This window comes from Stegostoma tigrinum, unplaced genomic scaffold (assembly GCF_030684315.1).
Source record: "Stegostoma tigrinum isolate sSteTig4 unplaced genomic scaffold, sSteTig4.hap1 scaffold_92, whole genome shotgun sequence".
Lineage (NCBI taxonomy): Eukaryota > Metazoa > Chordata > Chondrichthyes > Orectolobiformes > Stegostomatidae > Stegostoma > Stegostoma tigrinum.
This window is the reverse complement of record NW_026728817.1, coordinates 31,521-103,609: the sequence shown is the minus strand read 5'-3', so window position 1 is coordinate 103,609 and position 72,089 is coordinate 31,521. Positions and strand designations below refer to the sequence as shown.

The following is a 72,089-nucleotide window of genomic DNA, read 5'->3' as shown; positions in this document are numbered from 1 at the left end:
ACAACAGGAGCATACTCCAAACAGCAGACTGAGGTGAGAGAATTCAGCGTGAGGTGAAGCTTTGAAAATCAGTGCCCCAGAGACTGTGGAGGTCAGTTATTGAGTCTGTTCAAGAATGCAATTGACAGATTTCTACAGAGTAAAAACATCAAGGGCTCAGGGGAGACGAAAGAAAAATCTTGACAATGCACATTTCAATGCAGTTTAGCACTGTGTAATTAAGCAAGTTCCTCAAACATCTTCAGAACCACGAGTGAAGATTTCATATCCCAGTTCTCAGGCAATTTGCCAACCATAAAGGTATAATCCAAAATATGGAGGTACTTTGATGTGCTCTGATCCAGTGGCACAATCGATCAGCATGTAGTACTTATGTGGCAGTACAGGGGTGTCTGCCAATGCTGAGGCTTTGAGTTCAAGCCTCACTTGGAGCAACGTCAGTTTGAAGAAAGTCAATTCTGAGCAAAGTTTGCAAAAAAACACCAGTTTCCGTGAATTGGGAAATAATTCAACAATTGACACACAGCCTGCAAATATTCACAATGTGAAGGAATATCTGCAGAGAGAGAAAGGAAGGTGATTCATTTTCAGCTCAAAGACATTTCTCACATGGGTGACTGCACTGCGGTAATTTGGGGGAAAAGGGCTGTGAAAATCATTTCAATTTATTCACCTTGCTGCAAACTCGCACAGGTCATTGAAATAATTAAAAAGGAATCAGATTTATCTCATTCAGGAGTTTGAATGTTACATTCTACTTTTGTTAGAAATGTCACCAACTTTAAATACAGAGCTGCTGTGAGGAAGTGAGGGTTCAAAATGGAAAAAAAAGGCAGAGTCTTGTATGTGGATTTCTTGGATGGATCTCAGAAAGTATGAAATTTGCCTGAAATCATCGAAATGTGGTCAAATCTTTCAGGTACCAGTTTAAAGAGGGAATTACATCTCTCAACGACGGTTCCCTTCCGACTGGAAAGAGTCTAACTTTACTTTTTAACTGAAAACATGTTCAGTTCCATTTATAGTGCTTCATGGAGAATGAACTGTCAATCGTATTCAGCTGCATGTGTGCAATAAATTTCGTTACACGTAAAGTCAAAGAAATTTGAAACTATTCCTCACCTGCCCACTTGTCTCAAGGTTAAAATGCCAGTTGAGGGACCAAGCGGTGCAGGTACAGAATTCTTTCAGTTTACCATACATTTAGACAGAGTTGTTAAACAGGCTTTTGGCACGCTTACCTTCATTGCTTAGTCATTTGCATTTGGAAGTCGAAAGACATGTTAAAGTTGCAAAGGACGTTGGTGAGGCCTCTTCTGGAATACAGTGTGCAGTTTCAGTCGCACAGTTGTAGGAGGCATATTATTAGGTTGGTGAGTATTAACAAGAAGGCTACCAAGATGCTACCAGGTATGGAAGGTTTGAGTTATAAATAAAGGTTGGAAAAACTTGGAAAATTTTCTCTGGTCCTTAGGAGGTTGAGAGGCAACCTGACAGACGTTTATTAAATAACGAGATGTGTAGAAAGTAATAATGGTAGTTTTCTTTACCCTGGTATGGGGGATATGAAGACTAAGGGTCATTTATAACTTGAGAGGAGATAATTTAAAAAAAAAGATATGAGAAGCAGAACATCACAATGACTGAATAAAATGATGGCACATTCCAGCAGAGAAACGGGTGACAGTGAAGCAGGCATGTGAGGACAAACGTGTTTCGTTTGCCAGTGACATTCACCGCTTCACAACGTGGGAAACATTGAAGTGCAGCAGTGACGGTGATTATCTTGCTGATTTTTCACCTTGTGAATGCTCTTTCCGCTGATATCACTGTCAATATCACACGTGGACAGGATGGAAGATGCAGCAATACTTGTGGAGCAGTGGGTGTAATTGACAATGCATCTGACTTTGGATTAGAAAATGGAAATGTTGTACCTTCCCCCTGTGGAATGACATTGACAGATTTCCCACATTTGCAAACTGACAGTTGCTTCTGAAGTGCAATGTGTACCCAGTGCAGTTTTATTTTTGTCAGATCCCAAGCAGCTGAAGTGATTGGATAGCTGTATTTTGGAAATTGAAAGTTGACCATGTGCAACTGTTTCAACTCACTGTCAATTTCATATCTCAGCTCATGGCAACAGCTCCCATTGTCAGAGAAACTGCTTGTGTCCCACATAAAGCTGCCTTTTGCCAGGCACCCGTGTGTACTCTGACAGAGCGTGGATGTGACGGATACAGAGTGCATATAATCCTGAGGCCGCTGTCACTCTCGGAGGATATATCTTTGTATCTCCTTCTGTGGCTTAACATGAGGACGATTACTTCAAGGGTCTATAACATAGTTTTATCACCTGAAACTTCAGTCCCATTCGTTGATTACAGGGATAATCTCATTGAAATTTGCACTCTCAAATTAAGAAAACCAAAAGCAGTGAGAGAAACGCTGGAAACTGGGACTAGAAAAGATCTGAAGACACACACTGACAAGATGGACAAATGATCTTTTTCTATAAGATTAAAACCTCCAAAACGGAGAGAAAGTGATTTGCAGCCAAAATGAACAATAGGCTGAAAAGGCTAAAGCAGTGCTATTTTGAAAAGATGGCAAGGGCCACAATGCTTTCCCTGGTGGCCCAGGGTTAGGGTTTGGCCCCCTCACCACTGTGACACGGGTTTTGATTCCCATGTTTCGCCTCCCAACTAACAGATTTTGCGTTGTTTTTTTATGTTATGGCTGGGTTTGGGCAGTTTGATCAAGCTGATAGTGAGAAATTCTTACCACTGACCAGAGTCAGGAACAGTTCGATTCCATCTTCTGTGAATGTGGGATTATCACTGCAAAGGCTCTTTCGCATCTCAGAGAGTCATAGATTTCATAATGAACCACGTTCACACACTCCCAAAGATTTTCACCAAAAGATGATAAACAGCGAAGAGAGGATACAGCTACAGACAACAAAGGCTCAAGGAGGATTTAAACGTGAGAGCTCTGAAAGCCTCATCAACGACCCTCACACCTCTACAGTAATGAATAGTTTCATCGAGCATCAGCTTTCTGCTGTAATCTAGTTGACCCTCATACAGTGACCTTTGGATGTTGGAGACCAGTTTCAAGTTCTATCTGCGGCAGAGGTGAGTAATAGCATCTTTGAACAGGCTACTTACATTTTAAAGAAATCTCAGTTCAGGCAGTGAAAGCAACAATGGACAGCTTTTTCCCAGCTTGCCCCTGCTCCCAGGCTGCTGCTGTTTGCTCCTTTCCCCAAGCACCGGGCTGTCTTCAATGGCAGATGGATCAAACCATTTCCCTCCATGGGCAGGCAGTGCTTGGGGATAGTGTATGTTTTGCAGCTCCTTCTTGAACACGGGAAAGGTGAAAAAGCAGAAGAGGCAGAATCAGACGTCAGGAAATTATAAACCACGATAGGGAACTTTTATCAAATGGCATTAGTCAGAGACAGAGAGAAAGATGCAGAGCTGCTAGTAAAGAGAGAAGTTGACACTAGAGACTATTCCCTTTATAAACTTAACACAGGACCTTTCTTTGCAGCCTGTTTGGCTTTCAGGATTCGACTTCATACAGCAATCTTGCAGAAAGTCTTTTGCAACGCGGACATCAGTTTCTTTGTTACGACCTGGCAGGTGTTAATATCTGACACCAACAGTTCCTGATTCAGAGAACCCAAGTGAAACACTCACTCACTGAGAGTCATCCCCGACATCCCTGAGCTGTGGAGCTGCAGGCAGTTTAAGGAAGGGTTAAAAAACGAGCCATTGTTTCTCCTCGCCTGCTCTGTCACAGAGACAGTGAACAAAACCAGAAGTCACACGACACCAGAATCTAGTCCAACAGTTTTATGTGAAATCACAAACTTTCACAGCGCTGCTCCTCCATCAGGTGAAGTGACACTTTTCACCGGCATCGCCACATCACAGACACAGGGAGAGTGACGTCATAAACCCATGGAGTCATTCCCGTGCGGGAAGAATCCATTCAGCCCATCGAGTGCACGGGGACTGTCTGTCACTTGTACCTCTCCATTGTTATCCACAATCGGTAATATCCATCCTAATAATGGTGAGCTGTATCTGTGACGTGATGTTGTCTCTGATCCTTTGCTCACACACAACTTGTCATTTCACCTGAAGGACACTGCTTCCTTAAACAGCATAGGGAATTACTGCAGGGTGTCCTTTGCATGTAAAACACTACAGCTGATGTTTTTCAAATTCAGCACTTTATTCCTGTGATCTCAGAGAACAGGTTTAACAAATAAGACCATCGCAGACCGAGACGGAACATGAGAAGGCCTTTCAGACCTTCAGACACGTGTCACCTCATTTGCGAAAACTTGGCTCATGCATCAATACGAGACATTTATTTCATTTGCATGGACTTACGGGAAGCAGCTCAAAACACATCAAAATGATGAGGTCTGATTTCAATGAGATCGATTTCAGTCTGAGATCCCTGAGAGTGTTTGCAGTGAATACATTGTGCACGGGGAAGAAGGAAGCAAGTTTTAAACAACCCCTACCTGTAGTCAACAGACTCCATCACTGGTGGTGAAAAGTCATCTCTAAGTGTGACTCTCTTTATGTTTCATGTTCTAAAATCCAATTTACCTGTTTACTGATCCTCACCTGTGGAAACTGTTTCTCATTGTCTACTGCCATGAAATCTCCATTTGACCTTTTTTGCTTGAAACAGAACAATCCCGGCCTTTTGAATATCTCCACAAACCTGAATTCCCTCGGCCCCAGGCATGATGAAACCTGAAGATTGTAACAAGACTTTAGAAACAAAATTCACTTGGGAGATGGTAACATGAAAAGAAAACAAAACAGCAACAGACTGTCTTGCTTCACGAATCCTTCAAAACTTTCTGTGATCCAAGTGGAAACAAATTGTATAATAATCCCTCAATGGAGAGAACCCAGTGCCAGGAGAACAGGCAAACAGCACCGTCTCAGGAGCAGGGAGAAAGATTGAGAACAAAATATTCTTGAAATTCTTTGCTGCTTTGAATTCCCTGAACAAAGTGGGATGTACCTCACTCTGAAAGGGGTGTGCCTCTGTTGGATGGCTCGTTGGTCTAGGGGTATGATTCTCGCTTTGGGTCTAATATGCCGCTGACACGCGAGAGATCCTGGGTTCAAATCCCTGACGAGCCCAGATTTCTTCTCTTGACATTCACTGAATCACTAAACCAGCTGCCTGAAAAATGAAGCTGCTCTGACATCATTGTGAACCCAGCACAGAGAAACATTTGTTCAAAGCACAAGAGTGTTTCCGAATGTGTGCTCTGCAATCTGAATGATTCTGGAGATCGCACGAACAGCAGATACTGGAGACAGAACTGCTGCAGTGTGGAACTGGAGGAACGCAGCAGGTCAGGCAGCAGAGGAGAAGGAGAAAAGTTGACAGTTAGGTCCAAGGCCAATCATCAGAATGAATTCTGTGCTTAATTATTGGTCAATTATGTATGTGTGAAAGTTCAGGAAGCTGTGAGGCAAAGTGACTGGAGACAGTGCTGAACAGGTTTGTGTGAACACTGACGCATGTGAAGAATGTCATCAAGAAAGAGAGATTGGAAAGTTGATATAGTTCTTCTTGGAGAACAGTAAACTGGTCTGAGTAAAGCTTTCCAAGTTGTGAGGGGTATGAACAGTGGAACTCCCGGGGTAAAAATGCTCACATGCCTGTAAAGATCGAGATCGATTAGGCAGAGATGTAAAGTCATGAGGAAAAGAAGTAAGAACTACATGACAAAGCGCATTTTTATACAACGACTAAGTGGACCTGTAAATCCCTGCCTGAGTGCAGCAAAGAAGCAGATTCATGCCACACAAAATAGAATTTGATGGTTCTGTGAAAAGCCACAATGTGCAGAGTTACAGGGAGAAGGCAAGAGAATGATATTAAAACAGACACTCATTTACTTATTGTTGAGAACCGAAGCACCCACAGCTAAGGCGAGCTACAAGGTCTCCGTCTGCATTTTGACAAATTTTGTGATTCTGACCTGAATCACAGCTCGTCCAACAGAATGTGGGAACTTAGACAAAGGTAATATTCACACAAACGTGACATGTCTAAGCCACAGAATATTACATAACAACAGTGAAGATCTTTTGACATCATTCTTTAAGGTACATGCCACACAACAGATGAAAAGCTGAATACTTGTTGAAAAAGTCATGAGCTGGAGCAACAGAGTGATGCAGCGGGAGCATGCTGGGCCCATACTCCAGAGATCGAAAACTCGAAACCATTCTCTGCCTTTTGCTACAGGCATAATGCGCTCTGTCCCGCACCCTGTGTTTTGAACAGTTCTCTGTTTCCCATAGCTTCATGTGCCTGAAATAAATATCTCATACTGATACACTGGCCAAGCTTACAGAGGGGAGGTGACATACTTATGAAGGTCTTCTGCTTTCTCTGTTGTCTGCCCTAACTGAACTGTAAAACCTCTTATCTGAGATGGGAATAAACTGAGGAAGTTGAAGCACATCAAGTGCAGCTTTTTTTTTTCATTTCTGCCAGTAATACCCCATGCCGTTTCAGATGTGAATGATTAGAGGATCAGCAGTGTGAGAGAGCATGGGAAGGCACAATGGTTCAGTGGTTAGCACTGCAGCCTCACAGCGCCACAGACACTGCTTCAATTCTGCCCTCCGGAGATAGTCTATGTGGAGTTTGCAAACTCTTCCGGCTTCCTGTAGTTGTTCTCGTTTCCTCCCACAGTCCAGAGATGTGCAGGTTCAGTGGACTGGCCGGGCTAAATTCCTCGTAGTGTTTGGCGATGCGTGGGTTATGGGAGGAGTGCGGTTGGTGGGATGCTTTGAGGTGCAGTGTGGACTTGTTGGGATGCAGGATCTGTTTCCACTTTGTAGGGGTTCTGTGAGCATTATGGTGCAGACACCACCATTAGGGAGATATATCACTGAGAAATACAAGTGGTTTTGGGACACTGTAGCTTGATGGGCTGAATGGCCATGGATTGATGACATCACTCTACCTGTCTCTGTGAGGGAGCGGGTGGGAGAGAAACAATGGCTCATTTTTAACCCTCCCTTCTGCGTTGTACTGTCTGGTGCCCCACAACTCAGGCCCGTTCGTGACTTCTCTCAGTGAGTGAGTGTTTCACTCAGGTTCTGTTAATCTGGGACTGTTGGTGTCAGACATTAACTCCTGCTCTGGATGCAGCAAAGGAAAAGACTCCCGCATTGCAAAGGTGTTATTTGCAGGGTTGTTGTGTGCAGATGAATTCTGAACACCAAACAAGCTGCAAAGAAAGATCACCTTTAAAGTTGTTGAAGGGACTAATCTCCAGTTTTGTCTTCTCTCTTTCTCAGCAGCTCTCCAAGCTTCTGTCCGTCTCTGATAAATGTCATTCAACAGAAGTTCAAATTGTCATTTATTACTTGCCGCACAAACCTGATTCCACAGCTCGGCTCCATCCCTTTTCAAGTGCTTGAAAGGGAGCGGTAGAGCATATGCCATCTTCCAGCACTACCTGCCCATGGAGGGAAATGATTTAATGCATCTGCCAATGGAGAGAACCCTGTCCCAGCGGAAGGGACAAATAGAACCGTCCCAGGAACAGGGAGACAGAACGAGAAGATGTTCTTTGCGGTTTTCACTGCCTGAAGCAATGGGGAATAATTGTCCAATCAACATGTTCAGACTGAGGTAGGGACACTACCACTGCCTGAGTGGCATCTAATGTATTGTTAAGTGGGACTTCAGCAGACTGGGTCATTAGTCTCGTGGTCTGATTGTCACTTCAGCGAGATGTCGTCAGTGCAAGAAGTTGCAGGTTTGAATCCTGTGTGAGGCTTTATTGCCTTTGACATGTGTTTCATTTTTAATGTTTGGTAGAACATGGAGGTGGCTGTTTATGAAATCAATTTCAGATTATGATCGAAAGCGTCTTTGCTGTGAATATATTCCATGCATCCACTTCACCTGAGAAAGGAGCCACACTCTGAAAGCTCCTGATTTCAGATAAACCTGTTCGTCTGTGACCTGATATCGTGTGACTTCTGACTTTATATCACATTCGGAGGAAAATGAGTCAAGTTTTAAACCATGTCTGCTCACAGTAAACTGGCTTCCTCATTGGGGATGATAAGCGCTATGTCAATGCAACTATGTCTCTTTCAACTGTCCTTAAATGAAAGTATCTGTTTACTGACCTTAGTCAATTGAAAGAAATTCTTGCTATCAGCTTAATCAAACTACCAAACCCCATCACTACCCACCCCCAACATTATAAGCGGCTCCAAAGTTGCCAGCTGGTCGGTGGAAATGTGGAAAGGAAACAAAACAGCGAACCCAGTCTCCAGCTTCGTAAATCTTTCATCACACTTTGTGATTCAGACTCAAGGGAAAGCAAAGGATCAACTTTCTGATTGAGCAGAATAAGACAAGGCACCTTTCCCTTCTTGAAGGCACGGGGAGATTGATTCTGATGCTCTCGGTGTCATTAGCTGATCTGAGACATCGAAATAGTCAGAATTCAGTGTAAAGATCAGGAATACAAGTAGAATCTCGGCTCTGGCGCGATCGGACACTTGGGAACAGACAAGAGGTGGAAAGGCTCGAAGGGAGGTGGCCCTGGGTTCAGGACAGCTGGCTTCTTGTGACATGGATGTCTCTGCAGTGGGTGGAATAAGACTCTTTCTGTGTCTCCACAATGCATGTCCCAGACTTTGTTTTGGAAAAGTAAAACTGGCAAAAGACAATTGCTCTTCTTGTGAAATCACAGTCTTAATCTGAAATTTCATTGCCCATCCCTCATTACTCCACAGATAGAGGTGATGAGCCACTTTCATGAGCTTCTTGGCATGTAAGTAGAGCCCCTTTGCCATCAGGGAAGAAATTCCAGGATTTAGACCCAGGTGCAAAGAAGAAACAATGGTTTGTTTCCAACTCAGAATGGTGAGATGCTTGGCGGGGGGGGTGCGTGTGGGTGGTAATTTTCCTTTGTATGTGCTGTCATTGTCCTTTTAGACTGAAGGAAACTCTCAATGGGCTGATTCTGGCCGATTCGGAGTGAGTGTTCTCTTTGTAACCAGGAACCTGTTTACAGAAACAAAAGGGAGCATTCGGTGGCTGCCCCGGATTTGTGCTCCTCCCACATTGTTCATCTGCCACTCTGCAGTTTATACCGCTTCACCTCGCTCTTCCGACCAAACATCACTCTCACCAGCTGCTTCCTGCCATTCCGAATGGTCCGCGTCAAACACGTGGAAGGGCGAACAGGAACGTGGAATTTCAGGGACATTTCTGGCCTGTGGAGGAAATGATATAGTCATAATTTCAGATAATCTTTTCAGGGCACCTTTCGATCTTGGAAGCAGAAGATGTAGAAAAAATACCAAAGGCCCCAGTGAGACTTGGACTCACGGCCCCTGGTTTACAAGGCCAGTGCTCTAACCACTGAGCTATGGAGCCAGAAATGCAGGAGCAAGAAGAGAGTCTCATGTATTAGAAATGACAAAGTATTAGATAACTGGAGATGATTATAATCAAGACGGAACAAAACCAAAACACAGCAGAGCGGCATCACATGCAGAAGGACGGGAGAATGCAAGGCTGAATCCGTTAGTGTCCTGAGTGACATAAACAAATCTTTCCTGCTAGTCCAATGATTACAAATCAGTGCCATCACTGTCATAGCCTGTTAATGGTTATTATTTACAGTAATAAATACGAAATATTGACTGATCGTTAGAAGCAGAATTACGTCACTTGTCAGTCAAAATCGATTCATTCGATGTTACAGTTCCACAGCAGCAATGCCAGCTGAAACTGCCTGGCGTACAATAAGTTTAAAACAAGAACAGAGGGGAGGTCAGGAAAAGTGAAGGGCAATGGTAGATTGTGAGAGGTGACTGGAGGCCAAATGGAGCCAGGTTCAATGTGGGTGCTGAAGACTAGTCTTCACTGTTTACCCTGGTATACAGATCACATTGGATCAATCACACAAGGATCCTCCTTCGTGTGTTGTCTTTTGCACATCACAACTCGGGTCAGTGCCTCGAGGGGCTCGGATACTTTTAATTTGGCAACTAACTCAGGTCAGTGGTACACAAACTAAGCTGTGTCGGGACACTATTTAAACGGGCCACCAGTCATTGCAATGACCCAGAACTATGCAGAAAGAGGAAGAACACCAATACAAAATCTTCGCTCTGAATGGATATCCCTGCAATTTCATCCATAGGTACTGAATTAACAGCAACACGAAGAGGACACATTATGCCCTAACACACTGGACACACTGCCACACATCAGGAACATATCAGATCTGACAACTTCTACGACCACTAGGAATTACGGTAGCACACAAGCCCAAAGCCATGCTACGACAAACATTCTCCAGGATTAAAGACACCATACCCACGACATGCAGAACTAACATTGTTTACAAAATACCGTGCAACGATTGCCACAAACATTATATCAGACAGACAGAAAAGAAACTAGCCATCAGTGTACATGAACATCAGCCGGCAGCAAAATGACATGACAAACATTCCCTAATATCAGTACACCCAGTTAATGAAGGCCATCAGTTTAACTGGGACAACATAACCGTAGAAGTGCAATCCAAACACAGACACACATGGGAATTCCTAGAGGCATGGTTCTCAATCCATAATGCAGTCGGCAAACATATAGAATTGGACCCCATATGCAACCCATACAGAACAGAATGCACAATGACAGACGTTGCCGGAACAGACCGGGCAGTATAAATTCTAAGTGGAGGAGAACAACATCGCTTCTTCAGAAGTCTCACTCATGATGTTACCTCGCATGGTGACGAAAAGTCTGAATGAAAACAAGCCAGCTGGGTGAGCAAGTTAACAACTTTACTTGTTAACTTTGCTGTTTAATATGTGTCTCAGTGTCAATCTTTGTAATATTATACACACACTGTTCTGCCCGCTTCTCCCGCTGTCCACAAGGTTTCCCCACAAAAGGGAGCTTTATCTGGAACACAAGCGGTTTCTCCTGACAATGGGTATCGTTGCATGAGCTGGGATATGAAATAGACAGTGAGCTGAAGGAGCCCCACACTCATGTTACTCATTTACCTTTCCATTTCAATTTTCAATTTCCAAAAGCCAGCGATCCAATCACTTCCACTGCTGGGAACCTGACAAAAACAGCGCTGGGCAGACATTCCTCTTCGGAAGCGTCTGTCAATTTGCAAGGGTAGAAAAGCTGTCAACTTCAGTCGAGTGAGAGAGAATACAATATTTCAATCTTCCAATTCAAATTCAGATGCCGTATCAATTACTCCACTGGCTCCACACGTCTTGCTGCAGCTTTCATCCTGTCGATTGCGATGTAATCAGGGATACTGGCGGAAAAACCATTTGCAAGGTGAATATCCTGCAAAATAATCACCGTCACTGCTGCACTTCAATGTTCCCCACTTTGTGAAGCGGTGAATGTCACTGGCAAACGAAACACATTAGCCCTCACATGCCTGCTTCACTGTCACCTGTTTCTTCGCCACCTGTTTCTCTGCTGGAACTTGCCATTGTTTTATTCACAGTCATTGCAAAGTTCTGCCTCACATATCCATTTTTATTAAATTATCTCCTCGCAACTTAAAAACATCCCCTAGACTTGAAATCTCCCATCCTTGGGAAATGACAACCACAATTCATACTATCTACATGTCTCATTATTTTATGAACTTCTAACAGGCCGCCTCTAAACCTCCTAAGCACCAGCGAGAAAAGTCAATGTCTGTCCAACCTTTCTTTATAAATCAAAGCTTCCATACCAGGCAGCATCCTGGTAAACTTCTTCTTAACACTCGCCAGCTTCAAAATATGCCTCCTGTAATTGTGCGACAGAAACCGCACACTGTATTCCAGAAGAGGTCTCATCAACATCCTGTGCAACATCAATCTGACTTCCCAACTCCGAAACTGAAACAATCGTGCAATGAAGGCTGCCGTGCCAAAAGACTGTTTAACCACTGTCTAAATGGGATGTGAACTTCAAATAATCATGTATCTGGATCCCCTAGGTCCATGAGTCGGCACCTTAACAGTGAGAGAAAGTTGGTGGGAGAATGAGGAATAGTTTTGAATTTCTTTGAGCTCACATCTGAAGAAATTTATTGTACACATGCAGCTGAATAAGTTCAACAATTCATTCACCATGAAGAACTATAAATGAACCTGAACATTTTTCAATTAAAAAGTAATGTTAGACCCTCTCGAGTCAGAAGGAAGCCATCGCTGTTCTGTTTCTGAGCTTATATTACCCAAGTTCTGTATCATGTCCAAATGAAGATAGATAAGGGAGAACCAGTGAATATATTGTCCCTGGACTTTCAGAAAGCCTTTGATAAAGTCCCGCATAGGAGATTGGTGAACAAAATTAGGGCACATGGTATTGGGGGCAAAGTACTGAGTTGGATTGAGAATTGGCTGGCTGACATGAAGCAAAGTGTAGTGATAAACGGGTCCCTTTCAGAATGGCAGGCAGTGGCCAGTGGGGTACCACAAGGTTCAGTGCTGGGACCACAGCTGTTTACGATATATATTAATGATACAGACGAAGGCATTAGAAGTAATATTAGCAAATTTGCTGATGACACAAAATTGGGTGGAAGTGTGAAATGTGAGGAGGATGTTATGAGAATACAGGGTGAGTTGGACAAGCTAGGTGAGTGGACGGATGCGTGGCAGATGCAGTTTAATGTGGATAAATGTGTGGTTATACACTTTGGTGGCAAGAACAGGAAGGCAGATTACTACCTCAATGGTGTCAATTTCGGTAAAGGGGAAGTACAACGAGATCTAGGTGTTCTTGTATATCAGTCAATCAAAGCAAGCATGCAGGCACAGCAAGCAGTGAAGAAAGCTTATAGCATGCTGGCCTTCATAACAAGAGGAATTGAGTACAGGAGCAAAGAGGTCCTTCTGCAGCTGTACAGGGCCCTGGTGAGACTATACCTGGAGTATTGTGTGCTGTTTTGATCTCCAAGTTTGAGGGTTGGCATTCTGGCTATTGAGGGAGTGCAGCGTAGGTTCACGAGGTCTATTCCTGGAATGGCGGGACTATCATATGTTGAAAGATTGGAGCAACTGGGCTTGTATACACTTGAGATTAGAAGGATGAGAGGGGATCTGATTGAGACGTAGAAGATTATTAAGGGATTGGACACTGTGGAGGAAGGAAGCATGTTTCTGCTGATGGGTGAGTCCAGAACCAGAAGACACAGTTTAAAAATAAGGGATAGGCCATTTAGAGCTGAGTTGAGGAAAAACGTCTTCACCCAGAGAGCGGTGGATATATGGAATGCACTGCCCAGAAGGCAGTGGAGGCCAACTCTCTGGATACTTTCAAGAAAGAGATGGATAGAGCTCTTAAAGGTAGTGGAATCAAGGGCTGTGGGGATAAGGCAGGAACAGGATACTGATTGTGGATGATCAGCCATGATCGTAATGAATGGTGGTGCTGGCTCGAAGGGCCGAATGGCCTGCTCCAGCACCTATTGTCTATTGTCTATTCATTCACCATATCCTGATACGTGGACTTTGGATCACTCTCCAAAGGTATCAGTAACTATTGCGAATCCTCAGTTACATCTGGAGAATTTGTTGTTTGGCCTTTGTGAACCAGTGCAAGTCATGCAGTGAAGTTGCACTTGCAACGATGTTCGGTAAGGAGTTACCAAATAATCGTGAAAGAACAGTGATGTTTTCCAAAAGAACAATTTAAATGTTTTCACATTTTTGATTCAATCCAATGATCTGACATATTACACAAGGTTGTCACAAAACAATATTTGATACCAGGCACTTATTAGGACAAGTGACCCAAAACTGGCCAAAGAAGTAGGTTTCAACGAATATCCTGAACGAACAAAGTGACTTTGAAAACCGGGATGTTTAGGGAGTAAATTCAAGAGCTTATGGTCTTTGAAACTGAAAACATGAAAAAGGTGGGAGAGGTAAAACCAGAAATCTACTGGAGGTTGGAAGTCAGGGAGAACAAATGTCTTGAAGGAAAAAGCAAAAGAACAGTAGATGCTTGAACATAGTACCACAAGCAGAAATTGATGAGAATCTCAGCTTATCTGGCAGTGCTTGTGGAGAGAGAGCAACATTATTGTTTTGTGTCCAGTGACCCTTCTTCAGATATATCTCAGAGGGGTTTGCAGCTGGACGGACTATCAAAGGAACGAGGCGTGACGACAAAATTTCAAAATAAGGATATGATTTTCAAAACCTTGGTGCTTTGCCACTTAGAAAATGTTTATGTTAGTGAGCACAGGATGGCAAAACTTGAAGATGTTAAAATCGGTGAGAATAAACACACGGGCAGCAGATTTTTGGATCATTTCAAGATTTCAGGGAAGTAGTATTAAGAAGCCGCCCGGGAGTGTGTTTGGGGAGTTAAGTCGAGAGGTAGCAAAGGAATGGATAAGAGTTTCAGCAGCAGATGAACTGAGATGCTGTTGAGGTTGAAATTGTATGTGGACTTTGTGATAATGAGTGTGGGCGTGAGTAATGTAGTTGGAAGCTCATCTTGGGATGAAACATTGAACCGTGACTGTGACCAGTGTGTTACCTGCCAGTTACCAGGGGCAGGGATGGAGTCAGTGGCGAGGGAGTAGAATTTTGCTCAGAGCTTGGATTGATATTTTTCATTGTCTATTTATATGTGATCTACACCCCTTTTCAAACAGGAACGGACTTGGCAGCAGAACTAATTTGTGAACCAACTGTCAGCTTTATTGAAACAAAGTGTGGAGTTTATCTGTTATGAAGCAGACTACAGTGACAAACTCAGACAGCTACTTACAGTTGAACGTGGATTATACTGCTAAAGTCAATAACTAGGCAGTAGAGCAGTGATACAACATATTGGAGTTTTTGCAGCCTCGGTCTTCAAACTTTTTTTACTGTCTTGGGCTTTTATCTTCTGATTCTCCTTGCTTTCCTTTGCACAGACCTTTCTTGAGAATCTCTTTTATGCTTGTTCTTTTTTGATTAACCTCCCTCTCTGCCCAATCACAGTTCATATGAACAACACTCACCTCACGAAACCACGTGATGTTCTTCATGTTCATAATTATTCCCTTTACATCTTACCTGAGGACTGCTAGACCTGTATTTATTATCCTTATTTCTCTATTTCTCTATTCGCTGACAGAGTGGTATCAAGAATATCTTTAGCTTTGAGCTGCCAGAAGCCTTTTCAATCGGGACTGATTAAAAAATAACAAAAGAACTGGGATGTTGTAAACCAGGAACAAAAACAAAGTTGCTGGAAAAGCTCCGCAGGTCTGGCATAATCTGTGAAGGTGAAAAGACAGAGTTAACTTATCGGGTGCAGTGCCCCTTCCTCAGAGCGACTTAGTAAAACCCCAGGATCGCTAATGTAACAATCTTTCTCATCCAGTTCTCAGTCTCATTTGTCTCAAAATGCAACATTGTGACGACGATCATTTGCTTCTAACAATAACACAAAGCACTGCGCATGCTCAGCTCACAGTGAAGTCTGGCTGATTGATCAGTGCGCGACCAATAGAAGCACAGGTGTGCCGCGCAGGACCGCGCGAATGTCGCCCAATCGGAATGAAGAGAGGGCGGGATCAGTGAAAACCACGTGATCATCCACGAGAGCGGTCCAGAGTCGCTGAGACAACCAGAACTGCTGAGGCCGGAGATTTCGAGATAACACGGTGTGCAGCTGGATGAACACAGCAGGTCAAGCTGTACCAGAGGAGCAGGAAAGCTGACGTTTCGGGCTTGGACCCTTCGTTGAGACCAAGATTTGTGCAACTGAGGTAAGAACAGGCCATGGTAAAGAAAGCAAAACGGCAGAAAGCTGGAGGGAAGTGATATTCCCTCACCTTCCTGGGCCTCTCAGCCTCCATCTCAGGCATCCCTCACCTTCCTGGACCTCTCAGTCTCCATCTCAGGCATCCCTCACCTTCCTGGACCTCTCAGTCTCCATCTCAGGCATCCCTCACCTTCAAGGACCTCTCAGTCTCCATCTCAGGCAACCAGTTTGTAACTGATGTCCATTTCAAGCCCACCGACTCCCACAGCTACCTAGAATACACCTCCTCCCACCCACCCTCCTGCAAATATTCCATCCCCTATTCCCAATTCCTCCGCCTCCGCCGCATCTGCTCCCACGATCAGACATTCCACTCCCGCACATCCCAGATGTCCAAGTTCTTTAAGGACCGCAACTTTACCCCCACAGTGATCGAGAACGCCCTTGACAGCGTCTCCCGCATTTCCCGCAACACATCCCTCACACCCCGCCCCCGCCACAACCGCCCTAAGAGGATCCCCCTCGTTCTCACACACCACCCTACCAACCTCCGGATACAACGCATCATCCTCCAACACTTCCGCCATTTACAATCAGACCCCACCACCCAAGACATTTTTCCATCCCCACCCCTGTCTGCTTTCCGGAGAGGCCACTCTCTCCGTGACTCCCTTGTTCGCTCCACACTGCCCTCCAACCCCACCACACCCGGCACCTTCCCCTAAAACTGCAGGAAATGCTACACTTGCCCCCACACCTCCTCCCTCACCCCTATCCCAGGCCCCAAGATGACATTCCACATTAAGCAGACGTTCACCTGCACATCTGCCAATGTGGTATACTGCCTCCACTGTCCCCGGTGCGGCTTCCTCTACATTGGGGAAACCAAGCGGAGGCTTGGGGACTGCTTTGCAGAACACCTCCGCTCAGTTCGCAACAAACAACTGCACCTCCCAGTTGCAAACCATTTCCACTCCCCCTCCCATTCTCTAGATGACATGTCCATCATGGGCCTCCTGCAGTGCCACAATGATGCCACCCGAAGGTTGCAGGAACAGCAACTCATATTCCGCCTGGGAACCCTGCAGCCTAATGGTATCAACGTGGACTTCACCAGTTTCAAAATCTCCCCTTCCCCTACTGCATCCCTAAACCAGCCCAGTTCGTCCTCTCCCCCCCCACTGCACCACACAACCAGCCCAGCTCTTCCCCCCACCCACTGCATCCCAAAACCAGTCCAACCTGTCTCTGCCTCTCTAACCGGTTCTTCCTCTCACCCATCCCTTCCTCCCACCCCAAGCCGCACCCCCAGCTACCTACTAACCTCATCCCACCTCCTTGACCTGTCCGTCTTCCCTGGACTGACCTATCCCCTCCCTACCTCCCCACCTATACTCTCTCCACCTATCTTCTTTACTCTCCATCTTCGGTCCGCCTCCCCCTCTCTCCCTATTTATTCCAGTTCCCTCTCCCCATCCCCCTCTCTGATGAAGGGTCTAGGCCCGAAACGTCAGCTTTTGTGCTCCTGAGATGCTGCTTGGCCTGCTCTGTTCATCCAGCCTCACATTTTATTATCTGGGAAGTGATATTCATATGGGTTTCGAAGTTTTATAAACAGTTAGTGCACGTCGGAAAACACACATTTGAAACTCCCAGACTCACATTTGCAGAAAACAAATCAATGCCTCAGATGACGATAGGCTCCTGTGACCGCCACCATCTTTATTGGGGGGGCAATGATCCGCGGGGCGCATGCGCGACAGCTTTAACTTTTAAAGAGCCGGGGTGAAGCTGGGCGCATGCGCAGCCGCCTCCAGCTGAAAGTGAGAGAACAAGGTGTGGATCTGGAGGAACACAACAGGACAGGCTGCATCAGAGGGGCAGGAAAACTGGCATTTTCGGGCCTACACCCTTCAGAAATGGGGAAGGGGATTCTGAAATAAACAGGGAGAGAGGGGGAGACAGATGGAGAGGAGACAGACAAGTTAAAGAGTTGGGGATGGAGCAGGTTAAGGTGAATGGAGAAGGGGATAGATGAGAGGAAGAACAGGTTAGGGAGATGGGGATGAGGAGTTGTTTATTGTGAACTGAGTGTAGGTGTTCTGTAAAGTGGTCCCCAAGCCTCTGCTTGGTTTCCCTGATGTAGACGAGGCCACAACGGGTACAGCGGATGCAGTATACCACATTAGCATCTGCATTTCCCCATACAGATGGCCGAAAAGCTCTGCGCTATTTCCTGTCCTGCAGGTCTGACCAGGTACCCTCGACTGACCCCGTTATGCGCTTACGTGAACTTGTTCTCATCCTCAACAACTTCTCTATCAACTCCTCCCACCCCCTACAAAGGGGATGGCCATGGGTACCCGCATGGGCCCAAGCTATGCCTGCCTCTTTGTCAGAACAATCCCTCTTCCGTACATACATTGGCGCTGAACCCCACCTCTTCGTCCGGGACATGGATTACTGTATCGGCACTGCCTCGTGCTCCCACGAGGAGCTCGAACAGTTTGTCCACTTCACCGACACCTACCACCCCAAGCTTAAGTTCACCTGAGCCATCTCATAACACCTCTCTCACCTTCCTGGACCTCTGTTTCCATCTTAGGCAACCGTCTAGAGACCAATATCCATTTCAAGCCCACCGACTCTCTCAGCTACCTAGAATACACCTCCGCCAACCCACTGTCCTCCAAAAAATGCCATCTCCTATTCCCAATTCCTTCACCTCCGCCGCATCCGCTCCGAGGATTCCACTCCCGTATGTCTGATGTTGTTTCTTTTCAAGGACCGCGACCACACCCCCCACCTCTTTTCACCCGCACCCCCCCCCCCCGCAGTGATCGAGAATGCCCTTGACCGTGTCTCCTGCATTTTTCCACAACTCCTAACTCGCACACCGTCCCTGTAATAACAACCGAAAAAGAATCTCCCTCAGCCTCACGTACCACCCCACAAATCATTGGATCCAACGCATCATCGTCTGACATTTCCACCATCAGCAATACGACCCCAACACCAAAGACACTTTCCCTCCCCACCTTTGCGTGTTTTTCGGAGGGACCACACTCTCCGTAACTCCCTTGTCCACTCCACACTCCCCTCCAGCCCCACCACACCTGGCACTCTTCCCTGCAAATGCAGGAAGTGCTACACTTGCCCCCACACCACCTCCCTCACCCCCATCCCAGGCCCCAAGCAGATGTTCACCTGCACATCTGCTAATGTGGTGTACTGCATCCCCTGTACTCGTTGTGGCCTCCTCTACATTGGGGAAACCCAGTGGAGGCTTGGGGACCACTTTGCAGAACACCTACACTCGGTTCACAATAAACAACTGCACCTCCCAGTCGTGAACCATTTCAACTCCCCGTCCCTTTCCTCAGACGAAATGCCTATCCTGGGCCACCTGCAGTGCCACAATGATGCCACCCAAGGGTTGCAGGAACAGCAACACGTTTTCTGCCTGGCAACCCTGCAGCCCAATGGTGTCATTGTGGATTTCACAAGCTTCAAAATCTCCCCTCCACCAACTGCATCTCAAAGGTTGTCTCTGCTTCCCTAACCTGTTCTTCCTGTCTCCTATTCCCTCCTCCCACCTCAAGCTGCACCCCCATTTCCTGCCGACTGACCTATCACCTCCCTAACTCCCCACCGATACTCACCTTAACCTGCTCCATACTGGCCTCTTTGACTTGTCTGTCTCCTCTCCACATATCTTTTCTCTCCATCTTTGATCTGTCTCCCCCTGTCTCCCTATTTAGTTCAAAAACCTCTTTCCCCTCCCCCACTTCTGATGAAGGGTCTGGGCCCGAAACGTTAGCTTTCCTGCTCCTTGGCCTGCTGTGTTCCTCCAGCTCCACACCTTGTTATCTTGGATTCTCCAGCATCTGCAGTACCTATTGTCTCTTATCCAAGAGAAATGTTTGTTTCTTCTGGATTTCTTTCCCAGAGTGTGGGATAATAGCAACTCGCACTGCTCTTAGTCACTTCTGTGCTCCCTGATCACCTTTGTCGGTGCTTAATCTCTTCAGTCTCTAATGATGGATATATTTGATCTCTGTAGTGTTTTACTGTTACTTCCTTATACCTTTTTTTGTCAATAAATTTTCCACTGCTCCCCACCCCCTCACCATGTGCTGCTGTCTTACCAGATTAATTTTTGAATGGTATCTTTCACAGTCAGGAAATATTTTCCCAGAAAGAGAGTGCATTTTTCTTCCATTTCAGACCACCAAATTCGGCAGCATTTTTATTCTGTGTCATTCATTTTACACTTCTGCAACATTTGCTCTGTTTCTCCTTCTACAGATACCAGTGATCGTTGCCAAAGCCCTGTTGCCTGTGGAGAAGTTTAATTTTCGTGTCTTGCTGCAGTTTGTATGATGAAGGTGCTCCCACAATGCGGCCATTTGAGAAGTTACAGATCATTCTTCTAGCAATTTTGAAGAGCTAACAGTGTGTGTCCAAATCAACAAACAATTTGTATTTTTATCATGTGTTATAATTTCACAAAAATATCATCAAGAAACTTTTGACGTAAGGCCATATTAGGTCAGGTGACCAAAAAGTAACTAAATTTGCAGGTTTTCCTGACTATCTTAAAGAAGGAAAGCAAACCTAAGAGGTTTATCATGGGAGTTCCAGTCCATGTTGCCTGGCAACTGTAGAAACAGCCTCCCAACGTGAAGCAATGATTAAACACACTGTTGGAGTCCAGAATTAAATGAGTTGTTGAAGTCATGAAGGTTGTGTAGTGCAGGGAGATAGGGCTCATCACAGCCAGGAATTAAATCAAGGGTGGGAATTTTAAATTGCTTCTAAATAGGAGCCTTTGTGGATCAGGGAGCACAGCAGTGATGGATGAACAGGTCTTGGTACAAATGAACTTGTGTGCAGCAGAACTTTAGGTATTCTTGAAGTTACAAGGATGTTGAATGTGGGAGGCCGACTGGCAGTGAGTTTGGATAGTTACGTCGAGAGTTAACACAGGAATAGATGAGAGGCTCAGCAGATGAGCTGAAACTAAGGTGTCACTGTCGGGCCATTGTCACTGAAGTGGAAGTAAGTGGTTTTTGTGCAGGACTCTGCAGTTACCCTCACCTCACCTCAGAATTCAGCTGTTTGTGAATTTGTGGATCAAGTCTGTAATAAGATCAGGAACCGAGTGCTCGCCATGACTCAAACTGGGTGTCACTGAGCAGGTTACTGATGAGTAAGTGCTGCTTAATACTGCTGTTGACAACACCTTCCATCACTTTACTGATGATAGAGAGTAGACTGCTTGAGGGGAAATTGGTCGGGTTGGATATGCTGTGTTTTTGTGCTGAACAGACCTGGGCAGTTTTCCAAATTGTCAATAGATGCCAGCGCTGTAGCAGGCCTGAAACAGTTTGGCTTGGCGCTCACAAGCTCTAGAGCACTAGTCATCAGTTCTATTGCCAGAGTGTTGCCAGGGTCCGTAACCTTTCATTCATTTATTAATATTATTTGAAATGAATCAAATTGGATGAAAACTCACATCTCTGATGTCGCTGTCCTCTGGAGAAGGTGAGATGGATCATCCAGTTGGCATTTTTGGCTGAAATTTGCTGCAGTCTTATCTTTTGCGTGGATAGGTTGGGCTCCTCTTTCAGTAAGGATGGAGATTTTTGGCATGCTTCCTCTATAATGAGTTGCTTAATTGTCCATCACCATTCTCGACTGTGTGTGGCAGAACTGCAGAGCTTACATCTGATCTATTGGTTAGGGGTGGCTCAGCTCTAACTCTTGCTGCTTATGCTATTTGGCATGCAGATAGCCCTGGTTAGTAGTTTTACCAGGTTGGCACCTTATTTTTAGGTATGCCTGGTGCTGCTCTCGTCATGCCCTCCGATACTATCCATTCAACCAGTGTTGATCCCTTGGATCAATGCTAATGGTTGACTGTAGGATATGCCGAGCCACGAGGTTACAGACTGCCGGATTAAGTTCTGCTGCTGTTGATGTTCCACAAAGCCTCATAGATATCTGGTTTTGAGTTCCTGTGTCTGTTCCAAGTCTTTCCCTTTCAGCTGAAGTTCGTGCCACCCAACGCAATGGGGGGTATTGTATCAGTAACAATGGGAACTGCAGATGCCGTAGAATCCAAGATAATAAAATGTGAGGCTGGATGAACACAGCAGGGCCAGCAGCATCTCCTCTGATGAAGGGTCTAGGCCTGAAAAGTCAGCTTTTGTGCTCCTGAGATGCTGCTGGCCCTGCTGTGTTCATCCAGCCTCACATTTTATTATCATGGAATGGGGGTATTCTCAAGTTTAACATGAGGCTTTGTCTCCACAGGACTACGCGCTGGTCGCTGTTATCAATCCTGTCACGGACAGGTGCATCTGCAGCTGGGAAATTTGTGACGATGAGACCAGCTATGTTTTTCCCTTCTGTTGGTTGTGGCACCACCTGCTGCAGTCGCAGCCAGGCACCTTTTCCTTTGGGACCTGTCCAGCTTGATTGGTAATCCTGCTGCAAACTACTCCTGATGGTGGGCATTGAGTACATTTAGTGCCATTCACACTCGCAGTGCTTCCTCCAAGTGCTGTTCAACATGGAGTTTTTTTCCATTTAAAATCACTCTTGGGATATGGAAATCACCAGCTGGACCAGTGTTTATTGACCAGAAGGCAGTTAATAGTCAACCGCGTTGCTGTGGGTTTGGAGTCAATGTATTGCAGACCAGGTAAGGATGGCAGATTTCCTTCCCAAAGGATGCAAATGAACAGATGAGTCTTCCCTGATAATCAGCAATGGTTTCATGGTCATCATTAGACTCGTAATTCCAGATAATTACTTAATTCAGGTTTCACCATCTGCCATGGCAGGATTCGAACCAGGTCCGCAGAATGCGAGCTGGGTCTCTGGTTAATAATCTAGCAATAATACTGCTGCCAATTTATCAACCGAGGAAGGATGATACATGGTAACGAGCAGGAGCCATGAGACTTCCAGGCGTCGATGTCCGAGTACTCTCAGACAAATAATCTCTCTCTCTCCACCCCTCTCTCTCTCTCCCCTCCACCCCTCTCTCTCTCTCTCCACCCCTCTCTCTCTCCTCTCCTCCACCCTCTCTCTCTCTCTCCACCCCTCTCTCTCTCTCTCCACCCCTCTCTCTCTCTCTCCACCCCTCTCTCTCTCTCTCCACCCCTCTCTCTCTCTCACCACCCCCTCTCTCTCTCTCTCCACCCCTCCTCTCTCTCTCCACCCCTCTCTCTCTCTCCACCCCCTCTCCTCTCTCTCCACCCTCTCCTCTCTCTCCACCCCTCTCTCTCTCTCTCCACCCCTCTCTCTCTCTCTCTCCACCCCTCCTCTCACTCTCCACCCCCCACTCTCTCCACACCCTCTCTCTCTCACCACCCTCTCTCTCTCTCCACCCCTCTCTCTCTCTCTCACCCCTCTCTCTCTCTCTCCACCCTCTCTCTCTCTCTCTCCACCCCTCTCACTCTCACTCCACCCCTCTCACTCTCTCTCCACCCCGCTCTCACTCACTCTCCACCCCTCTCTCTCCTCTCCCACCCCTCTCTCTCTCCTCCACCCCTCTCTCTCTCTCTCCAACCCCTCTCTCTCTCTCTCCACCCCCTCTCTCTCTCTCCACCCCTCTCTCTCTCTCTCCACCCCTCTCTCTCTCTCTCCACCCCCTCTCTCTCTCTCTCCACCCCTCTCTCTCTCTCTCCACCCCTCTCTCTCTCTCTCCACCCCCCCCCTCTCTCCCACCCCTCTCCTCTCTCACACCCCTCTCTCACTCACTCCACCCCTCTCGCCTCTCCTCCACCCCTCTCTCTCTCACTCCACCCCCTCTCTCACCCTCTCTCCACCCCTCTCTCTCTCCTCCACCCCTCTCTCTCACTCGCCACCCTCTCTCTCTCTCTCCACCCTCTCTCTCTCTCTCACCCCCTCTCTCTCTCTCTCCACCCCTCTCTCTCTCTCTCCACCCCTCTCTCTCTCTCTCCACCCCTCTCTCTCTCTCTCCACCCCTCTCTCTCTCTCTCCACCCCTCTCTCTCTCTCTCTCCACCCCTCTCTCTCTCTCTCCACCCCTCTCTCTCTCTCTCCACCCCTCTCTCTCTCTCCACCCCTCTCTCACTCTCTCCACCCCTCTCTCTCTCACCCACACCTCTCTCTCTCCACCCCTCTCTCTCTCTCCACCCCCACACCCTCCCACCCCTCTCTCACTCCTCCACCCCTCTCTCTCTCTCTCCACGCCCCTCTCTCACTCTCTCCACCCACTCTCTCTCTCATCTCACACCAACACACCCCTCTCCACCCCTCTCTCACTCTCCACCCCTCTCTCACTCTCTCCACCCCTCTCTCTCTCTCTCCACCCCTCTCTCTCTCTCTCCACCCCTCTCTCTCCACCCCTCTCTCTCCACCCCCTCTCTCTCCACCCCCCTCTCTCTCCACCCCCCTCACTCCACCCCCCTCTCCCCCCCCCCTCTCCCCCCCCCCTCTCCCCCCCCCTCTCCCCCCCCCCTCTCCCCCCCCTCTCCCCCCCCTCCCCCCCCCCTCTTCCCCCCCCCCTCTTCCCCCCCCCCCTCTTCCCCCCCCCTCTTCCCCCCCCCCTCTTCCCCCCCCCCCTCTTCCCCCCCCTCTTCCCCCCCCCCTCTTCCCCACCCCTCTCTTCCCCCCCCCTCTCTTCCCCCCCCTCTCTTCCCCCCCTCTCTTCCCCCCCCCTCTCTTCCCCCCCCTCTCTCCCCCCCCTCCTTCCCCCCCCCTCTCTTTCCCCCCCCCCCTCTCCCCCCCCCTCTCTCCCCCCCCCCCTCTCCCCCCCCCTCTCTTCCCCCCCCCTCTCTTCCCCCCCCCCTCTCTTCCCCCCCCCTCTCTTCCCCCCCTCTCTTCCCCCCCCCTCTCTTCCCCCCCCCTCTCTTCCCCCCCCCTCTCTCCCCCCCTCTCTTCCCCCCCCCTCTCTCCCCCCCCTCTCTTCCCCCCCCCCTCTTCCCCCCCCTCTCTTCCCCCCCCTCTCTTCCCCCCCCTCTCTTCCCCCCCCCTCTCTTCCCCCCCCCCTCTCTTCCCCCCCCCCTCTCTTCCCCCCCCCCTCTCTCCCCCCCCCCTCTCTTCCCCCCCCCTCTCTTCCCCCCCCTCTCTTCCCCCCCCCCTCTCTTCCCCCCCCCTCTCTTCCCCCCCCCTCTCTTCCCCCCCCTCTCTTCCCCCCCCCTCTCTTCCCCCCCCCTCTCTTCCCCCCCCCTCTCTTCCCCCCCCCTCTCTTCCCCCCCCCTCTCTCCCCCCCCCTCTCTTTCCCCCCCCCTCTCTTCCCCCCCCCCTCTCTTCCCCCCCCCTCTCTTCCCCCCCCCTCTCTTCCCCCCCCTCTCTTCCCCCCCCTCTCTTCCCCCCCCTCTCTTCCCCCCCCTCTCTTCCCCCCCCCTCTCTTCCCCCCCCCTCTCTTCCCCCCCCCTCTCTTCCCCCCCCCCTCTCTTCCCCCCCTCTCTTCCCCCCCCCTCTCTTCCCCCCCCCTCTCTTCCCCCCCCTCTCTTCCCCCCCCCCTCTCTTCCCCCCCCCCTCTCTTCCCCCCCCCTCTCTTCCCCCCCCCTCTCTTCCCCCCCCCTCTCTTCCCCCCCCCTCTCTTCCCCCCCCTCTCTTCCCCCCCCCTCTCTTCCCCCCCCCTCTCTTTCCCCCCCCCTCTCTTTCCCCCCCCCTCTCTTTCCCCCCCCTCTCTTTCCCCCCCCTCTCTTTCCCCCCCCCTCTCTTCCCCCCCCCTCTCTTTCCCCCCCCCTCTCTTTCCCCCCCCCTCTCTTTCCCCCCCCCCTCTCTTTCCCCCCCCCTCTCTTTCCCCCCCCTCTCTTTCCCCCCCCCTCTCTTTCCCCCCCCCTCTCTTTCCCCCCCCCTCTCTTTCCCCCCCCCTCTCTTTCCCCCCCCTCTCTTTCCCCCCCCCTCTCTTTCCCCCCCCCTCTCTTTCCCCCCCCCCTCTCTTTCCCCCCCCCTCTCTTTCCCCCCCCTCTCTTTCCCCCCCCCTCTCTTTCCCCCCCCCCTCTCTTTCCCCCCCCTCTCTTTCCCCCCCTCTCTTTCCCCCCCCTCTCTTTCCCCCCCCCTCTCTTTCCCCCCCCCTCTCTTTCCCCCCCCCCTCTCTTTCCCCCCCCCTCTCTTTCCCCCCCCCTCTCTTTCCCCCCCCCTCTCTTTCCCCCCCCCCTCTCTTTCCCCCCCCCCTCTCTTTCCCCCCCCCCTCTCTTCCCCCCCCTCTCTCTCCCCCTCCCCCCCCCATGCCAATTCACAGATACTGTTACTTGTTCTGCCTGCTTCTCTTTTCTGGCAATGTCCTTCTCACCCATTCTGTTTAAAACCAATGTTTGACCTCACCATCATTGGAAAATCCCACTCCATCTCCACTCCTGCCTGAAATCAATGTCGTCGTTGACCCTCAAGGGTCTATCCTTGGTCCATCCTGTTTCTCACCGACATACTGCCAGGAGGTGAGGTCTTCCACAAGCACTGTGTCAGGTTTTGCATGTATTCTACAATGTTCAGATCTAACTCCCCTCCATCACTCTCCTTTGCTCCACTGTTAATCAATTATAAAACTGCTTATCATACTTCCACTACTTGATTTGCTGAAATTTCCTCCAATTACACTTTGTGATAGTTAAACACGTTCCCTTTAGTTATTATTACAAATTACTTTTCCTTACTACTGTACTGAATCCATCCCTCTCGCTGGGAACTGTCTGAGGTTGAACTACACTCTTCTCAATAATGTTCTCACATCTGGCCTCACGATGAACATCCGGACATACATCTTCTCAATCACATGTCAGAAATTTCAATCTCTAAAATGCTCTTTCTCTCCACCTCACTCCAGCTCATTTGTGACCGAAACCCCTTACCCATGTCCGTGTTGCCTTAAACTTGACGATTCCAAAAGAGAACCCTCTATTGTCTGCCTGATCAGGAATCTGCTCCCACGATGGGAAATATCACCTCAGCATTTATCCTGTAAACCCACTTAAGAATCCTATATTTTTAATTAGCTCATCTCTCCATCTTCAATAATCTAAATAGTAGATTCCAGGCCTGTTTAGTCTTAGCTTAAATGATAGTCCCTCCAAACCAGTGATCATGCTAGTCCATCTTCTCTGAAATGCCTCCAGTGAAGTGATATACTTGCTCGAATAAGTCGACCAAAAAAGCTGCTCGCATTCCTCCAGATGTTGTCTTGCCAGCAATTTGTACATTTGTCCTAAGACTTGTATTCCAAACTCTCATACTACAAACACCTTGACATAAGGGATAACATCCCATTACCCTCACGGATTACCCGTTGCAACTGTGTGCTCGCTTTGTGTTTCCTGCACAATTATTCCTGAGTCCCGTTGTGTATTGGTTTTCCACAGATTTTACCTTTTTAAATAACACTGTATTCTTTGGTTGTCTCCTCAAATGAACAACTTCACATTTTCTCACTGTTGTACTCCATTTGCCAACTTGTCGCCCATTTATCAATGTCTCTCCATAAACTGTAACCCTCATGGAACTTGACTGTTATCCCCTTTTTTTATGTGATCCTCCCTCGTTCTTTTTGTTGGGAGCACTGGGTAACATGGCGCATATGTAATTGTTATTTTTTAAGGGGCATTCTTTCGAATGACCAGAAGCTTACTGTCCATTGCTCAGAATCGAGACAACTTGTCCATCAAGTTGCATTGGGCCGGAAAAGCTGATGTCTCATTGTGGCAGTGCAGCAGCACAGAAGGAAAGAAAAGGAAGCAAATCCTGCTGCCTGCATCTCACTAACTCTCGGCCATTCTTTGCCATGTGTCAAAAACCTGCTGATCTGTTCAGTGACATGATGTCGCAAGGTGGAAATTCCTAGAAACCCAAATAGATTTCCCCCTGAATCAACTGCTGACCCCCACAAGGAATAATGTGTCGCAGGGACAATGCACAGTTATCCTCGGCCAGGAGGAGGGGATAGTGTGAAATTCTAACCGGACTGACTGCATTTTATGAATTTGTGTTATAGGATATTACAAGTGGACTTTCAGGTGGGAGTCTCAATAGTTGTAGCACCAAACTCTGACAGAATTACTCGATTCATCAGGACCTGGATATTCACATTATGTGAGTATTGTGTTCCTGCTCATTTCCCATTTGCCACGTAAAATTTTTCTTTTAAATCACCCCATTCTCTCAATAGATCGTCCCTTAAACTTTCAACATACGTCGTGTAATCATTTGCCTGGTCAGTTGATGAGTGGGTGTACGTTTTATCATCGTAATGTATATCTTTTGTAAACATCTCTGTCAAAGGTCCCCTCAAAACCCTTTGTTACAAGGAGAATAATCTCAGTTTCCCCAAACACCTGATTCCCCAATGACTGACTGCTGTCGATAAGGCACTCATCCGGCTTGTGTTGAAACATTTTCCACTTCCCTGCATCAGTGCAGCCCTGACAATATGAAAGAAAGTGAACATCCTCCAGATGAAGCACTGTCAGAGTGGTGTCCCATCCACCACATTCAACATTCAACATTCCCCTCTACACCACCGAGGCAAAGTGGCATCACTGTGCCAAAGGTAAAGTCACTGTAGTCCTACCTGACCATAGGGCTGGCTTAACCTGAAGATTACCACACCCCAGGCGAGGGGAGAGGTTGAGAAGGAGAGTCCATCTATTGTAGATGGATATTCTCAATATGCACCAGCAACGCTCAAGTCACATGAAAGAATAATGTTTAAAAAAAACAGCCCTAACCATGCAACTAAAAACCCTCTTCCTACAAACCATTCTGTAAAATCTCCTCTGTCCCCTATCAGGGTCCCTCCCGTCCTTCACAGTGTGTGGGGGATCTTTGGTTTGCACAGACTCAGCTCGTCTCTGCTCCTGTCTGTGATGTCATCATTCTGTGACAATGGCACTGAACCTCACTGTCTGTGAGGGTGGTGGGCACCGAGATCCTCATAGCGTTTAAGGCATATTTAGATGCCCACTTGTGATGCCAACACAGACAGGTCTATGGGCCAACTGCTGGAAAATTAGATTAGAATAGTTAGGTTGTGGTTTTTAACCAGCCCAGGCTGGATGGGCCACAAAGCCTTTTTCTGGACTGTAGACCTCCGAGACTCTTCACGTAGGAAGATGCCCAGCAATATTTCAAGCCATTTCAGAAAATGAGGTATTAGAATGAATAACTCATGATTGCTCAGTGTTTTCGGGAGAAAAGTGAGGTATAGAGATGAAGTGGTTTACCAGGAAGTTCTGGAGCTTGAATCCCAGGAAACTGCAAGTGCCACCACCAAGTGGAGGAATAAAAATGGGGCATCATCATTAGGACTGTATTAGAGGAAGGGACATATTGAGATTTGTGAGGCTGGAGAATATTAGAGACAGGAAGGGTTCTGAGAGTGGAGAAGATTTCAAAAGTCGGGAAAAGTGAGGTTGGAGGAGGTTACAGAAATGGTGAGGATTGTGAGGCTGGATTAGATGTCAAACAAAGTGAGGTTTGTGAGGGTAAAGACAATTACAGCGCTGAAGAAGTTTATATGTATTGGATGAATTTAGAGACAGGAGGGCGTTGAACAAAGAACGAAGAAAATTACAGCACAGGAACAGGCCTTTCAGCCCTGTAAGCCTGTGCCAATCCAGATCCTCTATCCAAACCTGTCACCTATTTTCCAATGATCTGTATTCCTCTGCTCCCTGCCCATTCATGTATCTGTCTAGATACATCTTAAATGACGCGATCGTGCCCACCTCTACCAACTCCGCTGGCAATGCATTCCAGGCACACTCCACCTGCTGTGTAAAGAATTTACCACACATATCCCCCTTAAACTTTCCCCCCTCACCTTGAAATCTGGAAGAGATTACAGAGGTGAGGTTTGTGAGACTGGAGGAATCTACAGAGATAGTGAGAATTCAGAGGCTAGAGAGGGATTCCAACGAGAGGCAGGTCGTGAGGCTGGAGAGGGATTTCAGGAATGTGGAGGGTGGTGAGGCTCGCGGTGATGGCTGCAATAGTGCAAGTAGTGAGGCTTGAGGGTCATTCTCATGATAGGGAGGGTGGTGATGTTTGAGATATGATTCCTGCGATAGAGAGGGTGGTGAGGCTTCAGGGCAGGTTATCGTCTTAAACAGCACGTGGAGAGCAGCAGTTACAGAAAGTGGTTCACCACCACCTTCTCCAAATCAAATAAAAATGGGCAATCAATATTACTCTGGGCAGCAAAGGCCACATCCCATAAGTAAATTAAAATTATGGGTTTCTGGTTGGAGAGAGCTAGAAGAAGCTGAGAGAATTCTCCTTGGGTCTGATTAGCAATGATTTTGTCGAGTAGTAGATTTGTTTCCAGGATGTTAGTTTGCAGAGAGAGAAAAAATATTAACATTGTGTCAACGTTGGTAACTGCAGAATACAACACTCAGATAATTGGCAAATAATGCAGGGTGAAAATGTGAAGGTTACTTGACTCAGCAAGTTCCCAGGACCTGGAACAGACTGAATGGGAGCTGGATGCAGATTTAGCAGTTATGATCAAGAGAGAGTTGGGATTAACTTTTAAGGCATGATCAAGAGGGCGTTGGACAAATGGCAGGGGAATTGGGTCGGATTTGCAGCACCTCTAGAATGAGAGTGAAGCCTTTGACAGGGTTCCACATGGTAGACTGATGAGTAAAGTTAGATCACATGTGATTCAGGAAGAGCTTGCAAATTGGGAGCAAAATTGGCTCATTTGTAGGAGAGAATGTGGTGCTGGAGGATATTTTGCAGAGTGGAGTTCTGTAACCAGCTGTGTTCCACAGCAATCAGTACAGGGTCAACTTCTTTGTTTCTCGTTAATATAAATGATTTGGAAGAGAATTTAAGGGACAAAATTAATAAGTTTGCAGGTGATACTAGAAATGGTGTTTATAGTAGTTAGTGAAGGTTATCTAAGATGACAACGAGATCTTGATCAATTGGCTCAATGGGTTGAGGAGTGGAGGATGAAGTTCAATTTGAATAAATGTGAGACATTGTAATTTGGGAAAATGAACTAGTGTAGGACTTACACAATTGATGGTTGCACCCAGGGTAGTGTTGTGGAACAGAGAAATGATGAGATTCAGGTACATGCTACTTTGAAGTTTATGGAGACAGGTAGACAGGCTGGTTAACAAGTTGTTTCGCACACTTGCCGTCATTGCTCAATCTTTGGAGTCTCGGAGTTGGGATGTAATGTTGAGATTGTACAGTACATGGTGAAGCTTCATGTGAGGTATTGTGTGCAGTTCTGGTCACCCTGTTACAGGAAGGATGTTATTATTAAACTGGAGACAGGTCAGTAAAGATATGCTGGGATGTTGCCAGGAATGGCGGGCTTGATTATTAAAATAGACTGCCAAAGCTAGGACTTTCCTCACTGGAGCATAGTAGGTTAAGGGATGACCTTGCAGAGGCGCTTAAAATCATGAGGGCACAGATTAGATGACTATTAAGGGCTTTTTTTCCCTAGGATTGGGCAATTTCAAGACAAGGGGACACGTGTAAGATGAGAGGAGAAAGACATATTTTAAAAAAGATATGACGCTGAGATAGTAAATAAGTATTTCACACGAGTATTTACTGCAGAGAAGGATATGGAAGCTAGAGAGCTTGGAGACATAAATAATGAGTCGTGAAAAGTGTCCATATTACAGGGGTCTACCTGCTGTACATCTTAAACTGCATAAAGGTGGATAGGTCCCTGGCACCCGATCAGGTGTTACCCACAAACTACCCACAAATAGAGGGGGTGGTCAGGCTTCAAGGCTTTTCCCTTTTGATGTCCTGGAACATGGACTACGGCTGGGTCATTTGCTGAGATATTTGCATCACTGATAGACACTGCTGAAGTGCCAGAAGGCTGGGTGGCTAATGTGGTGCCATTCTTTAAGGAAAAGCCGGAGGACCATCGACCGTTGAGCCTGATGTCAGTGTTGGGTAAATTGCTGGAGGGGATTCTGAGGGACTGGATTTGCATGTGTTTAGAGAAGCAAAGACTGATTAGGGATAGTCAACATGGCTTTGTGAGTGGGGAATCTTGTCTCACTAACTTGACTGAGTTTTTTGAAGAAGTGATGAAGGCAAAGCAGTGGACATTGTCTATCTGGACTTTAGCAAGGCATTCACCAAAGCTCCACATGACAGACTGGTTCGCAAGATTAGATCAAATGGAATCCAGGCAGAGTTAGCTATTTGAAACAAAATTGGCATGAAAGTAGGAGACAAGATCATGGTTGGGGGTGTCTATTTTTTCAGTCTAGAGGACTATGAACAGCAGTGTGCTGCAAGGATCGGTACTGAGTCCACTGCTTTTTGTCGTTGATACAAATCATGTGGAATGAATATTGGAGGAATGGTTAGTAAGTGTGCAGATGACACAAATTGTTGTAGACAGCAAAGAAGTTTGCCTCCAAGTACAATGGGAACTTAATCAGATGGGTCGATGGGCCGAGGAGTGCCAGAAATCATTTTAGTTTGGAAAAATGCGAGCGATCGCATGATGGTAATGAAAATCAGGGCAGGGCTTAAACAGATAATGATGAGGCCCTGGGGACTGTTACACAACAGAGACTCCTTGGGGTGCAGGTGCACAGTTCCTTGAAGCTGGATTGCAGGTATAGAAGGTAGTGACGATGATATTTGCTATGCTTGCATTTATTGGTTAGTGCATTGAGTGTAGGAGTTGGGAGGTCATGTTATAGGCTAAACAAGACATTGATTATGCTGCGTTTGGAATACTGTGTTCAGTTCTGGTCTCCCTGCTGTAGGAATGATGCTGTTAAACTTGGCAGGGTGCAGAAAAGATTTACAAGGATGTTGGAAGAGTTGGAAATTTTGAGCTGTAGGGAGAGGCTGAATATGCTGGGGCTGTTTTCCCTGGAGCATTGAAGGCTGAGAGGTGACCTTATAGAAGTTAATAAAATTATGGTGGGCATAGGGTGAGTAGCCAGTTTAAGCTGAGAGGGAAAGTTTTTTTTTAAAAAAGGGAAAGTGGGTGGTGCCTGTGTGGAATGACCTGCTAGAGGAACTGGTGGAAGCTGGGACAATTATGACATTTGAGAGACATCTGGATGGGCATGTGAATAGGAAGGGTTTAGAGCAATATAGGTCAAATGCTTGCAAATGGGATTAGATTAATTTGGGATATCTGGTCAGCATGGACAACTGGGACCAAAGGGATTGTTTCGTGGTGTACAACTCCGACTAAGCATTTTTGTTTTCATTTCAGATTTCCGCAATTTTACTTCTGCACTGTTCTTAGTCTTTCGATCCCTCTGAAAGACTGAGTTACAGATCTATACACTGCCTGTCCATCCTCCCTGGATCTCCCACCTTCTTTCAGTTTTGTGCAAACACTGACTGGATCCCTTACCTGGAGGATATTTATTTATGAATTTGTTCTAATGATAATCCATCATATTCCCCAAGTATCGCTCCACAAATGTCCAGAGGATTTCTGTTTCACAATCTGCGTGTGTTCTTCTGGTTTCTCACTCACTGCACTTGTTTTCTGTCTGAAAGCTTAGTCTACAGTTGGAGAATTCAAACAGGAACACATCCAGATCTGACAGTCACTTTGTTTATCACAACTCAATTACCTCAGGATTTTGAACACTGAAGGAAAAAGCAGCACTCGCAGTGGGGAGAAATGCATATGGTCTGTGAGGATTCATCTGAAATGTCCTTACACCAGCTCAGTGACACTGGGGAGAGACCATTCACCTTCTCTAAATGTGGGAAAGCATTCACTCAGTCACCCAAACTGTTAACACCCCAGTGAGTTCACAAAGAAGCACAGTTGAAGGGTTTTGCTGTCACACTCAATATCAAATGAACTATGGTTTTGGGCTGTTTGTACTGATGTTACTGATCCCTGCTCAATTAAAGGTACTGGTATTGTGGATAAAATGTTAATATCAGTTGTGTATCTGTCAGGTAGAGCTTGGAAATAGTCATGTTGTCATGACACATCGATACATTCACACTGACGAAAGACTATCCACCCGCACGGTATGTGAAAAGGGATTTCCTGGTTCATCAGGACTGGTTAACTAGCAGCAAATTTCTGAATAACTGTGAAGTTGGTTTTTGATTCTCCTTTTAGCTATGTACAAACCATGTTTTTTGGGCTTGTTTCTGGAGTCCATAGGATCCCTCCGGTGTGGAAGCAGACCATTTAGCCCATCAAGTGCGCACTGAACTTATGAAGCGTGTCCGACCCAGACCCTGCCTGCGTGGGTTTCCTCCAGGTGCTCCAGTTTCCTCCCACAGTCCAGAAAATATGCAAATTGGGTAGATTGATGATGCTAAATTTCCCACAGTGTCACGTGTGCAAAATGCAAGGACAGAGTAGGGTGTGAGGCTGGGTGGGATGCTCTTTGGAGGGTTCGTGTGGACTCGATGGACGAATGGCCGTCTTCCACACTGTAGGAATTCTGTGATGATCTCGATGGCCCTTTATTTGTTAGTTATGCCTGGTCATTATGTCTGCACACCTTTACAATTACAGATTCTATTGATCTCCACGGACATGTTTCAATTTTTAATAGATATTTGTTTATTGGAAACAATGCAATCTTTCCTTTTGATTTTTATCCACAAAATGAAAGTTTTAAATCGAAACAAAAGATTGGGATGAGTCCTGTACTATAATCCCTGATTGGGAAAATGCAATCGGCTATGAAACCTGGTGACCATTGTGACTCTGTCTGGGGGAAATGCAATCTCCTCAGATCCTTACCTGTTGTCCATAGCAGTGATGGATCTCATGATGAATACATAAACCAAGACATTGTGTGATATCTAGTGTATATTTTCTATTTATTCTTCTGTCTATTACTCCACAGAGACTGAGATAATGGTCTGGGCACCGAGGTTTGAAACCCACCATTCCACATGGTAGAATTTGAGTTTAAACAAAAAATTCTGAAATAAGAATCTAATGATGACTGTAAATCTGTTTTCATTGTTGGAAAAACCTATGTCTTTTAGGGAAGGAAACTGCCATTCTTAGCCAGGGATATCAAGATCCCATGAATGAATTTTTAAAAATTAATTTTTAAAAAAATCTCCTGCAAATACACTTATCTGTCTTAATTTATTTGACAACCGACAGTTCAAACTGGTTGGTGGTCACTTTCACTTTTGACAAAGTTGTGGCCATTTCATGGTTGAAACAAAAAAAAATGCAATGATTGGAACCACAGTTGTTCTCATCAAAGCATGCATTGTTCCTACGTGTTTGAAAAAAAAACCTCATCTCACTTATGAGCCAGAAATCAAAGTTGACCAGATCCTGATGCTGTGTACCATGGAATTGAAATTCTTCACCGTCTTATCCACTTGTGTCGCTATTTCAGGGAGCTATGGACTTGAACGTCCCAAACTCATGAACACCTTGAGAATTTCATCAAACTTGCCCCCAATGGCAGGAATGGACAGGGTCAGCTTGGGTTGAAGATCATAATTCAGGCTGAACAAATCTACTGGAGCATTTTGAGAATGTAATTAATGGTGAGTGTGGCCACCTCTCTGTACTGTAGTGATACAGATCCCCTGATCCTGCTTGTCCCAAATGGCTGATATTGAATGATTCCTTGGACATGCTGTGTCAGGATCTCCTGACTGAATCCTGTCTCCCTTGCCCTGACCGAGAACTGTTTCTCTGAGACTTTGCGACGTGACCGTTTGGTCGAAACATATGTTTGTTGACACAGCTGCTGACCAGCCCTTGACTGACTGTTGGTAATAACAATGCTAAGCTGCCTGGCTTATGCCTGTGATAAGCACCAGGCAAGACAGGAGCACTGTGAGACATTAGGTTCTAGTTGAGACGTCAAAGTGCAAAAATGCCAGGGAAAGGCAGAGATATTGTGGCAGAACATGTCTCAGGTGCTGAAAAGTTTGTAGAGTTCTGACAGCAAGAATGCACTTTGTGCACAGGCAATTCTGCATCTTGATGTAGCATTTTTATTTAACTTCTGGCTCATTTCGCTAAATCTGCAAATATCTCTTTGTCTGGCTAATGTGAGTAGTGGTAATCTGATTAAACTCAAAGGCCTTGACTTGAGAAAAATAAAACAGTCACATGCACACTTGTTTGGTTGCTCTTGCACTCAACTGAAAAACGTGCGTTTGTATACACCATATCCTTTTGTGGCTCAGTGTTTCCAAAATCTCTAGTTCAATACATCCCAATTCGTCATCATCAAAGTCAAAACGAGTGAATATTTCGATAGCTTCATCTTTTTTTTCTTCTGAAATGCTATTTGTAATGAGGTAGTGGTGGCAGGCTATTTTCTTTTACTTCTGATGCATTGTGTGGATTTTCAGGGATAGTGTTGGTGGGAAGATGCAGCAGGTACCAGGGATGATGCACTAACATTCAGAGCAAGTGCTGAACATGCAGAAAAGGAGAGATTAACAGGTACCTTGGAACAAGCATAGTTGGAGAAGGTTGGGTGAGAGTACTGAGAGAAAGCACTTTGGTGGCAGCACCAGGACATGTGTTTGATTCCAGCCGTGGGTGACTGACTGCCTGTGTGGAGTTTGCACATTCTCCCTGTGTCTGTGGGTTTCCTCAGAGTGCTCCCACAGTCCAAAGATGCACAGGTTAGGTGGATTAGCCATGTTACATTACCTGTAGTGTTTAGAGAGAGGTAGTTCAGGTGGGTTATAGATCGGGCTGGGATGCTCTGAGGTTTGGTGTGGACTTGTTGGGTTGAAGGGCTGTTATGGTTCCAGAGTGTTGAGCAGATGGTGGAGAATCTGAGATAACAGGCCAACTAGGACTGAAGGAACAGGAAGTCTGATGTCTCAGGCCGAGACACCCTTCCTGAAGTTTTGATCAGGCTGTTTTTTAAACTTGGTTTAATGAGACTGCACCAGTCCTGGAAACACTGCAATACCAGGATGATGCATGGAGAGGATGGAGCAAGACAAGACCCTGTTCCAATTCCTGCTCCAAAAATCAGTTTAACATAGGGTCCTTAAGTAAAGGACATGTCCACATATTAAAGCTGATAAGAACAGATTTTTCTTTATTTGAAAAAATATACTTCATTCACAAGATGTACAAAAAATAAAACATGTTTATACACCTACCCAGTCATGCAAGCTGCTCCTGGTTACCCAAGGGGCTACGTACACCAACTAAAGGGAAAAAAACAAAACAAAGCAAAAGCAAAACAAAAGAAAAAATACCCCGGCAGTCGTCTTCCCCGCACAGTTCCCGTTGGCCCCCTGACGAGCTGGGGAAGGCGCCAGCTGGGCCCAGTTACCAGATAGGGCCCTTGTTTCTATTCTGGACGAGGGGTTTCATACGGTGGTCTTTCCCCACCGCACCTTGGCGGTAGCTTTCCCAAGCTTTCGTGTGTCCCTCAGCACGTAGTCCTGAGCCTGGGAGTGCGTCAGTCTGCGAAACGCGGTCGGGGTCAGTTCTTTCAGCTGGCAGACCAGCAAGTTGTGGGCAGACCAAAAAGCGTCTTTCACCGCATTGGCAGTTGATGTTGGGCTCGGTGTGCGTCCCGGGAAACAGCCCGTAGAGCACGGAGTCCCATATCACTGATCTGCTCGGGACAAACCTCGACAAATACCACTGCGTTCCCCCTCCAGACCTCCTGCGCATAGGCACACACCAGAAGGAGGTGATCGACAGTCTCGTTACCCCCCCCCCCACCACCCACAACGCCGCAGCTGCCTCGGACAGCGTGCGGTGGCGCAGAGATTCCGGTAATGCACAAAGGATCTCACTGGCAGAGCCCCTCTCACCACCAGCCAAGTAATGTCCTTGTGCTTGTTTGAAAGTTCTGGCGATGAGGCATTCTGCCAAACGACTGTGGCAGTCTGCGGGGGGGGAGCCACATGACGGGATCCACCCTCTCCTTTTCTTGAAGGGTCTCGAGGAAACTACGTGCTGACCACTGCCTGACGGCCTTGTGGTCAAAGGTGTTTCCTTTCAAAAATTTCTCCACGAAGGACAGGTGGTACGGGACAGTCCAACTACTCGGAGCATTCCGCAGCAATGACGCCAGGCCTATCCTTCGCAATACCGGGGACAGGTAGAACCTCGGTAAATCGGGACACTTGGTGTTTGCGTGCTGAGGATCTACGCACAGCTTGATGCAGCCGCACGCAAAGATAGCCATCAGGGCGAGGCTGGCGTTCGGTACATCCTTTCCCCTATTTTCAAGGTCTTTGCACATGGTGTTCCTGCGGACCTGGTCCATCCTTGACCCCCACGTGAAGTGGAAAATGACCTGGGTGACCGCAGCGGCGCAGGTCTAGGGAATAGGCCAGGCCTGGGCCACATACAACAGTACCGAAAGCCCCTCGCACCTGACAACCAGGTTTTTACCTGCGATCGAGAGGGACCGGAATGCGCACCTGCCTAGCTTCTGCCTCAGTTTGGAGATACGCTTCTCCCAAGTCTTAGTGCACACCCCAGCTCCACTGAACCAAACACCCAGCACCTTCAGGTAGTCTGTCCTGACGGTGAAGGGGATGAAGGAGATGTCGCCCTAGTTCCCAAAGAACATGGCCTCGCTCTTACCCCTATTGACTTTGGCACCCGAGGCCAGTTCAAACTGGCTGCAGATGCCCAACAGCCGTCTCGCCGACCGACGATCAGTGCAGAAGGTGGCAACATCGTCCACGTACAAGGAGGTCTTGACCTGAAGGCCTCCGCTGCCTGGGATAATCACGCCCTTCAGGCTCATGTCCTTCCTGATGGATGCAGTGAAGGGCTCCATACTGCACACGAACTCGCAGGAGAGAGCGGGCAGCCCTGCCTGACTCCAGATCTGATGGGAAGACTGTCCGATTCCCACCGGTTGATCGAGACTGCACTAATGATGTTGGTGTAGAGCAGTCGGATCCAATTGCGGATGCCCTTTCCAAACCCCAATTTGGAAAGGATGTCCCTCATGTAAGCATGGGAGACCGTGTCGAGGGCCTTCTCCTGGTCCAGGCTAACGAGGCTGGTGCCCACCCGCCTGTCCTGCACGTAGGCGATCGTATCCCTGATGAGCGCGAGGCTCTCAGCTATCTTCCTGCCCGGCACAGCACAGGTTTGGTCAGGGTGAATCACCGACTCCAGGACAGACCTGACCCGGTTGACTATGACCTTGGCCAGGATTTTGTAGCCCACGTACAATAGTGAAATGGGACGCCAATTCTTAACTTCTTCCCTCTCCCCCTTCTTCTTGTAAATGAGGGTGATGATGCCCTTCCTCATGGACTTGCACATTTCCCCTGCCCGAAGTGCACGATCGCACACCTCCAGCAGGCCCTGGCTGACCAGGTCCCACAGAGCGGAATACAGCTCAACCAGTCTTATCCCGTCACTCCCAGGATTGTTATTCCTCTCAAAGGACTTGAGGGCTCTGGTCAGCTCGTCCAGGGATATCAGCCGATCCAGCCACTCCCTTGTGCCGTCGTCTAAGACCTCCGTGATAGATGACAGGAATTACTCGGAGGCCGTGCTGTCCGTGGGCTTCGCGGTGTACAGTCTGGCATAGAAGGATCTGCCGATCCTCAAAATGTCAGGCTGAGACGACGTCACCGAGCCGTCGTCCTCCTTCAGCCAGCTAAGCACAGACCTCTCTTTGCGCACCTTCTGAAAGAAGAAACGCGAGCGTGTCTTGTCGTGCTCCACAGAGTGGACCCTGGACCAGAAGATTATCCTGGAGGCCTCCACGACGAAGAGGGAGACTTGCTGGCCACTCACCTCACGGAGGTCCTCCGTGACATCGACCCCATCGACTGCAGAAGGGGCAGGTTCTGCATCCTTTTCTGGAGTAGCGATAGCTTTCCCTGCCTCTCTCTCGCCTTCCAAACACCCTTGAAGACAAAAAACCCCTTGATGTTCTCCTTCACCATCTCCCAATAGTCGCCCAGAGACTCAAAGAGGCGTTTCACGGTTCTCCAGCCAGCATACTCCCTCTTGAGCTCCTCGATGTTCTCTGTGGTCAACAGAGTTGTGTTGAGCTTCCACGTCACCTTGCTGGCCGTCCTGTAAGTGACAGTTGGCCAGCAGGAGGCAGTGGTCAGAGAAGAATACTGGCTCGACGCTGGTGGACCTGACTGAGAACACCTGCGACACAAACAGGAAGTCTATCCTTGAGCTGACAGACCCGTCTGGCCGTGACCAGGTGTGTCTCCAATTCAGTCCATCTGCAGGGATGCAGAAGACGTCGAGCAACATGGCGTCCTTCACTGTGACGATCAAGAATCTGGACGTGACGCCCAGCTGACTCCCCCCACCTGCTGTCCCCACGCCGGATCTTCCATCTGCATCAATGATGCAGTTGAAGTCTCCACATAGGATGACCGGTGTGGACGTCGCCAGCAGAGGTGGAAGGCACTGCAGGACGGCCAACTGCTCACTCCGTACCGCTGGGGCATACATGTTGATCAGCCTCAGGGAATCGTTCCTGTAGGTGACATCAGCCACTAGGAGGCGCCCCCCACCACCTCCCTGAACTTGAGAGATGGTGAAGTTGTGCCCCCGCAGCAGAATAGCCAGGCCCGAGGAGCGACAGTCGTTACCCCACAACCAGATCGAAGGCCCACAGGCCCAGGCTCCCGACCGTTTCCCGTACCTGCTGAGGTGCGGTATCCCGCACTCCTGCAGAAACAGGAGGTCTGTCTTGACGGTGGTTAGGTAGGCCAACGTGGACGCACATCTTGCTGTGGACTTGACCCTGTGCACATTAACACTCGCAACTCATGCCCCCATTGTGGGCAAGGACCACAGTACCCTCCCCGAGTCCAAGGTCCAGTCCCTCCTTCTGTCCTTTCATGCCCATTGCCCAGGCGAACTGCTGGATGCTCTCTGGGCTCAGGAAACCATCCGTGCTGCCTTCCGGGTCGTGTCCCACCATCGGGGGTACGGAGGCAGGAGGGTCCGGCTATGGGTCAGACTGGGGACACACTGTTCCCTGCTTCCCTTCTGATGGTTCCAGAGGGCCCTCCAGGGCCCCAGTGGCGCGTGGCTGGGTGTCGGAGGGAGCCTCAGGATGTCTCCGGTGCCCTGGAAGCCGGGTGCTGCTTTCCTTCTCGCTGGAAATCTTCACCTTCTGCTTTGGGCGGACCTCCTCTGAATCCCCCTCATCAGAGGAGCTCTTATAGCACCCCCGTAGCTGCCTCTTCCCGCCTGATGGTTGCGGTGCTGGGGCCCGCCTTCCTCCTTGCCTTCCAGACTGTCGTCCACTCCCATGGGTCACCTGTCGCCTCCTCCATCGACTCCGGGTTGTTGGCGGGGGGGTGCAGAGCCTGCAGGGGCGCTTTGCTGGCCTTGGGTCCATCCTGCGGGGCTTGTCCCTCCTGCACGACCTGGCCCTCCTGCACACTAGGGGGTCCTTGCAGGGGCCTGGTGCCTTCCTCTCCTCCAGGGGGCTGGCCCGCATTGCCCCTGCCGGCGACCTGGGCGTAGGTGGTCCCCCGGCACGGGCATGCCCGACAAATGTTGCAGCTTTTTTTCTTTTGGGCAATCCTTTGCGAGGTGTCCCTCCTCCCTGCAGTTCCTGCAGATGGTGGCTTTGCAGTCGACCGCCACGTGACCTGACCTACCACAGGCATGGCAGACTTTTGGTTGCCCTGCGTAGGTCAAGTAGCCCCTGCTCCCGCTGATTGTGAAGCTGGAGGGTGGGTGTATGATGTTCCCATCCGCGTCCGTCCTCAGCGTCACCCTCACCTGCCTTTTCTGGTCCAGATCTGGAAGGGTCCATTATGTTGGTTAGGTCCCCTTCCACCTTCACATACCTTCCAAGGAATGTCAGAACATCAACTGCTGGCACATGCGGGTTGTCCATGTGTGCAGTCACCATACGGCTCCTCTGCACTGGCATCACGAACAGCGGGACGGCTGTCAGTACAGAGAGGGGGCCCTCACCACTTTTCTCCTTGAAAACCTCCAGGAAGCGCTCGCAAAGGTTGGCACTCCTGAAGGTTACATCAAAGAATTCTCCCCCGGGGATATCCTGCACTCAGTAAATGTCCGTGGCAGAAAACCCACAACAGTCCAACAGGACCGTCTTCACAAAGAAGGTCCGGTCCACAGGTGCACCTTCATCCACTTTCTCCACAGAAACTCACACAGTGTTCCGGACCCCCTGACCCGGGACACGAGCCCTCGCCACAGCCATCGTCGCAGGTCAGCTGCCCGTCATTGTCTGCATCAGCTGTCCATACGGGCATCTTCACCAATCCCACCCGCTGTGCTCTTCCTTCTGCCCTGTAAATCTCTCATCATGCAAACCTGCCCTGAGGGCCACAAATGATTCTATTGCCAGTGCCCTCTCAGGCAGTGCATGGCTGGCAGGAACCACTCGCTGAAGATGGTGGGTCTACTTCCCTCAATAAATATGACTCTTCAGTACAAAAAAGACGAATCACCACCCCCTCCCTCCAAACCCACCCCACCCCGTCTGTTTCTTTGGAATGTGTAACTGCCTGCAGTGTCAATGTGCCTGCAGTTGCTAAAAGGGTCTGATTTTGTGCTGTTCTATTCTGTGCACTAAACAAACTGAACTGTTTGCAAAGCAATAAATGCCTGCCTCTTCCCAAATCGAATCAAAGCAAATACTTGAAACAAATTCCAGTTCTGATCAACTTATATCCCTGTCAGGAAGTACTGGGTCACAATTATAAACAGAATTTCTTAGACTAATCCATCTGACCAGCAACATATGAACTCTGGTCCCCAAACCACTCCAACATCCGGAACATCACTCCCCTCCCTTCATGGAAATGAACAGCGTGATGGTGGATATTAAGTTCAGTACATTGAGTAAGTCACAAATGGTTTGGCTTCGACTCTAAACATTCCAATTACAATCTGCTAATTTAGAATTGCAAATTAACATCCAAGAGCTGCAGAGATATAAAGGATGGAAACAGACTGAATGCCGCAACTTGTCTATTTGAACCAGATATCCTAAATTATTTTAGTCCCATTTCCCACCATTGGGCCCGTATCCCTCTGTCCCCTTCCTATTCATTTGCCAATCCTGATGCTGTTTAAGAGCTGGGATTGTACCACCTCCTCCATACATGCAGCATTCTCTACATGTAAAACTGTCCCTCCGGTCCCTTCTAAATCTTTCACATCTCAACTTAAACCCATGCTGTCAGGTTTGGATTCCTTTCCCTGAGGGAAAGGTATTGCCAATTCACCCCATCCAAGCCCCTTGTGATTTTATAAGCCTGTGTAAGGTCACGCCTCAGCCTATGACGTTCCAATGAATCAGCCCCAGCCTATTCAGCCTCCTCTCCCTGGAGCTCAAACCATTCATTCCAAGCACCATCCTTGTAAATCTTTTTTTTCTGAAACCTTTCAGTTCAACAACTTTCCTCTAGCAGGGATATTTTAACTGAGTGCAATGTTCTAAAAGTGGCAATGTTCTGTACATCTGCATCATAACGCCCAAACTCCAATAGACAATGCATTGATCAATAAAAACAAGCATGCCAAATGCCTTCTTGACCACCCTGTCTAACTGTGGCTCCACTTTCAAGGAACTATGCATCTGCACCCCAATGTCTCTGTTTGGTGACCCTCCACAAAGTCCGACCATTAACCTGTAAGTCATGCCCTAGTTTGCCTTACGAATTCACAACACCTCACATTTATCTAAACTAAACTCTATCTGCCACTACTCGGCCCATTGGCCCATCTGATCAAGGTCCCATTGTACTCTGAGAAAACATTCCTCACTCTCCACAACAACATGAATTTTGGGGCCATCTGCAAACTTCCTAACCATCCCTCCCATGCTTCCATTTAAATCATTTATATAAAGTTATGGATAAGCAGTGTCCCAGCACTGATTCTTGTGACACACCACAGGTCACAGGTCTCCAGTCCGCCATCACTGTGCCTCCTGCCTTCAAGCCAGTCTTGGGTCCAAACCATTAGCTTCCACTGCATTCCATGTGATCTAACCAGTCTACCATGAGGAACCTTTTCAAACACCTTTCTGAAGTGCATCCAAACAATGTTTACCCTCTCTGCCTTCATCAACCTTCGTTGTCACCTCTGCAAAATCCTCAAGTTAGTGGGACTTGATTTACATCACATCAGCACCAGAGTCAGATAACTGGGAACAGCACGTGAAGCAAAATGTGTACATGAGATAACAAAGTGTTGAGCTGGATGAACACAGCAGGCCAAACAGCCCACAGCCAGCAGCCCCAGAGGACAGCCACGCTGACCCTTGCCAAATTTTCACCATCCCCCAGACCTCCCACTGACTGAGGTCAAACGGTTAGTCCCCAATAAGGGGCTCACCTTTGTCGCCATTCACCCACACATCTACGAATGGCAGTCACGTTAGGGCATCGAGCAGTTTTGTTTTTTTCTGCCACCTTTGCCTCTCCAGCTATCTTCTCCTCTATCCAAGATAATAACGTGTGAAGCTGGAAGAACAAAGCAGGCCAAGCAGCATCTCAGGAGCACAAAAGCTGACGTTTCGGGCCTAGACCCTTCATCAGAGAGGGGGATGGGGTGAGGGTTCTGGAATAAATAGGGAGGGGGGGGAGGTGGACCGAAGATGGAAAGAAAAGAAGATAGGTGGAGAGGAGAGTATAGGTGGGGAGGCAGGGAGGGGATAGGTCAGTCCAGGGAAGATGGACAGGTCAAGGAGGTGGGATGAGGTGAGTGGGTAGGAGATGGTGGTGCGGCTTGGGGTGGGAGGAAGGGATGGGTGAGAGGAAGAACAGGTTAGGGAGGCAGAGACAGGATGGGCTGGTTTTGGGATGCAGTGGGGGAAGGGGAGATTTTGAAGCTGGTGAAGTCCACATTGATACCATTGGGCTGCAGGGTTCCCAAGCAGATTATGAGTTGCTGTTCCTGCAACCTTCAGGTGGCATCATTGTGGCAGAGCAGGAGGTCCATGGATATGTCATCTAAAGAATGGGAGGGGGAGTTGAAATGGTTTGCGACTGAGAGGTGCAGTTGTTTATTGCGAACCGAGCGGAGGTGTTCTGAAAAGAAGCCCCCAAGCCTCCGCTTGGTTTCCCCAATGTAGAGGAAGCCACACCGGGTACAATGGATACAGAATACCACATTGGCAGAGGTGCAGGTGAACTTCTGCTTAATATGGAATGTCATCTTGGGGCCTGAGATAGGGGTGAGGGATGAGGTGTAGGGGAAAGTGTAGCACTTCCTGCGGTTGCAGGGGAAGGTGCCGGGTGTGGTGGGGTTGGAGGGCAGTGTGGAGCGAGCAAGGGAGTCACGGAGTGAGTGGTCTCTCCGGAAAGCAGACAAGGGTGGGGATGGAAAAATGTCTTGGGTGGTGGGGTCGGATTGTAGATGGCGGAAGTATCGGAGGAAGCTGCGTTGTATCCGGAGGTTGGTGGGGTGGTCTGTGAGAATGAGGGGGATCCTCTTAGGGCGGTTGTGGTGGGGGCGGGGTGTGAGGAATGTGTTGCGGGAAATGTAGGAGATGCGGTTAACGGTGTTCTTGACCACTTTGGGGGGAAAGTTGCGGTCCTTGAAGAACTTGGACATCTGGGATGTGCAGGAGTGGAATGCCTCATCCTGGGAGCAGATACGGCAGAGGAGGAGGAATTGGGAAGAGGGGATGGAGATCCCTCTATCCATCTCCTCTGTCCATCTTTGATTCGCCTCTCCCTCTCTCCCTATTTATTTCAGAGCCGTCTCCACATCCCCCTTTTCTGATTAAAGGTCCAGGCCTTAAACATCAGCTTTTGTGCTCCTAAGATGCTGCTTGGCCTGCTGTGTTCATCCAACTCCACACTTTGTTATCTCGGATTCTCCAGCATCTGCAGTTCCCATTATGTCTGATACAAAATGTGTACATTACTGGTTAAAAATACTGAAATAATTTCATTGACTTCAACTTTAAAATCAAAGGCTGGAGTCAGCAGCTCAAAATATATCAGAAGCACTGGGGTGAGGAGAAACCCACAGTTCAGGAAACGCCCAGGATTCAGGATGATGTCAATTGCCCGTGTGTGATAACATCACCCACTTGAACACAGAGCATTTGGGCCTGCACAAACAGGTGGTGTGCACGAAGGATGTGAGGGTCTGGGGAGTGATCGAAAGGAGATTGATCAGAATGATTCAGGAACTAATGGATATTAGTTGCAAGGTCAGGTTGGAGAAATTGAAGTTTTTCTGCACAAAGCGAACGAGACTGATGATCTTCGACAAAGCTGTCTAGGTCTATGATACTCCCGAACATCCCAGATGTCATCTTTTTTCAAAAACTGCAACTTCCCCTCCACAGTGATCAAAAATGCCCTTGACCGTGTCTCCCGCATTTCCTGCAAGTCATCCCTCTCGCCCACTATTCGCAATAATAACCAAAACAGGATACCCCTCGTCCTCACGTACCACCCGACCAACCTCCAAATCCAAAGCATCATCCTCTGACATTTCCGCCATCTGCAATCCGACCCCACCACCAAAAACATTTTTCCGTTCCTACCCTTATCTGCTTTCTGGAAGGACCACGCTCCCCGTGACTCCCTTGCCTGCTCCACACTCCCCTCCAGCCCCACCACCCCCGGCACTTTTCCCTGCAACCGAAGCAAGTGCATTACCTGCCCCTATATCTCCCCCTTCACCCCAATCCCAGTCCCGAGGAAGACTTTTCACATCAAACAAATGTTCATCTGCACATCTGTCAATGTTATGTACTATATCCGCTGTTCCCTTTGCGGCCTCGTCTACATCGGGGAAACCAAGCGGAGGCTTGGAGACCGCTTTGTGGATCACCTATGCTCTGTTCGCAACAAACAACTACACCTCCCAGTCGCAAACCATTTCACTTTCCACCCACCCCCAACTCCTCGGATGGCATGTCCATCCTGGGCCTCCTGCATTGCCACAATGATGCCACCTGAAAGATGCAGGAACAGCATCTCATATTTCGCTTGGGAACTCTGCAGCCCAAGGGTGTATCAATGTGGATTTCACAAGCTTCAAAATCTCCCCTCCCTTGCCCACATGCCAAAACCAACCCAGCTAGTCCCTGCCTCCCGAACCATTCCTCCCATCTCAAGCCCCACTCCCATCCACTATCCTCACCCAACCGCACCCCCCCGCCACCACGACCTGTCCGTCCTCCCTGGGCTGACCTATCTCTCCCTAACTCCACATCGACATTCACCCTCACTGGTTCTAACCCCAACTCTTTGACCTGCCTGTCTCCTCTCACCCTCCTTTATCCATCTTGCATCCGCCTCCCCATCTCCCTATTTATTTCAGAATCCCCCTTCCCCTCCACCATTTCTGAAGAAGGGTCCCGACCCAAAACGTCAAACTTTCCTGTCCCCCTGATGCTGCTTGGCCTGCTGTGTTCATCCAGCTTCACACCGTGTTATCTCGGATGCTTGGAGACTGCTTTGTGGAGCACCTACACTCCCCCCTCACTGACCAACCCCCACCCCCACTTCCCATCTAGACTCACCTCACCTCTACTAGCCTCATTCCTGCCTCCTCAACCTGTCTGTCTTCCCTCCCACTACGCGCCCCTCCATCCTCACTGACCAACCCCCGTCATATCTCCTTACGTACACTCACCTTTACTGGCTTCATCCCCAAATCCTTGACCTGTCCATCCTCTCTCCACCTATCTGCTCCACGATCTATTTTCTATCACTGCCTCCCCCTCTCTATTTATTTCAGTGCTCTGTTCCCCTACTTTTTTTCTGAAGAATGGTCCAGACCTGAAACATCAGCTTTCCTGCTCCTCTGATGCTGCCTGGCCTGCTGTGTTCATCCAGCTCCACACCTTGTTATCTCAGATTCTAGCATCGGCAGTTCCTGCTGCCCCCATCACCATTTATGACCGGCTCTAGCAGGATAGTTGGCCTGTTGATCTTGCAATCATTCCACCCTGTCTGTAATGCATTAGTTCTGCTGTTTGTAATGCAAGCAGCCAAATGCAGTATCTATAACAGGTTGCCATCAGTTTCAGGTACACATGGTTCTGACCCCGGCATGTTTGCCTGCACTCGTCACTGAACCATTGACCAGCTTCATGGGAATCATAGACCGAGGGATTATCTGGGACAAAGAGTCACAGGTTCTGGTGGAATACAATTCTGCTTCTGCTGCTGCTGCTGACGTTTCCATCACCACATGGATACCCGGTTTTGAGCTGCAATAAGTGCAATTTAATGTTCCCCAGTTCAGACCGAGTCCCCATCGCCTTTGTACGCAGTGACCTACTCTGTTTTCTGATATGGTAACACTTCCATTTTAATATTCACGTTCTTCTGACGGTCTTTCTGTGGTGTCACGTCTCCAATTTGTTACATTCCTCAAAACACATTTGACATATTCATCTGAATCTTTTCCCTTCCAGTAGGGGCACCTTCGGGTGGCACGGTGGCGTAGTGGTTAGCCCTGCTACTTCACAGCGCCCAGGATGCAGGTTCAATTCCAACTGTCTGTGTGCAGTTTGCATATTCTCCCCGTGCCTGCGTGGGTTTCCTCCAGGGGGTCGGCTTTCCACCCACAGTCTAAAGATGTGCGGGCTCGCTGAATTGCCCATGCTAAATTGTGCATCGTGTTGAGGGATGTGTAGGTTAGGCTGGTAACAAGGGGATTGGTCCGGATGGGGTGCTCTGAGGGTTGGTGTGGACTTGTTAGGCTGGAGGACTTGTTTCCACACTGCAGGAACGTTTTTAAAGTGAATGTTTCTCTCCCTGACCATGACTAAGAGCTCTGCAGTGTCGGTGATGCCAGCGTTATGTCGTTTGGAACCAATGTATTTGTGCACCTTGCGCTGTCACTCACTTCTCAGTGTTTGGTGATCCATGTTGCACAGTGCATTTGAGTGAAGCTGTTGGACCCAGTGATGCCTTTTCAAAGCTCCCAGTTTCTGCAGCAATTTTTCTTTCTTCAGATTTCCAGCATGCACGGTGCTTTGTTTTGTTGAAAATTCAGTCAGAGCCGATTCATTTCTGGAGAAACTCAGCAGGTCTAGGAGACAGAGAAACAGAGTTAAGCTTTCAAGTCCAGTGAGACCCTTGTTCGGAACTGGAAAGGATTGTAAAATGACCTTTTTAATACCTTGGCAGAGGTAGAGGAGTGGTGACAGGAACCAGAGGGTGTGAGGACGCTGTGCAAGATACAGTGGGCTTTTACTTGTGGTGAAAGAGAAGCAGATGTACAGTGGGAATAAATAAAGGTGTGAATGGGGGAGATGGGTTCTCTCTATTGAGTGCAATGTTAACAAGACACAAACAAGACAAAGTCACATCTTCTGCATCATATTATGTTCAACATGTCTCCATTAATAACTCTGGATGTCGTTTGCATATATAAGCAATCTTATTTATCTGCACACGCACACTGATTAAACAGTGTATATAAAATCATTTCTCTTCCATTCCATTTCAAACTACCATGTTTTGTTTACATTGTCACTCACCATTCCTTCAGTCAAATTTATTCTGTTTCTTTCTCTGTGTTTTATTTTATTCCGTCTATGAAGAAGAAATTGGCTACTGGATGATATCATGTTAGTCCTGCCCAGTCTGCACAGCCACTGTCCCCTCTTCCTTACTGTTCCTTAATCAATCACATAGATATTGTCTCTGACCCTTTACTCCCAATAAGCAAAGCTATTGGAAATGTAATGTTTACTTTTGGGCGAAAGCCAAAAAATCGGTAAAGAAAAGCTGTATAAACTGCAAAAAAATTTCTTTGTAACATAGAAGCAAATTATTGAAAGTGTTGTGTTAAAGATAAAATGTTGCCTTATTAGGGCAGTGAGAGGAAAGTTCAGCGAAATCCACATTTCGAGTCTTTCTCCAGGCAGTTGTGGCCAGATACAGTGTTTAGTTTGGCAGTTGTTGTGGTGGAGGAGACATCAGTGCAGGAACAACCTCTCGATTGGCTCTTAGGTAAACAGTTACATGTGACATGGCATGTGGATGACACGCCAGAATCATTGAGCCTGTGCAGAGAAAGCATCACCTTTCTCCTCTATCTCTATCATTGTGAGAGTAATTGGAGATGGGCACTCAGACCAACAGCAGGCGATGTCAGCATCCCACACAGAACAGGTATTGTTGTTACATTAAAAGTGTGAGAGTGAAAGGGGTTAACTGGAGCTGTTTGTTCCATGACTTGAATTAATGTCTGTCCCCATGGATACTAACTGTGTCACTGGAGGGTTTCTCTCTTCTGTTAATAAGGGGTTTCTTCCAATGCATTATCCCATAGTATCAGTAGCTGTGTCATCCTCAACACGATTGGGATCAGCAGCTCCAGAGAGAGGGAGAGATCAGAATCTGTGAAGAGCAGATTGGGATGCTCCAATAATGGATCAGAATCTCAGAACCACACACGGGAATGTTACAACAATGTACCAGAATCTGACAGGAATAGATTGGAATGTTCCAACCATGGGCAGGAGTTTATCCAATAGCCTTTACTGGCTTTCTATCGATTGGTTACCGTTAACATTACAAATACAAGCTGTACTGATAGTTATTCAAGCTGGTTACTATCCCATCCTCGCTATTGTTGGTGTTCCTGGTAAGTCTCTCTATCTCTGTCCAGTCATTTATTCTGTAAAACTTTGTGAACAGCATCTCAATTTCTGTGATCTATATCTGGCAAAGATGTAAGCTACTGTATTCACTTTCAATTACAAACTCAATTCTTATTCCATGGCTTTTTTCACCTTTACTTACAAACCCCCGCGGAGCAACAAACGAGTTCATAACCCCCATTGGCCCATTTTGTCCTGAGCTGATTTATATCACAATATTCCCTTTATCACCAATAATATTCCCAGTTTTCACTTCTTATTCAATGCTTTTTCCGAATAAACTAAAATCTGCTCCTTTCCAGTTGCAGTTCTCTTCTGGCCACACTTGCAGTGACTAATATTTTAATTGTGTACTTATTCTTATCTCTACATGGTCCTTTGTCGGTTGCAAAGTGTGATGGCAGTTTGATTCTAAAATGAGGTGGTTACAGCTTTGTGTCACTGGTTTCAAAATAGCCCGTTGATAGCCATGAGTGGGGGCCATGTCCATCATCTCCTCAGTGCAGCGCTCCAATGTATTCACTTGGTGACAGAGGCATCTCTCTTCAATTCACCACCACTGACCCACTGCTGAGTGGGATACATTAATTCTGTCTCCACAGAAGAAGATACAGAAAATCTTCCAGAAATTCTGCAGGACAGAGTGACTGTGAAAATGAGAAACTGTGGGAGGTTAGAATTAAGAAAGAGGAATTATTCAAAACTAATTGAACTGAAGTTTGGTACTTTGCTCTGGTATGTCCCAGAGTATATATGGAGGTGGCAATAGAGCTAGTGAAAGAGTTACAGGGCCATACAGCTCTTCAGTTGAACCAGTCCATGACAAACATAACCCCAAACTATCCGAGTCCCACCTGCCTGGGCTTGGCCCATAACTCTCCAATTGCTTCCTATTCATGCAATTATCCAAATGTCATTTAAAACTTGGAACTACAAGAAAGAATTATTTGCTACCACACAAAAGTCTTAAGATTGTGGAATTTCTTGTTCCTGCAGATTGGAAAATAACTGTTGTAACCCAGATAAAATCCAGAGTGGGAGGGGAAAAAAAAACTAAAATTTGGACAACTTGTTGCCAGTTATGAGGAAAATATTGGAATCTTTTATGAGGACTGTGAAAACTTGACACTTGGAAAATCATATTATGCCTCGACAAAATCAACTTAGGTTCGGAAAGGGAAATCATCTTTGATAAACCTGTGGAGTTTGTGTTAATTAAAGCATCCACAAATTTTGGACCTGCGTCCAAATTATCCCCAGAAACGTCTTGCATTGCTGCTTCACAGTCTTCCCTGCTAAGATTCTATTCCTATTAACTTTGACCAGTTCCCCCGTCATGTCTTTGCAGTTTCATTCCTCAATTATAATCGAGTCACATCCAAATGTGAGCAATACATTTAAACTGAAAGAGGGAGGCTTGAGAGATAAGACATGGAGAAAGATTGGAGTATTTATTAACTCAGTATATGTCATGTATGTATGAGAGAGAAAGTGAGAGAGAATATGGATGGTGAGATGTAAAAATAGAGAAAACGGGAATATTGACAGAAGTGGATGTACTTTCCTATTTGTTTTGGCAATTCCTGTGTGTTGTGGTCCTTCATCTAGTGCATGTACGACTGAGTAATATGTATAAATTGGTTGAAGCATCCAAACATGAGGACTAGTGGGATTGGTGTATTTGTATTTCCAGAATACTTTTGATACGGTTGCCCACAGGTGAATGAATAAAGCTGGAGTTCAGGGGTAAGGGGGAATCTACTACATGGATTGAGAATTGTTTAGTTGAGACCATACAGAGAGTTAATCCCTTTTCCAGACTGAACACTGTTACGTGTTTGGACCACAGTAATTTGAAAGGCATGAAGACAATTTGGATGTGGCCTGCAAGAATATACATCTCATTTTGTGTTGATTAAATGGTGCGAGGTTGGAAAGTGTTGTCCAAAACGACCTGCATGTCTGTGCTCAAAGGTTGCCAAATATAATACATACAGGGGTATCAGTAATGAGGGAAGTAAATGGTTTGTTGTCCTTCATTGTAAATGATTCAAGTACATAAATAAAGCCATCTTTCTGCACTTGTAGAGCCTTGATTAGAGAGTATTTAGGGTCACTGTGTGCAATATGGTCTCTTTTGTAAGGAAAGAGCACCTTCCCACAGGCACGGTGCAGACAAGTATCACCAGTCTCATCCCTGAGATGATGGCACCATGAGGAAACTGGCTGTTTAATCTGTAGAGCTGTGAAAGAATAACAGATAATTCCATGAAAACTTAGGGTTGGTGATGAACAATTATGCCCAAACAACACATTGATATGGTGAGAAATTCCATACTTTACCGATGTCAATACATCTTGGTTTTACGTGTAGAATTACACAGAGCTCCATGTCGATTGAGAGAGAAATGCAGACTCTGAATGAACTCTCTCCACATTGATGTGTGACCCTACACTGAAAGCCATGTTGTTCACAATCCCGACATTAGCCATAATACCTTACTTCTGAAACAGAGAGCTATTCCAACCAGATTCTGATGTCGATAGAGAACACAAGTCTGTCTTGTCGGAGGATGCGAGCTTGAGATTTTGCAGAAACATTAGGCTTCCCACCTCACTGCTGGAAAACTGCATTAAAGTACCACATGTGTACTACAAGCAGTGGACACACGAGGAACAGCGTGGAGCAGACTATCTGTGCAGCCGCTGCCCCATTTGCTTGTCATGTTGGAGCATCAGTTACCTCACCCTGTTTCCATGTAAGTGACTGTAGGGGCTGAATGGCCTCCTCCTGTTCATATGTCAGTGACTCAAGGAGCTGCACAGCAGGGCCAAGTGCCAAATTGGGCTTCCCCGGATTCCTGTGTAACAGCTCAATGTGCGAACTAGTGTGACAATGCTGTAACTGTATGACGTTATTTTGTCCTGGTTTCCTTTAAGAGAGGGATTGAATAAGAGGCACAAAGCTGTTTAGTTAATAAAACTTGAGGAAGCAGCTTGAGAGGCATTGGCTTTTTTCACAACATCTGTTAACTATTTCACGACTGCAGCTCTGAATAAATGTAAACAGAAAGGCACCACAGACTTCTGGGGAAGAGAATTCCCATTCAAAATGCCCTTTTAGAATTTCTTCTCATCCATCTTATACAATCAGAAACTCATGTAATGTAACAATGCAATCTGATCTATTCCTATTTCCCAGTATTTGGGCGATATCCATCTAAACCCTTCCTGTTCATTTACCAACCCAGGTTCCATTTAACTGTGTAAATGCACCCGTCTCCATCACTTCTGGCTGCTCTTTCTGTACACACACCACTCTCTGCATGAAAATGTTGCCCCACGTTCCCTTCTATATCTTTCCCCTCTCACCTTCAACAGAGGTACTTTACTTCTTGACTCCTGGGAAACAGATCTTGGCTTTTCAGACTATTCATGCTCCTCATGGTTGTATAAACTTCTGTAATATCAGCCCTCAATCTCCAACACTCCAGGGGAAAAAGCTGCAAATTATTCAGAATCTCCCTCTTGCTCAAACCCTCAAATCCAGGAGCATACTTGCCAATCTTTTCTGCTCCTCTCAAGGTTAACAACATCCTTCCTTTAGCAGAGCCAACCGAAATGTACGCAGTATTCTTAACGTGGCCTCATCAACGTCCTGTACAGGAGCAACATGCCATCCCAGCTCCTGTACCCAACGCTCTGACTGATTAGGGCGAGGGTGACAAACGTATTCTTCAGCATCCTGTCTACCTGCTACTCCACTTTCAAGGAACTAAGTGCCTGCACCCAAGGTCACTTTATCTGGCAACACTCCTCAGGGCCACAGCATTAATTGTATAAGTCCTGCCTGCTTCACCTTCCCAAATGCAAAACCTCTCATTTACCTAAATTAAACTCAATCAGCCACACCTTGGCCCATTGGCCCATCTGATCAATGTCCCATTGCACTCTGAGATAAACTTCACCACTGTCCACTGCACCACTTTTTAATGTTATCTGTAAACTTACTAACCATGTCCCTGATATTCACATCCACATCCTTGATGTTAATGATAGAAAGGAGTGAACTCAGCACTGATACTTGCAGCACACCGCTGGTCACTGGTCTCCAGTCTGTAAAACAATCCCCTGTCTTCAAGCCAGTTTTGAATTCAATTAGCTATCTCCCCCTGGATCCCATGTGCCCTCCCATTAATAAACTGTCTACCGGCCAGAACCTTACCAAACACCATCTTAAAGTCCATGTAGACAACACTGCCTTCATCAACCTTCTTTATCACCTCTTCAAAATAATCAAGTTAGTGAGACATGTTTTACACTGCACAAAGCCGTGTTGCCTATCTCTAATCAATACTTGCCTTTCCAACTGCTTGTAAATCCTATCCCTCAGAATCCCCTCCAACAACTTACCCAGCTCTCATGTCAGCCTCACTGGTCTCTGGTTCCCTGGCTTGCCGGGTCATTGTTTCCTTTTCCAGTCCCACTCCTCCACTGGTTACAGCAAATTTTAAATGTAACCAGGTTGGTGTTGTGGTCGATGATATATATCTCTGACTGGGTCAGAGTCGGTGTTAGGAACAAGACAGGCAGTATTCTTTAATATGCTAAAAAGCATGTTTATGACCAAAATAAAGTTACTCAACCTATGATGGAAAGAAGAATGTAAAACAGTTTGGATCTGCAAATACGTACATTGGTATTTTTCCTTTCTAAAAATAATGACACACACACACACACACACACACACACACACACACACACACACACACACATGTTTGAAGACAAACTGAAATGTTAATTTGAAATAACTTTGTCCACATAAGAGATGAACTCATGATTAAAGGAAAAATATGAGACTTCCCCAAATGTTATTCTGCTTCCAAATATGTTCTGTTCGCACAAGTTGTTGGCAATGGGATTCCTTCCTGGAACAGTTAGATTTGGCTGAATTCCCTTTGCTACAGGCAGTGGGAGATTCCCGTGAATCCTAGTCATGAACCCTCCGCGAGCGGTAAAGATGGCTGACCGGTGTTTAGCTCTCATACATTGCTGAGATGAGGAAGAAGGAAAAAGAGATGGAGCAATAGGCCGTTGCTAAGCAGGGAGGTTACATTATTTTTCCCTTTCTGAGTTGAGTCACACAATAATGATATTCGACCCCCAAACTGGAACAAGTTCTGTTTGACCGAACTATATGTTTCTGCCACATTTCCTGCTCCATGTGGGTGCATCATTGCTGCTGTCATACAAAGAGCCATTTCCTTAGCAACAAATGGGCCTACTTGATTTAAATATATGTTTATATGTGCCTGTGTAATTTAAAAATAAAATGTTTAATGTTTTCACAATATCTTTCTTAAAATGAATGTGCCTTATTCCTGAATAAACACAGCAATTACTAGAAAAGCTCAGCAGGCTGGGAGCACCGATGAAGAGAAATCAGCGTTAATGTTTCAGGCCCAGTGAACCTTCCTCAGAACCTGTTTTATTTTAAATTACTTCCTCAGTTTTATTCTCCCATCCACGAGGAAATATCCATCAGGTATTCACCAGGTACGCCATCTTGAAAATCTTACATAATCAAAAAGATCATTTCTCGTTCTCAGGCCTGAGCTGTTAATCCTCCAGAACATAATGCCTTCATCCCAGGGCAGTGTATAGAGAACCACCTTTGATAATTTTCAAACATTGTCGTGTTTGCACTGCACAGATGCAGGGAAACATGCCTAAGATCATACCCGGCACACTTTGCAAGAAACGACATCATTCAATTCACTTTCCAAATCACTCACAACATCTTCAGAACAATATTATATGATTTATGTACCAGGACGCACAAATCCCTCAGTGGCACCGAAGTCTGCGTTCCTTCTCCAGTCATATAATGTACTGCTGTTTTATCCTTTCGCCGAAATACAAACTTCCCATAACCCACACTGTACTGTTTTATTTGCAATCCCGAAGGTTTGCTCATTCTCATCCCCTGTCTCCAGCCCGTTGTAGATGCTCTGTCTCCACTTGACATCTTATTGGACGAGTCTGCTGGTGTACTAGCAAATTGAGCTCCAATCCTATCAGCCCTTGATCCAAAGCGGTAATCTAGTTTGTAAGCTGTTGTTGACCTCACACTGATCCCTGAGGAATTCCAGTAGTTGCAGCTTTCCAAACTGAAAATAAATAATTATCTCTACTCTGCATTTCCTGTTAGCTAACCAGGACTCGCTGTGTAGCAGCTGGGAAAGGTTGCAGGGCCTCTCCTGTGGTGTGCAGCTGGTTGTCCAGGTGTTTCTGTGCTCAGAAACACACCATTAGGGCTACTTGTTGTCAGATCATCAGGTAGAGGTTGTACTGTCAATGATTCTGATCCTTGAGCATTGAAAAAACAAGCACAGAATCTCGACTGAAATTTGAGTAGAATGCTGCACAGTCAAATATGCTGCCTTTCAGATGCAGCAATAAAACTAGTCTGCCCTCTCAATCAGGTGCCCAATTTTCCCCGGACATGTGTTGAGGAGGAGGGGAGATTTCCTATCAGTCTGGTTAACATTTGTCTCTTTAACAACACCATGAACACAGATAATCTTAATGATTAATTTTATTTTTGGCTGTGGGTGCTGTGTGGAAAAATGCCACAATAGGTACACAATAAAGGGTTAAAAAATGTCTTTGACGAATGACCTTCCAGACGTTTGCAAAGCCATAAGGGGCACAGAGGTGGAAAGAATCAAGGTATTTTCCCCGGGGTGGGGGAGTCCAAAACGAGGGGGCACAGCTTTAAGGAGAGAGGGGGAAGGTTTAAAAGGGACATAAGGGGCAACATTTCCATGAAGAGGGTGGTGTGTTTATGGGATGAGCTACCAGAGGAAGTGGTGGAGGCTGGTACAATTACAACATTTAAATGGCTTCATGATGAGTATACTTATGGGAAAGGTTGAGAGAGATATGGACCAAATGCTGGCAAATGGGCCCAGATTTACTCAGGATATTTGGGCAGCGAGGTCGAGATGGATAGAAGGGTCTGTTTGCGTATTGTGTATCTTTATGTATCTCTGACTCCATGTCTGAATGCGTCATTTTAATACTGTGTAACTCCTGAGAGAGGAGAAATGATCTCCTATATCATTGCCAGAACCATCTCATTGTTTGAATGGGGACTTCCTTTTACTCTGTAACAGCTTCGAAGGGTGGAGTGTGACAGCAACACACAGGATACAAGCTGCAAGATAATAAAATGTGAGGCTGGCTGAACACAGCAGGCCAAACAGCATCTCAGGAGAACAAAAGCTGACGTTTCGGGCCTAGACCCTTCATCAGAGAGGGGGATGGGGGGAGGGAACTGGAATAAATAGGGAGAGAGGGGGAGGCGGACCGAAGATGGAGAGTAAAGAAGATAGGTGGAGAGAGTGTAGGTGGGGAGGTAGGGAGGGGATAGGTCAGTCCAGGGAAGGCGGACAGGTCAAGGAGGTGGGATGAGGTTAGTAGGTAGCTGGGGGTGCGGATTGGGGTGGGAGGAAGGGATGGGTGAGAGGAAGAGCCGGTTAGGGAGGCAGAGACAGGTTGGACTGGTTTTGGGATGCAGTGGGTGGGGGGGAAGAGCTGGGCTGGTTGTGTGGTGCAGTGGGGGGAGGGGACGAACTGGGTTGGTTTAGGGATGGAGTAGGGGAAGGGGAGATTTTGAAACTGGTGAAGTCCACATTGAAACCATTAGGCTGCAGGGTTCCCAGGCGGAATATGAGTTGCTGTTCCTGCAACCTTCGGGTGGCATCATTGTGGCAGTGCAGGAAGCCCATGATGGACATGTCATCTAGAGAATGGGAGGGGGAGTGGAAATGGTGTGCGACTGGGAGGTGCAGTTGTTTGTTGCGAACTGAGCGGAGGTGTTCTGCAAAGCGGTCCCCAAGCCTCCGCTTGGTTTCCCCAATGTAGAGGAAGCCGCACCGGGTACAGTGGATGCAGTATACCACATTGGCAGATGTGCAGGTGAACCTCTGCTTAATGTGGAATGTCATGTTGGGGACTGGGATAGAGGTGAGGGAGGAGGTGTGGTGGCAAGTGTAGCATTTCCTGCGGTTGCAGGGGAAGGTGCCGGGTGTGTGGGGTTGGAGGGCAGTGTGGAGCGAACAAGGGAGTCACGGAGAGAGTGGTATCTCCGGAAAGCAGACAGGGGAGGGGATGGAAAAATGTCTTGGGTGGTGGGGTCGGATTGTAAATGGCGGACGTGTCGGAGGACGATGCGTTGTATCCGGAGGTTGGTAGGGTGGTGTGTGAGAACGAGGGGGATCCTCTTAGGGCGGTTGTGGCGGGGGCGGGGTGTGAGGGATGTGTTGCGGGAAATACGGGAGACGCGGTCAAGGGCGTTCTCAATCACTGTGGGGGGAAAGTTGTGGTCCTAAAAGAACTTGGACATCTGGGATGTGCGGGAGTGGAATGTCTCATCGTGGGAGCAGATGCGGCGGAGGCGGAGGAATTGGGAATCGGGGATGGAATTTTTGCAGGAGGGTGGGTGGGAGGAGGTGTATTCAAGGTAGCTGTGGGAGTCAGTGGGCTTGAAATGGACATCAGTTACAAGCTGGTTGCCTGAGATGGAGACTGAGAGGTCCAGGAAGGTGAGGGATGTGCTGGAGATGGCCCAGGTGAACTGAAGGTTGGGGTGGAAGGTGTTGATGAAGTGGATGAACTGTTCGAGCTCCTCTGGGGAGCAAGAAGCGGCGCCGATACAGTCATCAATGTGCCGGAGGAAGAGGTGGGGTTTGGGGCCTGTGTAGGTGCGGAAGAGGGACTGTTCCACGTAACCTACAAAGAGGCAGGCATAGCTGGGGCCCATGCGGGTGCCCATTGCCACCTCCTTAGTCTGTTGGAAGTGGGAGGAGCCAAAAGAGAAGTTGTTGAGTGTGAGGACGAGTTCAGCTAGGCGGATGAGAGTGTCGGTGGAGGGGGACTGGTCGTGCCTGCGGGACAGGAAGAAGCGGAGGGCCTTGAGGCCATCTCCATGCGGAATGCAGGTGTACAGGGACTGGACATCCATGGTGAATATGAGGTGTTGGGGGCCAGGGAATTGAACGTCCTGGAGGAGGTTGAGGGCGTGGGTGGTCTCACGGACGTAGGTGGGGAGTTCCTGGACCAAAGGGGAGAAATCGAGTCCAGATAGGTGGAGATGAGTTCGGTGGGGCAGGAGCAGGCTGAGACGATGGGTCGACCAGGGCAGTCAGGTTTGTGGATTTTGGGAAGGAGATAGAAACGGGCCGTGCGGGGTTGGGGAACAATGAGGTTGGAGGCTGTGGGTGGGAGGTCCCCTGAGGTGATGAGGTTGTGAATGGTGTTGTATATGATGGTTTGGTGCTCGGGTGTGGGGTCATGATCGAGGATGGGGTAGGAGGTGGTGTCGGAGAGTTGGCGTCTGGCCTCGGCGATGTAGAGGTCAGTGCGCCATACTACCACTGCGCCACCCTTGTCTGCGGGTTTGATGTTGAGGCTCACCATCAAACCCGCAGACAAGGGTGGCGCAGTGGTAGTATGGCGCACTGACCTCTACATCGCCGAGGCCAGACGCCAACTCTCCGACACCACCTCCTACCCCATCCTCGATCATGACCCCACACCCGAGCACCAAACCATCATCTCCAACACCATTCACGACCTCATCACGTCAGGGGACCTCCCACCCACAGCCTCCAACCTCATTGTTCCCCAACCCCGCACGGCCCGTTTCTATCTCCTTCCCAAAATCCACAAACCTGACTGCCCTGGTCGACACATCGTCTCAGCCTGGTCCTGCCCCACCGAACTCATCTCCACCTATCTGGACTCCATTTTCTCCCCTTTGGTCCAGGAACTCCCCACCGACGTCCGTGACACCACCCACGCCCTCAACCTCCTCCAGGACGTTCAATTCCCTGGCCCCCAACACCTCATATTCACCATGGATGTCCAGTCCCTGTACACCTGCATTCCGCATGGAGATGGTCTCAAGGTCCTCCACTTCTTCCTGTCCCGCAGGCCCGACCAGTCCCCCTCCACCGACTCTCTCATCCGCCTAGCTGAACCGGTCCTCACACTCAACAACTTCTCTTTTGACTCCTCCCACTTCCTACAGACTAAGGGGGTGGCCATGGGCACCCGCATGGGCCCCAACTATGCCTGCTTCTTTGTAGGTTACGTGGAACAGTCCCTGTTCCGCACCTACACAGGCCCCAAACCCCACCTCTTCCTCCGGCACATTGATGACTGTATCGGCGCCGCCTCTTGCTCCCCAGAGGAGCTCGGACAGTTCATCCACTTCACCAACACCTTCCACCCCAACCTTCAGTTCACCTGGGCCATCTCCAGCACATCCCTCACCTTCCTGGACCTCTCAGTCTCCATCTCAGGCAACCAGCTTGTAACTGATGTCCATTTCAAGCCCACCGACTCCCACAGCTACCTAGAATACACCTCCTACCACCCACCCTCCTGCAAAAATTCCATCCCCTATTCCTAATTCCCCCACCTCCGCCGCATCTGCTCCCACGATGAGACATTCCACTCCCGCACATCCCAGATGTCCAAGTTCTTTCAGGGCCGCAACTTTCCCCACACAGTGATTGAGAACGCCCTTGACCCTGTCTCCCGTATTTCCCGCAACACATCCCTCACACCCCGCCCCCGCCACAACCGCCCTAAGAGGATCCCCCTCGTTCTCACACACCACCCTACCAACCTCCGGATACAACGCATCATCCTCCGATACCTCCACCATTTACAATCCGACCCCACCACCCAAGACATTTTTCCATCCCCACCCCTGTCTGCTTTCCGGAGAGACCACTCTCTCCGTGACTCCCTTGTTCGCTCCACACTGCCCTCCAACCCCACCACACCCGGCACCTTCCCCTGCAACCGCAGGAAATGCTACACTTGTCCCCACACCTCGTCCCTCACCTCTATCCCAGGCCCCAAGATGACATTCCACATTAAGCAGAGGTTCACCTGCACATCTGCCAATGTGGTATACTGCATCCACTGTACCCGGTGCGGCTTCCTCTACACTGGGGAAACCAAGCGGAGGCTTGGGAACCGCTTTGCAGAACACCTCCGCTCAGTTCGCAACAAACAACTGCACCTCCCAGTCGCAAACCATTTCCACTCCCCCTCCCATTCTCTTGATGACATGTCCATCATGGGCCTCCTGCACTGCCACAATGATGCCACCCGAAGGTTGCAGGAACAGCAATTCATATTCCCCTGGGAACCCTGCAGCCATATGGTATCAATGTGGACTTCTCCAGTTTCAAATTCTCCCCTTCCCCTACTGCATCCCTAAACCAGCCCAGTTCATCCCCTCCCCCCACTGCACCACACAACCAGCCCAGCTCTTCCCCCCCACCCACTGCATCCCAAAACCAGTCCAACTTGTCTCTGCCTCCCTAACCGGCTCTTCCTCTCACCCATCCCTTCCTCCCACCCCAAGCCGCACCCCCATCTACCTACTATCCTCATCCCACCTCCTTGACCGGTCCGTCTTCCCTGGACTGACCTATCCCCTCCCTACCTCCCCACCTATACTCTCTCCACCTATCTTCTTTACACTCCATTTTCGGTCCTCCTCCCCCTCTCTCCCTATTTATTCCCGTTCCCTCTCCCCATTCCCCTCTCTGATGAAGGGTCTAGGCCCGAAACGCGTGCTTTCGTGCTCCTGAGATGCTGCTTGGCCTGCTGTGTTCATCCAGCCTCACATTTTATTATCTTGGAATTCTCCAGCATCTGCAGTTCCCATTATCTCAAGGATACGAGCTGCAGTTGGCAAATTGAACCCTGAAGCCTACTGCTTAATTTAGAAAGATCTTGGCTGATCTGTTTGTGGCTGAACACACTTTTCCTGTTTATTCCCAATAATGGGCTCTCCTGTCCATTCAAGGTCAGTTGAGCTCTGCCTTGAATATCTTCACTAACCCAGTCTCCACTGTTCCCTGGGGATGAGAACACCACAGAGAGCACAATATTAAAGAGAAAGATACATTCTTATCTCATTGTTAATTAGGAGACTCCTTAAAGTGTGTTAACCTCACAGCAGGTTACCTCCTCTTTCAAGAGCACAACAAATAGGAGCAGATGTAGGCCATTCATCCCCCAAACCTATTCCGTATTCCGATTGACTCTGTTCTGTAAAGTATTTACCAATCTCAGCCATCATTGCTCTCTTAGGAAAATATTCCTGATACCTTCTGACCAGACAATATAAGAAATTGGAGCAGAATTAGCCATTTGGGCCATCGAGTCTGCTCTGCTATTTGATTATGCTTGACATGTTTGTCTTCTCACCGTAACCCTCGATCTGCCTTTTGATCAAAACGTATCTATCTCTGTCTTACGGACATGGCTGTGTGTGTGTGTGTGTGTGTGTGTGTGTGTGTGTGTGTGTGTGTGTGTGTGTGTGTGTGTGTGTGTGTGTATACACTGAGATTATTTGAATGTACAGAGGGAAGAATGTCTTAGATTACAAAGAGATCTTGAAAAATTGGATGATTGAACCTAAAGATGTAGCAAATCCTTTGGTCCAAAATGTCCATGCTGGCCAGATATCCGAATTAATCTCATCCCATTTGCCAGCATTTGGCCGATATTCCACTGGACCCTTCCAATTCATATACCCATCCAGATACCTTTAAAATGTTGTTTTCACAAGCCTCCAGCATTTCGTCTGGCAGTTCATTCCATTTTTTTTTAAATCTTTGCCTTCTAACTTCTGACTCCCCATGCTCTGGGAAAAAGACGTTGACAATTCATTCTCTCCATACCCTTCACAATTTTATACACACATACAAAGTGCAAGTTTTACTTGAATCAACACGAATGGCTGTGCTTTCTGTTATCCCAGGCCTGAATTCTGAAATTCAACACTGATACCACTTGCTTCTCGATTAAGTCCCCATAGGGCAGCACAGTGGCTCAGTGGTTAGCACTGCAGCCTCACAGCGCCAGGGACCCAGGTTCGACTCCAGCCTCGGGTAACTGTCTGTGCGGAGTTTGCATGTTCTCCCCGTGTCTGTTTGGGTTTCCTCCGGGTGCTCCTGTTTCCTCCCAAAGTCCATAGATGTACAGGCTAGATGGATCGACCATGCTAAATTGCCCATAGTGTTCAGGGGTGTGTGGGTTATAGAGGGATGGGCCTGGGTGGGATGCTCCAAGGGGCAGTGTGGACTTGTTGGGCCGAAGGGCATGTTTCCACACTGCAGGGAATCTAATCTGATTCTAGAAAAAAATTTCAGTCAACTTGTTCAAACATACTATGAATCAGCTCTGTGGGATTTGAATCTAGACCTTTATGCCCACAGGTAGGGATATTACCACCACACTGCAATCGTCCCTGATCCCGCAACATTATTCTTCTGTCATCCTGGGGCGAAATTGTGAAATTCAACACTGATACCGATTCTTTCTCAATCAAGCCACAATTCTAGAAAAAAATTAACCAACTTGTTCAGAAGTATTATGAAACATATCTGGGGGATTTGAATCTCGACCTTTGGGCCAAAAGGTGGAGACACTAGCACCACACTGCGATGGCCCCTGAATCTGCAACATTACTCTCCTGTATATTTGCTCATCAGCCTGTTCTGACAGGCCGTGATACACCTCTGTGACTGGCAGGAATTGAATCCAGAGCTTTTGATCCAGAGCTAGTGACATTACCACAGGTTCGGGGATGGGAATCAAATCAGAGCACAGGCACAGAGGCATTGGTGCTACCCATTACACAAGACCAAAGTCATGCCCAGGTTTTGGGTCACATTTTGCGTGCCAGATTTCAGCTGAGTTTGGATTTATCAAATTCTGGTTGACTTTACTGAATTACACAGGGAAGATTTTTCAGTGTTCAACAAACGCAAGGTACTTGCCTCAACTACAGGATGTTGAGTGCATGTGCTGTGCCATTGGGATAAATTATTAACATCTTTAATTGCTTGGCCATGATTTTCAGCTTAAATGACGATTATCTGTAGACTGCATCATTATGGAAATAAATCCTGCAGACATACTCTGCATTATGAAAATTCTCAAATCGATATTATTACAGAACACCAGAGACGACAAAAGACCATAAGTTCAGTCCCCGAAAGACCGTACTGAAGGTCACTATTTCCCACCTCAAACGTGTTGCTGCCCTCCTCCTAAAACAATTAAATGTTACAAAGCAACAAATTATATTCCAGCATCTCCTCACCACTGGCTGGTCTGCAATCTAACCCCCACCCCTCCTCCTGCCCACACAAGGCAAAGCAAGCGCGGGGTCTTTGGGAAAATAAAGCCCAGAGTTTGTAGGCCTTCTGGGGATGGGAGGGTCTTTCAAAACATGTCAGGGTTGTGTGGGGGGTTGGGAATATCACTCCAGTGAGGCTGTGGTGTGGCAGATTGTGTTCAAATTGCAGAAATGCAAGACATTGTTTTTGGAAAAAAAAACAAGGCAGGACTTATACAATTTAAATTAGGGCCTGTGGTAGCATTGCAGAAACGCATATAGACTGTCAGGTACGGTTCTGTGAAGTCTGTGTTACATATGGATAGGGTGTTCAAAAAGGTGTTTAGTTTGCTGTCTTCATCGCTCGGACCTGTGAGTTCAGGAGTTGGGATGTCATTTTCAGATTACACAGGACGTTTTTGCGGCATCTTCTGGAGGACTGTGTCCAGTTCTGGTCGCACTGTTATAGAAAGGATAATATTAATCTGGAGAGGGATCAGCAGATATTTACCGGGATGTCGCTGGGAATGGATGGTTTGAGATACAAGGAGAGGCTGGACGGGCTGGGAATTTTCTCACTTGTGCGTAGGAGGTTGGAGGATTACCTGATGGAGGATTATAAATCAAGAGGAATAGAGATAATTTGAATGTCAATACTTTTTTTCCGAGGGTGGAGGATTTCAAGACGATAGGGATATTTCAAGTTTTGAGGAGCAAGCTTCTTTTAAACAAAAGACACTGAGGGGCAATTATTTTACAGAGAATTGATCATGTGTGGAATGAACTTCCAGGCAAAATGGTGGAAGCCGGTACAGTTACCATGCTTAAAAGACATTTAGATAAGTATATGAGGAAGAAATCAGTTTGGATGGTGTTGCGAGCTGCTGCCCTCCCAGTCCCTCTCTGTTTCAATCCCTGATGGTTCCCACCCTCTGCTGCTGCCTGTGCAGTGGCGTGCGGAGACCAGCAGAGGGTGGCATTGCATCACATAAAACAGCACAGAGACTGTCAGACCTGCCCCACAGAGACACACAGAAACACACACAAATACACCGATACTTACACAAATAAGGGGAGCCTATCAGAGTTTCTCTGGCTCTGTGGTTTGTTAATAACTGCATTCATTCCATCTGGTGTGTGTCAGGATTTCTGTTATTCCGTGGACAGCATTTCATTATTTGAGACACTCCATGCGATTACATCAGTATTTGCTCTCTCCAGTGAGTGTGACAGTATTTCAGTTGTTCCATGGGGACTGTGACTCTGTGAGGTTTTCAATGCTTGATTAGTGAAGATATAAGGACAAGTTGAGAGACTAGTAAATATTACAGGTTAGCTTCAGTATCTGAGCTGTCTGAAGGAGGAGGTGTGGGAGGGAGACTCCGTGCTCCCTTCCTGGGAGCTGGTGGAGACGATGCGTTGTGAGCCCACCCTCCTGCCCACCGAGACCGTGGGCATTCCATTTGTGCAGGCTTGATATTAAAGGGCGATGGCATCAGGGGCACGGTTTCTAAGCTGTGCCAGGTGGAAATGGAACTGACAGTGGGTTTAAAGTGAGAATTACCCTTCACTGAACATTGCTCCTTACTTGGTCGGTGGGACGTGTATATTTTGAAATCTCCACACGGGTCGTCCTGGTTCTCTCCGGCTCATTCCAGGGCCCTCTCCATGCGGCGGAGGAAGGTGGGTGAGGGAACTGATGTGGGGAACACCACCGTCCTGCTTGGCCCATTCTGTCCTATTCCAGTCTGTTTCTCTTGGAATAAGAGAATGGAAGGGAGGGAATGAAGGTGAATGTGAGGTGTCCAGATTGAATCAGTCGACAGTGTTGGATCCCTGCTGTGTGTGTGTGTGTGTGTGTGTGTGTGTGAGAGAGAGAGAGAGAGAGAGAGATGGAGCAGAGACAATACGGTGATACTTACCCTGACAGAGCGGGGAAGGTTATTGTTGCTTGTCCTGTGTTGCTGGACATTTCTTCAGACTGCAGGTACTGCACTGAGCTGGGTGGTGAGCTCAGACCATGTTCGGTGTGGCTTCCTCTGCTAAAAGAATGCTCCTCCTTTGTACTAGGCCATCCAGCAGGACCTCTGTGTCCCTTTCGATAAATCTTGGTGCAATTGCCCCTTATCTGTCAGGCTAGGGGTAAAACGTGCAGGCTGGCTCCAAACTGAGAAAGTTCAAATGTGTGCCCATTGGCTTTTTAAAGTTGGCACCTGCGCCAGGGGTCATGGGATAACTGGGCCATCCAGGCGATGGGAACTATTACCAGCCTTGATGGTTGGGACAATCAGACTGGCATTTAATGAGAGGAATGACATGTGCTGGGGTAGGTAGATAATGAGGGGAGTTTGATAAGATAACATCAGAAAACTAGCTCAGCCTCCTGCAGACTATCCCTCTGTCACACTCAATTAAAATATCAGTGAGACAAACTATTGTTAGATTCAGCCCAATGAGCCAAAGACTGTGCTCACCACACTCTCAGTCACAGATGCCGAACAAATGCTCATTCAAAACTCTCCATCATCTGAACTCACAGCAATATCCTATTCACACATCATTCCTGAAAAACTGACCCATGTTGCAAGATGCTATCAAAATGTCGACATGTCAGCATTCTAAAACTTGTGAACACATCCTTCCATGACACTGTCTCTAACCTCCCCCTCTCTGTCTATATATCCAACCCCTCCCATTTTTAATATTTAAAGTGATTCCCCACCATCTCTCTGGCAGTGATTTTCACACACATGGCACCCCTTGTCATGGCACATTGGAGATATGGAGCTGTAAATGGATGGGAGCCGCACATCCTGTCACTTCCAGCATGGGCTGCAAGTTTCCCCAGGCTGGGCAGCAATTTAACACAGCGTTACCGAGCACTGCACTGGGGTGGTCTGTACAGATCTACACGCTGCGGGGGGTAACTGCTCTGGGTTTACAGATCAGTTCAGTGGTGTTCACTTCACAGCCTCCCCGTGCTGGAGAGATACCTGGTCCGGGTTTATAGATCAATGCATTGGTGTGGTCTGCACAGCTCCCCGTGCTGGACTGATATCTATTTGGCTGGTGAGGCCTGCACAGTGTCCCACTCTGGACAGAATGCCGGGTTGTATTGAGCAGGACACTAGCCTGGTCTGCACAGTGCTTCATGCGAAACAGATGTTTCATCTGGGTTTGTGGTATCTGGGCTGGTTCTTTGTGGTGGATTGAGAATGTGAGATAAATGACCACTTCAGCTGATATGGCAATGCCTTTAATTTGTGTTTGCCAGTTGTGTTGCGTTTGGGAAGAGATTTTCACCGCGAGGCTGATTGGGTCTCACCAAAACTGATAGACAGAAGGGCCTTTGTGATGTGAGTCTTTATGACACTATCACATTCTGTAACCAACATTCCCCGGAACATTCTATAACTGACATTATTTGTGAACGGTTGGATGTTAGTTAATTGAACAAAAGATTCGATCCCGAGGGAAAAGATCCCGTTCCAGTGAGATGGAGACTCTGTTTCAAAATTTCCTCAGGCAGTTAATGGAGTGAATACATTTTCCCTGCGTTCATGTTTCTTCACAACCAAAAAATGACCACAATTTAGACGAAGAGACACAAAATTCCAAAATTTCTTCTTGAATCCTTCAGGAAGGCAACGTCTTCAACCTTTATATCAGGAACTGTAAAGAAGTAAACTGTGCCTGCTCTCAAGTGATTGAGTCCGTGGGAATGTTCTAGAAACCATCTGTTCCCTGGATATTTATCTGTGTGTTTGGGGAGGGAGTGTGTCTTGTGTTTTACGTTACGTTTCTTGTAAAAAAAATGAGACATTACTGTTTGTTATTTCAACTTCATCTTTTTTTTCAATAAATCAGTGATACATTTGAAAATGTCACTGAGTCCTCAATCAAAATGGTAACTTTGCTTCCAGACTGATGTATAATTTATTTGTTTTCATTCCTCACAGTTAACGTAGTGACGATCTACGTCCTGCTTTATAAAGATTGTGGATTGTCTCCATGTGTCAAACGTTACCTGGGGGCCATGGCAGTGGCGGATCTCCTGGTCATTATCCTCGACCTGATATTGAGACACATTCCCATTGTTTATCAGAAACAGTTTTATTTCCTGTGGTACATCCCCGTGTGTAATATCCACGCCGTCCTGCTTTATGCAGCCACTGACTGTTCTGTCTGGTTCACCGTCACTTTCACCTTTGATCGATTTGTGGCCATTTGTTGCCAGAAGCTGAAAAGTAAATACTGCAGTGAGAAAACGGCGGCTGTGGTTCTGGGAACAGTGACTGTGCTGAGCTGTTTAAAGAACATTTTCTGGTATTTTATGCTCACAGCTCGCTATTGGTTGCTGAACCTCCCCTGGTTTTGTGATGTAACAGACAGTGTTTCTGACTCTCGTGTCTGGGTCACAATCGAGTTCCTCCACCACATTCTAACCCCGACTCTCCCATTTCTCCTGATTCTGCTGCTCAATGTTTTCACCGTCAGACACATTTTAGTGACCAGCAGAGCCCGCAGGAGACTCCAGGCTCACACCAATGGGGACGGTCAGTGTGACACAGAAATGAGAAATCGAAAAAAACTCCATCATTTTACTGTTTGTGATCTCGGCCAATTTCATCCTGTTATGGTCAACGTTAATGGTGTTTTCCATATGGGGCCGAATGTTTGATTTTGGATATAAATCTGTGTATCTAGATTACTTTGTGCTGGAATTGGGCTTCATGCTGCAGCTCCTCAGTTGCTGCACAAACACCGCGATTTATGCCGTGACCCAGACTAAGTTCAGGCAGCAGCTGAAGAATGTGCTGAAATATCCCTTTACCCAAATTCATCAATCAATCAAATTCACTCATTAATCAATCCATCCAGGATTTTCTCATTTCAGTTCAATGTTTCAGCAATGAAGCAGCCTGTCGCTATGGTAACAGACTGAGGGTAGTGCTGGTTTATCCAACCTTATCCCACAGGGGGTCACAGGGAAACATGTCAATGTTTCTCTCAACTCACAGGCCAAAGAGAAAATGCACCATTCCACTGACTGCATCCATAACTTCAATATGTAATTAACGTTCATTAAAAAGTGCCAAGCAGCAGAGTGAACTGTATTATTGTTGCTGTTCCTCCAGTTTCCAGGTGCCATCGATGTGGCGCTGGAGGAGGCCCAGGATGGACATGTCGTCCAAGGAGTGGGAGGGAGTGTTGAACTGGTTCGTGACTAGGAGGTGCAGTCGTTTGTCGCAAATCGAGCGCTGGTGCTCCACAAAGCGGTCTCCGTGCATCCATTTGCTTTCTCTGATGTAGAGGAGCCCACATTGGGAACAGCGGATACAATAGACCACATTACTGGATGTGCAGGTGAACATCTGTTTAATGTGGAAGGTTTATTTGGCGTCTGGGATGTGGGTGAGGGGGCAGGTGAAGGGACAGGTGTAGGACCTCCTGCGGTTGCAGGGAAATGTGCCGGAATTTGTGGGGTTAGTGGGGGGTGTGGAGCGCACAGCGGGGTTGAGGAGAGAGCAGTTCCTCAAAAGGCAGATAGAGGTGGACAGGGAAGTATATCCTTCATATCCTCCACACTCTCCACTAGATCTCATCCCAAGTCAACACTTTTTGTGCTCCTCAGATGCTGTTTGGCCTGCTGTGTTCATCCAGCTTCACACTTTGTTATCTTGGATTCTCCAGCATCTGCAGTTCCCATTATCTCTAGATCTCATTGCAAGACCGGCGTCCCCCGCCCCAATCCCTGCCTCCTTGACCCGTCCATCTTCCCTCCCACCTACCCACTCCTCCCAGCTACCCGCTTCCCCGAGCTCATTGACCATCCCCACCACCCACACTCACCTCTCCTGGCTTCATCCACGCCTCCTTGACCTGTTCATCTTCTCTCGCACCGTATCCCTCCCCAATGGACTGTCTGTCGCCGTCGCCTCTCTATCTATTTATTTTACAGCCTCCTTCCCCCTCCCCCATTTCTGAAGAAGGCTCCTGGCCCGAAACAGCAGCTTTCCTGCTCCTCTGATGCTGCCCGGCCTGCTGTGTCCCTCCACACTGTGTTGTCTCAGACTCCAGCATCGGCAGACCCTACTATCTCTGAGTGAGTTATCTTCAATGTTCAGTGAAGTAATGGAAGGGAAGTGGACAGGGCTCTCAGGCATCACATTCTCAACAATAAGCAGCTCACAGACACTCATTATCTTCTAATTTTCACTGTCTTTGTTTGTCCATAGTCCCATTTTGTTTCTTGCATTAGATTTATCATCTTCCTTCCGCACCTTTTGGCAGGAAGGGGGCGTTCACCCACCATCACATCAAACATGAGCTTTCCTCATGGTGGGCCAAACTCCAGGGATCAGTCAGTGAGAGAGAGAGAGAGAGAGAGAGAGAGAGAGAGGGAGAGAGAAAGGGAGGGAGGAGATAGATGGAGTGAGAGAGCAGGAGTGGCAGAGAGTGGGGGCAGAGACAGAATGAGGTGGGGGATATATATATATATATATATATATATATATAGAGAGAGAGAGAGAGAGAGAGAGAGAGAGAGAGAGAGAGAGAGAGAGAAGGATCTGTGTCTCACTCCCACTTGCCCCAGCATCTGCAGTTCCCATTATCTCTGATCACAATTTTAACCTCACTGCGAAGCCTCTTCCAGGGATACCTAACCTGAAGAAGTTACCCTCCTCCCTCCGGACAAACCTCAGGGGATCTCTCTCCCACTGCAATCCATCTTCGCTCCGCTTCCCCATCCCTCCCTATTTATTCCAGAACCCTCTCCCCATCCCCCTCTCTGATGAAGGGTCTCGGCTCAAAACGTCAGCTTTTGTGCTCCTGAGATGCTGCTTGGCCTGCTGTGTTCATCCAGCTTCACACTTTGTTATCTCTGATCCCGATTGCTCCCTTGTGTTTAAATGAAAGCAAGCATGCAGGTCCAGCAGGCAGTGAAGAAAGCTAATGGCATGCTGGCCTTCATCACAAGAGGAATTGAGTATAGTAGCAAAGAGATCCTTCTGCAGCTGTACAGGGCCCTGGTGAGACCGCACCTGGAGTATTGTGTGCAGTTTTGGTCTCCCAGTTTGAGGAAGGACATTCTGTCTATTGAGGGAGTGCAGCGTAGGTTCACAAGGTCAATTCCCGGAATGGCGGGACTATCATATGTTCAGAGATTGGAGCGACTGGGCTTGTATACACTTGAGTTTAGAAGGATGAGAGGGGATCTGATTGAGGCGTATAAGATTATTAAGGGATTGGACACTCTGGAGGCAGGAAGCATGTTTCCGCTGATAGGTGGATCCAGAACCAGAGGACACATTTTAAAAATAAGGGGTATGGCATTTAGAACAGAGTTGAGGAGAAACTTCTTCACCCAGAGTGTGGTGGATATATGGAATGCTCTGCCCCAGAAGGCAGTGGAGGCCAACTCTCTGGATACTTCCAAGAAAGAGATAGATAGAGCTCTTAAAGATAGTGGAATCAAGTGTTATGGGGATAAGGCAGGAACAGGATACTGAT

General features: G+C 47.6%; 1 long non-coding RNA gene and 2 other non-coding genes across 3 annotated transcripts; 1 reads left to right on the top strand and 2 right to left on the bottom strand.

Moving 5' to 3' along the window:
• Positions 1-9,395: 9,395 nt before the first annotated feature.
• Positions 9,396-9,468, bottom strand: trnat-ugu (transfer RNA threonine (anticodon UGU)). The gene has a single exon. It is a non-coding gene; the product is annotated as a tRNA-Thr (tRNA).
• A 6,182-nt stretch (positions 9,469-15,650) lies between these two features.
• On the top strand, positions 15,651-22,508 carry LOC125449867 (uncharacterized). The gene is made up of 3 exons (XR_007246970.2): positions 15,651-15,844; positions 20,149-20,295; positions 22,159-22,508. It is a non-coding gene; the product is annotated as an uncharacterized LOC125449867 (long non-coding RNA).
• A 14,182-nt stretch (positions 22,509-36,690) lies between these two features.
• Positions 36,691-36,872, bottom strand: LOC132209416 (U2 spliceosomal RNA). Its single transcript, XR_009445516.1, has one exon. It is a non-coding gene; the product is annotated as a U2 spliceosomal RNA (small nuclear RNA).
• Positions 36,873-72,089: the final 35,217 nt, after the last annotated feature.